The sequence below is a fragment of the Corvus kubaryi genome, unplaced genomic scaffold, assembly GCF_017639235.1.
Source record: "Corvus kubaryi isolate FWS band 111438036 unplaced genomic scaffold, C.kubaryi_AGA036_p1.0 136, whole genome shotgun sequence".
In the NCBI taxonomy this organism is placed as follows: Eukaryota; Metazoa; Chordata; class Aves; order Passeriformes; family Corvidae; genus Corvus; species Corvus kubaryi.
Genome location: NW_024580670.1, coordinates 10655382 through 10725538, shown reverse-complemented (window position 1 = coordinate 10725538; position 70157 = coordinate 10655382). Strand labels below are relative to the sequence as shown.

The window sequence follows — 70157 nt, the reverse complement described above, 5'->3', positions numbered from 1 at the left end:
GTCCCGCTAGTTACAGATAAGATAGCACGCCTTTCAAGCTGACGGTTTGTTTTTTCTCATCAGGCTGACGAGCCTGCAGTCCTCTGCCTGGCTTTCAGCTCCCTTTAAAGTACTGTTAATTTGATTTTTCTGAGGGTTTTCTACCCCCACCCCAACCCTCTTCCCTGGTGCATCTCCAGGACTCTTCTCCCATCAGCTTTTCCCTGTAGGTGCAATTAAAGGTTCAGGACCCCCCTGGATCACGTTCCCCCTGGAGTCACAGCTGCCTCTGCTGGGATCGGGAGGTTCCGGGGTGGGTGTGTTCAAGCTCTTCTCTCAAGTAGTATTTAGGTCAAAAAGAAATGAGGACAATCTTGTGATTTAGGCTAATGTTTTCCCCAAGAAGCTCTGTTTTTGTTCAAGCCTTTCTGTTCCCCCCTTCCCCCACCATCCCTGGGAGTCTGCAAGTGCTGGGCAGGGGGGGATTTGAGCCCCCTGGGACCTGGCAGTTCTGTTCCCAAATCTGCCACTTGATTTATTCTGGGAATGTCATCCCCACACTCTGCAGCTCAATTTCTCCATCTGTGAGATGGGGACAGCAATCACAGCCTGCCAGGAAGAGGAATGCTGAGAATATTCACACCTTGGGGGGGTCCACCCGTGGGGTGCTGGGGGTGTGGTGAGGGGCTGAGTGCCAATGCTGCGTGCTGAGACTCCAGGATGTGTTGTTTAATTCTGCTTTTCTCACCCCAGCCTTTGCTGAGCTGCAGACAGACATCAACGAGCTGACCAACGACCTGGATGGGGCTGGCATCCCCTTTCTGGATTACCGCACCTACGCCATGCGTGTTCTCTTCCCGGGGATAGAAGACCACCCCGTGCTGAAGGAGATGGAGGTGTGGGTCTGTCTGTCTGTCTCTGTAGTGTTTCACATTGGGGATGTGCCTCTGCACAGTCCCCTGCATGAGTCCCTGTGCCCCAGGGCTGGAGAGATGCTTTGGTTGGATGCTGGCCCGGTGCGGTGCGTCTTTCCGCGTGGCAGCCGGCACGGATGTGGACCGGCTGCCAAATGGTTACTGCGCTCTCTGACATTAATATCAATATTTATATTAATATCATTGCTGCTGTCATTTTCTACAGCACTTGCTTTATTCAATTGGGTTTGTTTGATGCCTGACCGGTCGCTCATTTTTAGCAGGGTTGTCTGACATCGCCTGCTTGCTTGGCTCCATTTCCTCGTGCAGAACCCATTCTTGGCATCCTTCCTCTGCTCCCCAAACCAGCTCCTTCTCCTCTCCTGGCCTCTGCACCTCTGTATAATTTAGTGCATGCAATTGCACAGCAATTGCTTCTCATGTGCTAGGCTGCTGAGGCCACTCTTGGTTAGAGGAAGGAGGGGGGTGACCTTCGCTTCCCCTCACTGCTGACCCAGCACAGTAATTAATGTCGACGTGGGCTTCACAATGTATTTAGGAGAAGTAATTGGCCCTGGTGCAAGATGCATGGTCACTAATTACAACACAACAAGCTCTTACCAACTGCAAGTGCACGTGCTGGTGTTGTACACCAGCATGGCTACGGCATGGGCCCTGGCCTTCGGCCTGCTCTGTTTCCCCAGTCCCTAATCCCAGCTCTGGAGGGTGGTGGGGACCCTGTTTCCATGGATTTCCCCTTGCAGCTCAGGTTTCCGGATACTCAGAACCAAAGCAGGCGTGTAGATCTCCCTGGGGCACAGTCCTTCCTGTCTGTGCAGATGCCTGGCTCTCCTCTCACCTCTGCTCTTGTTCTTAAAGATTTTCCCTAAAGAGGGAAAGTGGAAAGGGTATCAAGAAGGGTATCAGAGGAGGAATTTTGCATTTGCTGTGTCAGGCTGGGTGGACTTCGTCCACTTCCAGCTCCTAACTCAAAACATCCTGCTTGAGAACACACCAGCTCTGCCTGGCCTGGGAAGCAAGGGGTTAAATTTGCGAAGGGGGAAAAAAAATCCCCAAAAGAGATTAAATAAAGCAACTACAGTTGTGTAAGCTTCATCTAATTTAATCAGGTTTGCTTTTATTTGTCTCTTTACTCAGAGTGTAACATTAGCTGTTGCAAGTGACGGAAGGAAGCGGTGCTTGCTCACGCACACGCTAATCCACAGTGAGCACCGGTACCAGCTCCCTTCCTCTGCAGGGTTTAGGGGCAGGCTGGTTGCTTTGTGAGAATTTAAGCCTGATTAAATATTTAATTCAGTATTGTTCATTTATTTATTTCTGCTAATGATCAGCAAGTTGAACATGGGGGCTTAGAATTGACAAGGACTTGGTGGGAAACAGGGTTTTTGTCCAGCAGGAAAAAGTGTTTTAGAGAGGGAAGTTACAACTGCGAGGAATTTCACTGAACTGAAGAGCACCAATCCAAAGTTTTGATTGAAGTGAAATGATTTGATGTGTCAAAACTCTGTTCTTCATTTTGAGTTGGTGTTTTGAAATGAAAAGTGTTGTTTTATCTCCAAATACCGACAAGAAGCAAAATTTTATGCTCATTCCCCCAGTCAGGAAGACAAGGGGCGGAATTAAAGAAAAATGGATATTTTACCACAGGAAGGCTTTTATTCAGAGGAAACTATCTTGTCTAATGGGAAAACGGAGTATAGTAAAAATATTCATTTCTGGTAACGAATGTGGTCAGGGCTGGCCAGAGCTGGGCTGCTGATGGCAATGCAGGTGTGAAAGTATCCCAGCCCAATCCCTGCTGGGTCCTACGTGGCCAAGTATGGCCAGAAATACACCTTCAAATGTCTCATGAGTAAAGGAACTGTTTCAGGGTGTGTCTGCAGTGGGACAGAGCCAGATTTCTGCTATTATTTCCCTATCTGAAATCCATCCCCCCAAACCAGGTGGGTTTGCTGCTGGTGGAGCTCAGGGTTGTGGCTTTATTTGCTTTCTGTGTAATACCCAAAGCACATGTTGCAGTGACTTGGGCGGGAATTGAGCTGCTTGTTAGCTGAAATTGAAAATTATAATTTGTGTGTGTGCTTGGGAGAGAAGGAGTGTTTGTTTATGGGAGGGAAATGTGTTTATGTGTCTGCATACAAGTGGGAGAGAGTCTTTGTATGGAAGGGTGTGTCTATATAGACATATATATACATTGATGCCCTGAGAGTGTGTTAATCTGATGCTGGGATTTTACAAACTAGATAACACTTCTGGGGGAGCTGAGACTGATTACCAAAGGGGAAGCTTGGTAGCAGGGAGAGACCAAGTCCAGCTGCTTCTTGACCCTTTTTCATCATTTCTTCTTGTGGGATTGAGAGTGAATTCAGGATGGTTCAGTCCAGCCACCTTCTCGTCAGCCTCCCCATCATGCCTGTCTCTCAGCTTTGCTCTATCCTTGCAGGTCCAGGCCAATGTGGAGAAGTCCTTGACCCTCTTTGGTCAGCTCCTGAACAAGAAGCACTTCTTGCTGACCTTCATCCGCACTCTGGAGGCCCAGCGGAGCTTCTCCATGCGGGACCGTGGCAACGTGGCCTCGCTCATCATGACAGCGCTGCAGGGCGAGATGGAGTATGCCACAGGGGTGCTGAAACAGCTCCTCTCCGACCTGATTGAGAAGAACTTGGAGAGCAAGAACCACCCCAAGCTGCTCTTGCGGAGGTGAGTGCTCCCCTGAGGGGCTGGAGCTGGGGGACAGTGCCCAGGCACTTCTGAGTGCAGTGACATGAGCTGGTGTCCTTTGGGGATGCCGTCAGAGATGGCTTTGGTGTTGGCTGTGGCAGTGAGAGAACTGTCTTTGGTCAAGCATTTCCTTGCTTGTCTGTCTGCAAGCATGAGAGGGATGTAGGACCACCTGGCCCCAGCCAGCTCAGGAGGCACCTGTGGGATGTTTTCACTCCAGTTTGGCCTGTGTGGGCTCATGTTTCCTGGGAAGGAGAGAACAAGGTGCTCGCCAGCTGTGCAGGCTGTTGCAGGGAGGGTACATGCTGGTGTCAGGCACTCTGGCGTGTTGCTGTAGGTCACCTGGAGAAGGGAAGGTGAGCAGGTGGTCCCCCCCATCTCTTGGCATGTGGGGCAGCGCTTGCCTTGCCTGGTGACTGCATGGGTGCCTCTGTGGGCTGGCAGCAGACAGGAGTCCTCCTTTCCCCACTCCCTCCTTGGGGCTTACCTGCCTTGCCGGGCACATGAGGGTTTTCCTGGGAAAGTCACTCAGATCTCTGCAAGCCGGGAGTCTCGCCGGGGCTGGGAGAAGTGCAAGCAGGAGGCAGCCTGCCAAGCCCTGCTGTGAGTCTGCCTGCCCCATCAATATTTAACGATAGCTCTGAGCTCTCCTTCATCACGGGCTGATGAATATTGAAAGATACACCAAGTCCTGAACAAAAACTATTAATAAGCTCCACTGGTTCAGCTCGAGGCTGTCCGTGCCATCTTCTCCCTTTGCACACCATGCGGTGCCTCCCCATCTCCACCTCCAGCAGCCTGGAGCCACCAGCCTTTGGCAGAGATGCAGGGATGGCTGACAGGCACAGGGCTGGCATGTCAACAGAAAGGCTCAAGAAACCCAGAGCATCTTTCAAACATCAACTGATGTTCATGGCATGGCCAGACTGGACAACGCCTGCCAGGTTTTGTGTGGATGGCCCTGGGGAAGCACCTGGAGAAGACTCAGATGTGAGCTGGTCCCAGTTACATCTGTGTTGCCCATCTCGTTAGGCACATTGCTTTCTTACTCTCTCTGCTTCATTTATCGCGTTACAAGAGTGCCCTTAATGTCTCGAAGCATCTCATTAGCAGCGTGTCAGAGGGGATGTGTCGTGCAGACCTGTGGCTGTCCGGGAGTGGGATGGATCTTGGAGGTGCCAACTGCTGTTCCCCATCCCTCTCCCCTGACTGCATTCTTAGGCTCTTCCCTCCCGATCATCCCTCCATAACACCAGGTTTCACTGAAATATTTAGAATGCATTTCCAGCTCCTGAAGTAAATCAATAAAATATAAATAAAAGGCATCATGAGGAGGCCGGCAGCAGCAGTGGCTAAGCCATGGCAGCGGCACAGGGGCAGAGCCCAGCCTGTCCAAAGACTGTCAGTCCCCAGCCACAGTGCTTGAGAGCCATTGCAGTTAGGACAGGGATAAGACCCCCTGGCCAGCACCTTGCTTGTGCCTCCCTGAGTGATATTTAACAAAGAGAAACTGTTCTTGAAGCCACAAATGGTAAAGAGGGCTGTGCTTCTCTATCTGTTTGATTAGCCCTGCTGTTGGGTGTGAGAGTGTGCTTACTGCCCAGGACAACTGGATTAGCATTGATCTAACTGGGGAGAGCTGTTATTTATTTATTTGGTTGTTGGATAATCCCCCCATTGCTGTGGCATCTGGCTCTATCCTCTATGGATAAAGACAAACATCCGCCAGAGCCTGAGTGGTGGCACTTCAGATAAGCGTTACGGGCTTGTCAGGTCCTTTCTAGGGCCAGGGAGGATGTCTCCTGAATAGCTGCAGTCCACTCCTCCCTTGGCTTTCTCTCCACATCCCTTTCCTGGTGTTCCCCATGGTGGATTTTTCTTTCCTGGTGGGGGCATGAAGCCTTCCCTTCCCTGAAGGCTCAGGTAATGCCATCCTCAAATGCTTTAAGGAGGGCTGTGCTATTCCAGGGAGGGCAAAAAGGGCTAAGCCCCATTAGCACAAGAGAAAACCTTGGAAGGGGCCATATGACACTGAGTCATCTTGAATGAAGTCTGGGAAAGTAGATTTCCTGCCCCAGCCATCTGTTCTTTGGAAACTGCTCCTGGCCCATCTGCAGGGCATGGCATTGCCATTGGGCAGTGCATGGAATTGGGCAGTGGGACTCCTCCTGATGGCTCTAACATTTTGGTTCCTTCTGGATTTTGTTTCTTGAGTGAGCCATTTGTATTTGTTTCCCTGATGCAAGAGGAATGCAGCCACGTCCCTGAGGTTATTAGTATTGCATGTGCTTTCAGGACCGTCTGCATTTGCAAGTGGCTGATCTGATAATTAATGGGTGGATAAGCTGAAGAAGCCTAACTGGAGAGGGTCGAGGGACCGGCTGGCATTTTTACTTTAGAAGGAGTGAAGGCCATGTTAAAAATAATAGACATATTAAGAGGAGTTTTAATCTTAGGGCGGAGAGGTAAGGTGTGGTGCAGAGACAGGCATGTTAAGCTGCCCTTGTAGGGCTGTTCAGTTCACCAGGGTCTGATGGCACCCTCAGCTCCCTCCACGCCTCCATGTCCCTCTCTCTGCTGGTGTGACACATCCTGGCTGCAGTGCCAACACCCCGAGGTTCCCTCACTCTATTCAGACTCACCATGTTTCACACCCATCCTGAGGGATCCTGCTCTCCCTCTTGTGCATGGTCCCCAGCAGGCACAGGCAGCTCCCCTGGACCTTCCCTGCTATGCTGATTTGGAGCACAGTGGCATCTGGGCTTGAACTGTGCTTTAGGAAACTAGGGGCAATGTATAGGTTTTCTCAATGCAGCTTTGGCTGCTTCCTTCAACTGCATATCCAAAAGCTGAGAGGCACAGCTCCATTTTTAAATTCCTTTTGGTGCAAGTGAGTGCACCACTGTACACTTGCAAACTCCTACATCACCCCGCCACTCTGAGGAGACATACAGAAACCATAAACTTCCACCATTCAGACATGGAAGGGTTAAATTCCAAGCCTGGCACAGTGTCTGTGTTCCAAAAGTACGTGGAAAACAGGTTAAGCTTCCAACCACTGCTCTTACTCCCTCCTTCTTTAATCACCTTGTTTTCAGATGAATTAGTAATGGGGATAAGTTTGATCAAAAACATATTTGGGTCAAAGTTTCTGGACCTAAATCTGGTCGTGGCTTTAACCAAGGCCATGTACCAGTGGACTGGTGGTGGTCAATGTCCTCTTGCTCTACTATGAGCCCTGGTCTTTGAGACTTTAGAGATCAAGGGCTGCTTCAGGGGTTGCAGGGAAGTCCCATGTCACCAGTAGTGGTGGCCTGCATCAGGGCAAGGGCAGTACTGAGTGCTCTGCAGGACCAGAAGCTCCCAGGTGGGGAAAGGGGCTTCCAGCTAGATCTGTCTTTGCCTTGGAACCTCAGCTCTTCCTTTAGGTTATGCTTTAACTGCAGAGCGTCAGGTAGGTTTGGGGATGGTGTACCTGGCTTAGGTGCCTCATACAATCCTCCTGTGGAGGGGCCTGCCTGGTTCCAATGGGACATCATAGAAGAAACAAAGTTCATTGAAGTAGGAGGTACCAGGGAGAAGCAGAAAGCTGCTCATCCCCTGGGTGAGACTCCTGGTGGGACAAGGTTGAGCTTGACTTGTTGCAGTTCTCCAAATACACTGGAGACCAATTTGCTTTTCTCTCCTGGGGAGCTGCTGATGGGAAGGCTTTCCACTAGAGCTTGTGCTGTCTGCTTGTGCCCCTGGCTTTGAGCCTCCTGCCTTTCCAGATGAAGCCTTTTAAAGCCAAAAATAATTTAGCTGCAGTCTAAGGGTGGGGTGGCAACAGGTGAGATTAGAGACCCTTAATATTCTCTGCTGATGGCTTTGCTCTCTACCTTCCCTACAGAACGGAGTCAGTGGCAGAGAAGATGCTGACAAATTGGTTCACGTTTCTGCTGTACAAGTTTCTGAAGGTGAGTTGGGGAAGGGATAGCAACCCCGTGTGGACAGGGAGGTGGTTCCTGCCTTGCTGGGCCAGCCAGCTACCCAAAGCCCAGGCTGACATGCTCCTGAGCATTGCTGCTCCCTCCCAGAGCAGAGATTGCTTCCCAGACCTCCTTTCCCATCCTGGTTTTCTGAGATGCGATTCTGGTCTCCTTTTTGGGAAATAGCTGAGATTGGGAAATGAAATCCAGATCAGGATTGCTTAATGCATAGCGGGTTTGAGATTTTAACAATGGTGCCCTGAGGAAAGATAAATCTGAAGCAACTCAGCTGACTCTTGGAGTGGTCCCCATTCCTCTCTTCTTGCCTTTGCTTGTGTAACTCAGGAGGAAAAAGCCCTTAGAGCTGACCCTTCTATAGGCATGGCTGTGATGGGAGGCTGTTTCTGCCTCTCTGAGTCGTAGTTTAATGAGTTGCACTCTTCATGTAACGCCACTGCTTTTCCTTCATCTCTCCAGCACTGAGGTTCTGTGGCAGGGGAATGGTTTCCTGCAGGCATCTCCACTTCTGCTGCTGCTTCCCCTGCCAAAGGTGCCCTGGTGGGGATGGATGCCTTGAGGGGCTTGTTGACAGCCAGGGACAGAGCTCTCCACTGCACCTGCATGAGGCTGCAGAGCCTGTTAGCTTGAATTCACCTGTTTCCCAATTTCATTGGGGTAACAGAAGAGGATGCCCCAGTGTAAGCTCTGTTTTTACCACTGGTGCATCTACCCATATGGAGAATATTAATGCCATCAGCACCAGTGCTTCCACCTGCTAGAGCTGCACCAGTTTCCATGCAGATTACACAGCAGCAGCTCCAGTGCACGGACCCCTGGCTCAGTCCTGCTGCAACTTTGGGATGGCTCTGACGGATGAACGGTGCCCGCGATCCTGCCGCTGGTTTGTCAGGTAGCAGGGCTGTTTCTTGGGATCCTGCCTGGTGTCGGTGCAGTGAGACTGGGTGGCACACAGCCGTTTTTTGTGGGATTTCATCCCTCATTAAGATAAAGAGGATTTGAACCATTTCCAGCCAGGAGATGTGAGCGAGCAGGAGTCTGAGCAGAACTCAAGTGATCGTCAACGAGAGGTGATTTATAATATCACTTACATGCACTTGGCTTTTTGCCTCTGTCGAGGAATACCCTGTATCTATAAAAATCTATCTAGCTTGCCAGGGGTGGGAGAGGAGAAGAGCTGTGCTGGTCATGGGGAGATGTCAAACCTCCCACCACCGCTTTGTGCCAGGGCTTTGCCCAGCAGGGCCCTTGCATCAGCACCGCCCGGTGGGATTGGGTAGAACACTGGCAGAAGGCTCTTTGGGCTCTGTGAACTTGGTGGCACAGGCAGGAGTAGCTCCCCTCAAGGCTCCCTGAAGTGAACAGGGTTATGCTTTGGCTGAGCAAACTGCAGTGCACAGCCTACGAACACCTGCAGCAGTGTTTGGGGACATTGCATTTGTGTGTGTGACCTGACATCCTTTATCTGTCCCTGGCTGGACTGGGCCATGTTCAGAAGCTACTTTGAATCAGCTCGTGCATCACCATTGTCCTGCATCTGTCCTTGTCGCCCTTCAGACAGGCTTCTGGGCACATGACCAGGTGTGGGGCAGGTCTGAGGGTAAGGAGTAGCAAGTGAGAGATGTGGGGATGGTGGGACCAGGGCAATGCCTCTTTATAAAAAAGTCCTTGGCTACACCATGACTTAGGCATGGGAAAGCACCTCCAGTCTCTGGGTGGTAGCAGCAGGAGAAAGGTCTGATCTAGGTGCACCATTACAAGAGAAATATACACAGAGGGCCTGGATGAACTTGCTGGCTGTGAAATTTGTTACGCTGGGATTCATCTCCTTGGGAAGTGGTTGAAACTCCACTGCTTGAGTCACTTGAGTTAAACTGGAAGAGACTTGAGGATGTGCTCATGCCCTCTTCTGGGCTAGTCCCACCAGAGGAGACCCACGAGGCTGTTCTCACCTGTCTCTGGGCAGTGAGGATCACAGGTGGCAGCAAAAGCAGGAGAAGGCCATGGAGTAGATGGAGAGTATCACAGCAGACAGTTTGCCAGCAGGGAAAGTGCCCCAAAGTGCGGTAATTGTGCATGTAAATGAGGCAGACAGCCACGTGCCCAGCTGCCAGATTGGCTCTCAGCAAACCTACCCTGAGCAGGGCAAGATACACTGGGGTGAGGGATGGGCACAGGGACAGGACAGCCCCTCATGCCCTGGGCCAGCAGTGTGGGGAGCCAGCAAGGGCTGGCGCTTTCAGGAGGGCCCTGTAGTAGCATTTATCAGACTCTTAATGAGATACCTCAGGGAAAGGGAGATGGATAAACTGAGACAAGTGCTGAAAAATGCACAATATTAGGTTCCTGATGAGCTAGATCTAGTCAGTAAGACAGTTTGGGAATTACCTGCCTTGTCTCAGCCTGCTCCCAGCATATCAACACAGGCATGCACAGGGTGTCTGCAGCTGCCCTCCTCCAGCTCGGCTGCCATGGAGAGCTCCCAAAGCTCCCCTCAGCCAAGTTCCCAGCAGAGAGCAAACTGCATAAGGGCTGGCAGCATGGGCACAGTCACATTTGGGGGGCAGGCTGCCCTTCATCAACCTGAGGGGCCAGCTGGCCACATCTCAGTGGTCTCCTCCTGTATATCACCTGATGGAGCTCCTCTCAGGTCAACTGCCCAGCTCTGGTTTCTTTGGTCCCTGTTCATTTTGTTGGTCTCTGTCAAAGATGATCCCTAAATCATCCTCATCTGCAGTGTCTCAGTGAGCTGTGACCCACAGCCGCATCTTGGCCCTGGTCTTCAAGAGCCGGTGGGACAGTGAGGCTGGGAGTGAGGTGTTGCATTTTAAGGGTAGGATCCACATTAGGAACAGATGGAGAAGCCAGTGTGGGAAAGACTGAGCCCACCTCTCTTGGTGTGGATCCCCAGAGGTGGTGCAGAGCTGCAGATATGGGGCAGCAGCCATGCCTTACTGGAGAGGTGAAAGCTGTGGGCTGAGACTGCAGCAACCATGGCAGATGGAAGCAAGAGTCCCACTCCAAGCTATCCTTCATCCATACCACTTCCACAGACTTGGAAGTTTCACAAGGAGTTTTTGCAAGCAACCAAAAAAGGCAACTCGAGTCCTTCCACCAGAACCAGAGAGGTAGGCTTGGGGTGCCCTGGGACCCCTGGGCTGTCACCACTCTGCAGCCAGCCTCGCCTTGCTGGGCAGCCGGTGATGTGCAGCCTAGCACCCACTTGGGTCTCTCGCTTTTCCAAGCTGACTTAATGAAGCCAAGTTTGCAAATGATACATAATTTCAAAGACAGGCGTGTTGTCGGAAGGTCTGGGGATGATGTATGCCTGTTCCTGCTCGTTAGCAGCTGTCTCTTTAATTACCGCAGATGCTAACGAGATGCTAACAGCATATGGTGACAGGGAGAGCAGCCGCACTTTGCACCAAAGTACAATTTATTTGTGAGGCGGCCGGGAGGGAGGGATGAGGGCCAGTGGGGTAAAATCTGCTGGGACTTCTTCCTATCCTCTCTGTTCCCGTTGTACTCCTTTTTCTCCCTTAGGGCTAATGGCTGTATCTGGAAGGGCTCATTTGGATGCAGTTCAGGGGAGATGTTTGGGCCCTGGGTGATGAACGGGTGTCCACTCTGAGCCCTGCTATGCCAAATCCTGGCTCCAGGCTGGCTGGTGCTTCCAGCCTTGGCAGGTCCTTTACTGTTCCCGAATCCAGCATCCAGCATATTTTAGGGAGAAGTGTCTGGTCCAGTTTCCCTTTCCCTTCCTCACATGTATGAGATAGATGCTGATGTGGCTCTGTCTGGTGGCTAAAGCTGGCTCTCACTACCAGGCTTTGGCAGTGGAGATGCGTAGGTGGCAAATGATTTAGCTGCAGGAAACCTCATTGCCTGGTCCCCTCCATCACTTAGAGACTCAGGGCAGGGTTGTCTGTGGGTTGCTCCCTTGCTTTTCCTTTCCAGTGGATCTGTCTGGCTGTGCCCAGCTGTCATTTGGAGAAACCTCCTTTGACCTTCTCTCATGTGAGACTGGGCTCGTGGAAGACATCAGAACTGCAACGTGCTACCTGGGCAAGAACCCCCAGGCTGTCCTACTGCAGCATGCCCTTTCTAGTTCTCAGGTGCTTCTCTTGTCTGGAGCAGCTCAAAAGACAGGCTGTATCCCATACTCAAGGTCCCCAGACTCAATCTGCTCTTCAGTAGACTTGAATTTACCCTTTTTAGCTCATCTTTGGCTTGCAGAATGAGCAGAATTCACGCAGAAGTATCTGGAAGCTCTGAGAATCTGAGCCAACAGGTTGATAGACAATCAACTTCCAATGGGCTTGGAAGGAGAGAATAAGTTCCTTCACAGGATGAATTTTACCATGAGCCCCCTTCCTTGCAGTCTTGAGCAAGGGATGGAGACTCTTTATAATGCCATGTGTGGGGATTGATGCTGCAGGGCCACAGGAGACTTCTGACACAATGGTGGTTCTTGAAAGGCAAAGCTGGTGCCTGGCACCTTCTAACTCTTCTCTCTCCTCTCCTCTCCTCCATCCCCCTGTCCCACAGGAATGTGCCGGGGAACCACTCTTCATGCTCTACTGTGCCATCAAGCAGCAGATGGAGAAGGGACCCATTGATGCCATCACAGGAGAGGCTCGCTACTCCCTCAGTGAGGACAAGCTCATCCGGCAGCAGATTGACTACAAAATGCTGGTTAGTGCAAGCAGAAGGCTCAGTGGTGTTGGTGCTTGCCAGGACTGCCAGGTCCAGCTCTTTAACAAGATCTTGGAGGCACACAAAGTACTTTTAGAGAGAGTTTTGTCCGTTGTTCTCTCCAGCATTCCTGGGTGCCTCTTGGCCTGTCTGAGTGGGGCCCATCTCAGACAGGGTCAGAAACAGGGCCTTTCCTTGGCAAGGTTTGCTCTTGCCATGGGCCCAAGGAAGCCAAACATGAACTGAATCCTTCTCCATATCTCTCTAAGCAAACCCCCTGGCAATGGCAGGTTTAAGTGAGAGATGCTGTTGAGTTTGTGCTACATGGAGCAGCCCATAGCTCATGTTGGGTGTGGATCGAAGTTAGAGCTTTGAGGTTACTGCAGGAGATGGAGAGATACTTCTCTTCTTCCTTCTGAGCCCTCTCCTCTGTCCAGCTAAATGATAAGCCAGACTCTTCCCCTGGCTGAGCCTGCAGCTGGTTCTTCACCTGCAGCTCAGTCTCCACTGGGATGGTTGGGAGAGGAGTGGAGTGTGCCTGGGCATTGCTTGTTCTCAAGAGGCTTTGGTGCATTGGGCATGGTTTGCTGGCCCAGGATTCCTTCACTGACACTGTGCTCCCTTTCTGGGAATTGGAGATTTGAGAGTGGCAGGGAGAGGTGGGGAAAGGGGAAAGAGGAGCAGGAATGTGCCATGTGGCTACAACTCTACAGCAGTCCAGGAGGTGGGAAGACACGGCCTGTAGACAGCTGTAGCCTTGTGTCCTTGGACCTGCCTTTGCAGCCAGTGTGTCACAGCCTCTCACTCGAGCCTTTCTGACCCTGTGCAGACCCTGAACTGCGTGAACCCTGAGAATGAGAATGCCCCAGAGATCCCTGTCAAGGTGCTGAACTGCGACACCATCACGCAGGTGAAGGAGAAGCTGCTGGATGCTGTCTACAAGGGTGTGCCCTATTCCCAGCGACCCAAAGCTGGAGACATGGACCTGGGTAAGAGAGAGGCCAAGCACTTCCCTGTGGGGAACAGGGATGTGACTAAGAGCAGAAGTGCCAATAAATCTGGGCAGGGCAGGAAAATCAACATATCCTACAGGAGCACATTTGTGCTTGTTCAGTCCACTTTTGCTATGCTGACTGGCACTGACTGTGTGTGGGGAGCCCTGGCATGAGAATGGGGATCCTGCCAGTTGAGACAATGGGGAGAAGAGCCCCTTTGGCTCTGACTGGGGTCTGAATTGCAGGCTTGAGGTGTCTTGAGATCCAAGGAGGCCAGGATGAGAGCAGTGTTAATAGTCTGTTCTTAAAGGGGGGACAGGGGAATGGAGAGGAGCAAAGGTAACAATCACTGGGGTCAAACTGATGGTGGCTTTCCTTGAGTACTTGGATTTGCCCAACACACTGATAGTCATCAGCCTTGGGGCTCAGAGAGGGGTAGGAGGGCTCTTTAGTTGATGCCTGGGTACCATGCTCCTGCCCTTGCCTTAGCTTTGTGCTCCTATTATCCGCTAACCATGAGCCCTTCTCCCTCACGGGGACAGAGTGGCGGCAGGGCAGGATGGCCCGGATCATACTGCAGGATGAAGATGTCACCACAAAGATTGACAATGACTGGAAGAGGCTGAACACCCTGGCCCACTACCAGGTAAGGCTCTCCATGATGGAGAACACTGAGCAGTCACCAGCTGCTTTGAGCTTGAGCATCTTCTCTCCCTCCTCAGCTTGGTCAGGGCCTGGGCTCAGCTCTCCAGGGCCATGGCCAGGAGGTCTGCAGTCACTTTCCTTCCTGCACCTCATGTTTATGGTCCTTTTAAATGGGACATTTCCAGAGTTCATAGAGGCTGTTCTGCACTCTGACCTTACTCTGCCATTTTCATGCTGAGCTTTCTGGTGTGTTCCTGTTCTGCCCCTTCCCCCATCTGTCACAGAGCTATGTCAGGCTCCTTTGCTGGAGATGATGTCCCTGGGGTGGTGGCAGTGTAGCTGCATCCCTCTGGGGCTGGTTTCTGCCGTGGCTGTTCCCCCTGTGCCTCTCTGGTGTGGCAGCCTCTCAGTCCATCTCTGCCCACAGGTGACGGATGGCTCCTCAGTCGCCCTGGTGCCCAAGCAGAACTCAGCATACAACATCTCCAACTCCTCCACCTTCACCAAGTCCCTCAGCAGATACGGTGAGTGCACAGGGGCATCCTCCTCTGGGCTGGCAGGGGAGGTGACACTGGGCTGGGTATGTGGACCAAGGCACAGGGCAAGCGACTATAACTGTAACTCATGTGAACAAAGTCCTCCAAACTCCCAGCTCTCCTGCACGATGCAATTTATTCTGGTGTTGGAGAGGGAACAGGTGCCCTCAGAGCCGTCTTTCTTTGCAGTGTGTTGGACTCAGGGGAAAAAGGCAAATGTTAGATGGCTGCTGTTAAGGGATCTTTTCCCTTTTATTCCCCTGAAATCTAATTAAAAGAAGCACAGAGGCACTTAGCACTTAAAAGAGCAGAGTTGAAGACTCCCACGAATGTGCTGGCATGTATACTTCAGCCTTGGTTTGGGAGGGAATAGTGTGATCAGCTCAGACTGATGCACAGGAAGCATCTGTGATCCTGTCACTTGTGTGCTGGGAGCAGGACAGGCTCTGCAGAATTCTGTCCAGGGTGGTCCTGGCCCCTGTACCTCAGCCAGGCTTGCATGTGGCTCAGCGGGATATGAGGATGGTCACAGCAGAGCTCCCAATCCATGGTGGCTGCAGGGGCTGAATCCCAAAGCTCCTCTGGAGGGGAGGGCAGTGATGGGGCTGGTGGCGAGGCAGAGGTGGCAGGGTAGGAGCATCCCCCTGTGCTTGCAGAGAGCATGCTGAGGACAGCCAGCAGCCCCGACAGCCTGCGCTCACGGACCCCCATGATCACCCCCGACCTGGAGAGCGGCACCAAGCTCTGGCACCTGGTGAAAAACCACGACCACATGGACCAGAGGGAGGGCGACCGGGGCAGCAAGATGGTCTCCGAAATCTACCTGACCCGTCTGTTGGCCACCAAGGTATGGCCCAGAGACCCAAAGCTGATGCCTGGCTTTTGAAATCTGAGTGGGGAAGGGTTGTGATTTGGGTTGTCCAAAAGTGGTAAGCACTACTTTTTTGTTAGCCTCCTGCTCTAGCACAGGAAGAGGTCCTCATTTGATCTCTTTTCTGAGCTGGAGGTGAAGGGTTTGTGTGTTGAAACCCTCAGTGAACATCCCCTGAGTGGATTTTCCTATTTGCTTTATGCGCCTTTTGGTGTTTTTACTGTTGCCTGTATCCTTGAGCAGCTGCTGGTCTGCAAAGCAGAGATATCCTGGGATAGGTGCCTCTTTGGTGTTTGGGATAAAGCTGCAGAACTGGTGATGTGGGAGGGGTGATTACCCCTGGCATTTGGCATTGCAGCATGTTCCACTTCCCTCAGCACATACAACAATTTTTGTTTTGTATGGTGCTTTCCTTTGTATACTTTTAGCATGCCAGATCATACAGTGAAGGAGATACCTCATCACTGCACTGTCTGTTTCCCAGTATAAACCACTGAGAACCAGTAGGGTTACACAGACTGTACTGTGCTGCTCTTCCAGGTGTAGGAATAGAAGTGAAATTGATTTAGAGGCTGACCATTAGTTAAAGACTCACCTCTCTGCTGGCACAAGGTGTTGCTGAGCAGCCCTTTTCTCTTTCTCCTCCTCAGGGTACCCTGCAGAAATTTGTGGATGACCTGTTTGAGACCATCTTTAGCACAGCTCACCGTGGGAGTGCACTGCCCCTCGCCATCAAGTACATGTTTGATTTCCTGGATGAACAAGCTGATAAGCATCAGATCAATGATTATGATGTCAGGCACACCTGGAAGAGTAACTGGTAATGGAGAAGGACAGTGGGCAAGGGGGGTGGGCTAACAATATCACAGCTTCCAAGCCCTCCCACAGGGAGCAGAAATATGTACCTGGAAATGATCCAGGACAAGAGAGGCCCATATCTCTGTATTTGGGGTGTGGGTAAATCCCTTGCATGCCTTCCTTCGAAGAAAAAAATCCCAGGAATGCAATGTTCCCTCAGCCCTTCCCCAGATCCCAAGCAGCACGCTCCCCCGATGGCTGCAGTCGCTGAGGGCCACAGCAGCTCTGTTCCCATCTCACCTTGGCCTCTCCATCCTCTGGGCTCCTCCAGGGATGCCAGCCCCAATTCTCATCTCTGCTGTCCTGAAGGTGTTTCCACGCTCCTTGCTGTCACTCAGCCGTGCCCTACCAAAGCCAGCACAGATCTGTGTGCACACCCTCGCTGCCCTTGCCCGCAGAGCCAGCCCCTGCTCTGCTAATCTCTGGCTGAACGCTGGGGTGGGCGGCTCATGAGGCCTCCTGGGTGCTGTGCTGGGGCCGGGGCTGCAGCAGGTGTTGGCTCCTTAGCCCCCTTTGGCATTTCTCGTTTCTGCTGCCTCACTGGTTCCACCTCTCTGATCTTGCCGTGACTGGAGACGGGTACGTATGTTCCCCGTGTCTGGCATTTGTTAAATGGCAGCCAAATTGCTTTTGTGTAGTTCAGTAACTGTTTGCAATTAGCAGGGCAGGAAAAGAAACATTTTTAAATGGAGATGTGAGAGCGCGGAAGTGCTTGGAACTGATTTATAACTCAGCTTCCTATATTAAAAGAAGGAGTGAAAGGCAAGGGAGGAAAAAAGCCCCACTCTTCAGGGGCTGGGCACGAAGGCTCTTGCATACTAATGCCTGTGCTTATCTCTGGGTGCTAATTCGACGTGTGGAGCTAATTTCTCCAGGCCATTCCCTTCACAAGTGAAATATGTACACGCACCCAGTACCCTCATTAGGAAAGTCCTGGGGAATGAAGTGTGTTTTGTTTAAGATAAAAACATTCACTGAATGTAGGTGCTGGGGGATGACAGAGCAGGGAGGATTTCTGATGGAGGAGGCTCTGAAGCACTCCTGGGAGAGGAGGGGGGCAGCAGGATTGGGAAGTGGAGCCATGGAGGGTGGCATGTGTGTCAGTATGCAGCAAACAACCAGTCGATGGCTCGCCAGGAGACCTGCTGTCTCTACAGCTGAGAGCTTTATTTCCAGCACCTGAGGCCGCCTAAATTTTCCTCTGGTATTAAATGCGCTAATGAGTCCCTTGAGGAGTCCAGTTAACTCCCTCCTCTGGCATGGGAGATGTGTGAAATGCCACACAGCGCCTTCGAAGGGATTATTGATGTGAGAGAAAGGGACCGTGCCTGGTTTGACCCATGGGCTCAGCAAGGTCTCTTCAGTGTGAGTGGATCCTTGGAGAAACCACAGATCTGCACCGCCCTGGTTTGCCTTTGGAGATGTTGGCAGTGCTGAGGAATTTCTTCACAGAGAACTGTGTCTTTGTGGGGGTGGGCAGGGGGGAATGGACATTTACCCAGGATGTTTGCATCCCTGGAATGCTGGGGAAAGCAACCTACCCAATTCTGCATCATGGGGAGCTCCTTCTCCACAACTAGAGGTGCATGTATGTGCCAGCTGCCTTGCAGGGTGTGGTTCAGGTGCTGACTCCTATTTTCCTTCATCCCTCAGTCTACCTCTACGTTTTTGGGTGAATGTGATTAAGAACCCCCAGTTTGTGTTCGACATTCACAAGAACAGTATTACTGATGCCTGCCTATCCGTGGTGGCTCAGACATTCATGGACTCCTGCTCAACTTCTGAGCACAAGCTAGGAAAGGACTCTCCCTCCAACAAACTACTGTATGCCAAGGACATCCCCAACTACAAGAGCTGGGTAGAAAGGTGAGTAGACTTGGCCATAGCTCCTTGCTTCACCTGGGGGACTTGCAGTGGATGCTCATGGATGTGGGGACTTGGGTTGTTGGGAGGGCTCCTCTTGGCAGCTGACTGAAGCAGGACTGTACTAATGCTGGCAGAAGGTGATCCTCTTGTTTGGGGGATGATGCTTTCTCATTATTGTCTCCTGGAATGAGTTTGCAATGACTGTTCTGAAGAGCTGTTTATGACTTGCTTGAGGGGTGCTAAAAGCAACATCCACTATTAGGTTGTCTGATGTCTTCTGTTGTAAAAACTTGGTCTGTACTAGGGAATTACTAACACCTCCCTTGATTGCTTTTGAAGAGCAGTGAGAACTCAGCCTTGGACTAGAGAAGTGCCTCTTTTGTACCACAACAATTCACCCAGGTTTTGCTGAAATGCTTGAAAATTATAATTTCCCATCTCTCATCCTTCAGTACGTGTCGCCTGGAATCCTTGTGAGGGTACATGCTCTGAGGCAGTGCTCAGGCTGCTGTCTCTGTGCTGAGGAGCAGGGAGAGGAGCAGGTCCCCTGACACCTTCCAACACCCTCCACCTTCCCTGTTAGCTGATGAGAGATGTCCCTCTGTCCCGCTGAATTAATGTAGTGTTAAAGGTTCAGGGTTTGAATGAGACTGATTTTGATGCACTCAGGCATAATACTGTGTTTAGCTTTATCCTTTTGGGAGAGAAACCTAGGAGATGTCCTCCAAAGCCCTCCAAATAGAGCTACTGTTAAAATGTTACCGTCCTGTGAAGTGGAACTTCATAAAACTTAAAAAATGGCAGATTTCAGGTTGCTGATGCAACTTCTCCTTTGTGGTGATGTGCTGGGTTAAAGATGATGCTTGGTCTTAACTGAGGGCCCTTTTTCAGCATCTTGAGCAAATACAGAATGAACTAAATGAAGAATGCCCAGACAACAGTAAATGTAATATTCTCTAGTTTGTAAGGGTGGAACTTTGTAGCCTAAATCACCTTGGGTACTCGCTTGTGCACAGATATTTTTGTTGCACCATTGGCATGCCTGGTGTTTTGCAGGCAAGTACAAAGACAAGCTTCTTCCCTTGAGGAAGGTAGGGCTTGGATCAGAAGGAAAAATGCCCCTGAAATATGATGCCTGAGATGAGAGATGAGCTGCATTGTAATAGGAGGAAGTTCTTTGCGTGGGGCTGGATGGGGCTTTGGAGTGGGGTCCCATAGGAACATCACAAGCTTCATAAGGTGAATTTCTTTGACCTTGCCATCTCTATGACAAAAATATTCAGCTCTGTGTATGTGCCTGGAAGAAAAAAGGTATAAAACCATTTCAGAGTTAAACATTGGTCTAGACATTCTGCGTCCCTGGGGAGGAGGTGGGAGATCTCAGTGGTGACAGATGTTCCTGCCATCGCTTACCTCCAGAATGGTCCCAGAGGCAGATGAGCAGGGGGCAGAGATGTCCTGTGCAGGGGGTGACTATGTCTACCACTGTTCTTCTACTGCAGGGATTTATGGCATAGTCAGCATTTCTGGCTTTTGGCACAGTAACAGTCACAAAGCTTTGCAGAGGAGGGATGGGAGTGGTGTGGGGGTGGCTGAGTGGGACTGCCAGTCCCAACAGCAGGTCTGTCTGCTGCTGTGGCTCAGGCACCAGCTGAAAAAAGGGCATCCTGCCAATCTGAGGCAGGAATAGCACAGGGAAGGGCTTAGGAAGTGGGGAACCTGGGGAAACCCAAGGGGACTGCTGCTGGGGTCACATGTTATATGTCCTCTGGAAATGGTCGGTGTGACTGGAATCTTGGTCCACATGAGCCAGGCACACCTTGTATTGAAAAACGATGGTTTCTTCCCATCCTATGTGTCATGGTAACACCTGGAATGTGAAACTGCTGCTTTAGGACACGTCACTCCGAGGTGATCTTTCTAGGGGTGTAGGAGATGCCTGGTTTAGTCAGAGGTCCTCACCCCAGACCACTGCTCTCCCGGCACCATCCAGGAATTCTCTGGCATCATTTTCTGGGTGTGAATGAGCCTCTTTGTAAAAACTGCCCAAGTAGTTTATCACTAGCTGAGTTCAGTGCTGTGGGATGGAGTGGATCCTCATATTCATCTCCTCAAGTGGTCTTGCTGCCATCTGCTCCTATCCAAGTGCTTCAGCAGTGTTCCATCTCAGCGTTCAGCTGATGACACTAATGATGCTAATCACTGTACCAGAAACTTCACTGAGTGAGGAGTCATGAGGAGCAGAGCAAACCTGGGAGAGGCTGGCACTCTGTATTTCCAGGTGGTAATGCTGGTAATACTGGTCCCTGGGAGCAGCCAGAGCTCATTTGCTGTGGGCAGGGTTTCTTTTTAAAGAAAGGACACAACCCTGGTTTCCAAAAAGTCCTCAGCAGACAGCCCACTGGTGCATCTGCTTGGTGTAACTCTCCTGCTGTAATGGGATGCTGCAGCTTTGTCCTCTCAGGGTTTTGATGAACATCCTGTTGGATATTCTGTTTTTCCACTACCACAGCACGTGTATTGCTGCAGGGGCAGGATGTCACCTGGTCTCCTGTTCACACCCCAAGTATTCAATTGAATGCAAAGGGGCATTGTTGGCTTTAGGGACATGGTGACCTTAGGAGAGCAGTAGCAAAACCTTGTGTGTTGCTGCAGGTGTGGAGGGTCCTGGTGCATGTGGTTTGGTGGCAACACATGCCAATGGGATGGGAAGGATAAAAAATGTGTCGTTTAGGAGAGGGTGGAAAATCCCTCAGAGCAGCATCTCTTGGCTTCCCAGCACGGTGAGCAGAATTGCTGGGTGCTGTTCCATCAGGACCATGTTCCTAACGGTGCTGACTGCTCTGTGGAGTGCTCAGAGACCTCTTAATGAGCAGTGTTATAATGGGTGATCACATGTCACTGCTTGGAGGTAAGATGCTCTTCACTTGCCTTTCCAGTGGCTGTTCTCTGTGAACATCGTGGCAGGGACCCATCCCCTCCTGCCTGTCCCTGCTTCTGACCCACTCTTCTGTTCCTCCCTGGCAGATATTATGCAGATATAGCTAAAATGCCAGCAATCAGTGACCAGGACATGAGCGCGTACCTGGCAGAGCAGTCGCGGTTACACCTCAGCCAGTTCAACAGCATGAGCGCCCTGCACGAGATCTACTCCTACATCACCAAGTACAAGGATGAGGTAAGACGTGGTGAGGCAGAGTCAGGCCTGAGCTGCCACTTGATTCCTTTTGTCCTCGTTTCTGCAGTCCTCTGCTTTTTCCTATAAAAACACACCATGAAATGCAGAATAGTAACATATTCCATGTCTGTGCTTGGACCTGGTGGAGAAGGAAAGGTTTGGGAGGCATGAAGCCAGGAGCTGGAGTAGGCAGTGCTCATTCCTCGTATTTTCTGCAGTGAGTAATGTGGGAAACACCTATTTTTCTACACATTTGGCACATGAGCTCCATGAGGCTGCAGAGTTCCTGGCATTATCTCAGCGTGCCTCCCCTATCCACTGCCACCAATCCTGCACCATGGTGGTACCAATGCTGTGGAACTGTACAGGTGGTGTGTGGTTCCACTCCTCAGAGATGTTAGAGGATGTGGTGGCCTCTCCAGTGCTTGTTTTGTGAATGTCAGTAAGGATGGTTAAGAACTCCTCTGTTGTAATTTATACAAATTAATTTCTCAAAGCTCTGCTCAAATCCGCAGCCTACATCTTATTAAAGCAATAAAATATGTAACTACTGTAAAATATGGGTCTATACACAAAGCATGATAGTACAGGTTTTATTGTCCCAATAAAGGGGTTTGATGACTGTGTTTGAACGGTGGCTCATTTAGGTGACAGAGTGCCAGAATATCTTCTCACTCAGAGCCAGGAGAGGAAATGGGGTGCCTGTTATACCATGCAGCAATCCCGAGAGGCTTCTCCCAGTGCCTCTTTGAGGTGTGAATTTAAGGGGTCCATGAGCAGTTTGTAGCAGACCTGGCCCCTGGGTTTAAGGTCAGCATTGGGATCATGGTGGCCAATATCCTATGGAACTCGGTGCTTTACAGGAGGGAGGAGGAGGTCTTGGCTTCCCTGGTTCTTGGGAAGGTGCTGGTGGGACCTCTGTGCCACTCCTTAGATGACTTTGGATGGCACATCCCAGAGGCCCCTGTTGCTCTGGGTAATGGGTTGGCCATGAAGGGGTTCTGGGGTTTTACACTTCGTACACAGTTTTGTGGCTACCCTGAGAGTGCAAGTGGAGCAATCTGGAAGATCTAGATTTGCTGTGGTCCAGCTATCATCCCTCAGCCACCATCCAATGCTTGCTTCCTCCAGGCTAAAAGTCCTACAAGCCTTAAATAAATCCTCCAAGCCCTGGGTGAGAGCATGGAGGGGACCATGTGAGATGAACCCGTGGCATTAATGAGTTGCTCTTTAGGAGCACAGGTCCTCTTCTTTCCCAAGAGCAGCCTGACATCTGTTGAGTGTCTTGCTGTTGCCTGCTCTCTGAGCATCACAAGTGTGTTCACAGCTCTCAGGAACTTCTTTTATTATTTGTAATGGGATTAATAAATCGCAGCTGTTCCCTTTGTTTGTTTTCATTCATTAAGCACAATTATATGCAGCCCGATTGCACCCTCTTTGATGCAAAATGGGAGAGAATAATTTTTCCTGTTGTTCAGTGCAATAATATGCTGTCATTGGCTGTGAATGAAAATCATAATTAATTTTCATTTGGGTACTTGCATCTTGGTAATCAGTGGTCCTGGCTCCTTACAGCAGGTGACAAACCTGGGTCTCTCTATGCTCAGCACAGGTTTCCTTTGACTGCATTGTTTCCATAAGGCTGAGATAAGAGAGGGGTAAATAAATGTATGGGCAGTTTGGGAATCTTTTGACACCTCAGCATCCCAGGATATACAGCTGTCTGATTGGGAGGGGCAGAGGAGGCAGGTGGGTGGAAAAGGCTTCTCCTTCACTTCTCTGACCAATCTTGTTTGGTTCCAGCTGAGGCACCGTTCAGACATGTGGGGTTTTGATTTCTGTGTTAGTATCACTATAGGTGTTTTACTCTGTGTATAGCATGAGGGCTGAGAGCATCTGTGGAGACGGATGGGGGGGGAGTGTCCCCAGTAGCAGTTTTGTGGCAGAATCCATGAATTCTTGCCAGTCCAGCTGCCGCCCTGAGTTGTCGCTGCCAGGGGAGGTAAATCAGATGTGTCCAGCTCTTGCTGGTGATTTTTCCCCTCCTCAGGAGCTGGCACCAGTGCCCAGATGCAGCTTTCCCTTTTCTTTTGGGAAGAGACTTCCCATCAGGCATCTCTTACTGCCCCAGGAGACAGGGGCCAGGCTGGTCCTGCCCCAAAACAGCCTGAAGGAGACCCAATGTGTTGGTGGCCAGAGGCTGGTTGTGGCAGTGTGGTTGGATACTCCTCAGCACACCCTGCCTGCCTCTCCACAACTCGCCAGTGCTGCAGCAGCTCTTAATCAAAGGGAGCTGATTCCCCATTAAGAAGTTACCTGTAGGGCTCCTGATGGACTTTGCCTGCCTCCTAGTAAGTCTATTAATTATACAACAGTTTGTTTCCAATTATGCAGCCAATGAAATGGTTAATCAAGTCCTCTTTGATGGATGCCTTGATATATAATTACAAAAAATTTGCTCTCTCAACTAGCTCACCCGAGGAGATGAGATTTCTGTCAGGTTTGTTTTTTTAAATCGGCTTTTCTGCTCTGCTGGCATGATGTTGGTGAGACGAGACTCCTGGCTGCTGGGAGGGCAACTGCCCCTTTGTTTTACACTTTGTTACTCCCTTTTTCCCACTCTGAGCCTCGTCTTCTACCTTCCTGCTGCTGCCGGTCCTTCCCCCAGCCCTGGGGGCGTGGTCACATCCAGCCCAGGGCAGGGGACTGACCCTCCAGTCTGCAATCTGTCATCCTGATCAGCAGCTTGTTCAGGGGAAGGATTTTAAAGGAGGAAAGTCATTCTCAGGGGTCTGTGGGTGCACCCCTTTAACAGGACTGGGGGCTCCCAGGCTTTGCTGGCGCATCTATCTGATGTCCCCTTCCAGCACCCCACTGTCCTCATTGTCCACTGTGGGGAGAAATGTGACAGGTTTTAACTCTGGTGGCAGCTGAAGCCTTGTGGATTTGGTGTTTTTGTGCTTGTGGAACCAGTTCATGGTTTGATTGTGGTCTCTGAAACACAACCCCTGCTTCCCTAAGGTGTAACAGGATTGTTGGAGTCACAGACGTGGCGGGAGGGTGTTGTTGGCTTGGATTTGGGGTTCACTCTCTGTTTGACTGTGTTTCCTTCACTTCCCCATGTGCAAGTTGGCTTCTCGTTAGTGTCAGGCAGGTCCCTGGTGTTACTGCAGACCCTTTGGGGTTCCCAGTGGGCTCGGTTTGTGGAGGGCACCACTCAGAGTGGTGTCTTCCACCTTGCACTTCCTTTGGCCCCATTAGGGAACAAGAATACTTCCCATGGGACCACATCCCCATCTCCTGATGCCGTCAAAGAGCCAGCGGGCCACAGGGAGCCGCTTTAGGTAGGAAGACACCTCCTCACCCTCTCTCCTCGCCTCTCTCCCCAGATTTTAGCTGCGTTGGAGAAGGACGAGCAGGCCCGGAGGCAGCGGCTGCGGAGTAAGCTGGAGCAGGCGATCGACACAATGGCCTTAAGCAGCTGAGAAGGCGGCGGCGGCGGCAGCGTCCGGCAGCGGGGGCGGCAGGACGGAGGGAGGGAGGGAGGAAGGACGGGCCAGCGGCAGCCACGGGCACAAGACTTTGGGGCTGGCAGCGGCCGGGCCCGCGGGAGCCGCCGCGCCTCCGCACGCTTCCCACGGACAAACACGGAAACCTCGCGCTTTAGCGGAAAAAACCACAAACCCCGACGGCAGCAGCAGCGTCGATAGAACTCCCTGACCCACAGACAAACCCCCCAGTCCAGCCGGGATGCAGCGGGGACCTTGCAGAGAGGCGATGCCGGGAGGAGGAGAAGGGGGTCGCCTGCCCCGTGGAGCTGCTGGGCATCCCTTGCCTGGGCAGAGCCCCTGAGCCCACAGGGAAGGAGGGTCGGGACCGCGGGGCTTTCTAGGAAGGCGTTTGGATGTTGTTGTTACTTTGGTGAAGGGAGGGTGGGTGGGCTCCTATTTTTACTGTACTTGACTTGCTCTCCCTTCCTTCCCCCTAGCTGTCCACCTCCTCTCCTCCTCTCTCTTTTTCTCTCTCTCCCCCCTTCTCTCTCTCTCTCTCTCTGGCCTTCTGCCACTAGTGTTAACTGCTATATTTGCACAATTTACACGAGACAAACAAAATTTTTAATTTAAAGGAAAAAAAAAATTGTAACAAAAAATGGGAGGGGAAAAAATATTCTAAATTTTTTGCAATGAACTAACAAAAATGATTTTAAGAGATAAGCTAAAGGACTGATGCTGGGGAGATTTGGGGTGGGGGCTTTAGGGGTGGGCAGGAAAGGGAGAAATCCCTGAGCTTTGATATTTCTAAAATACGTCCTGTGCCATGTTTTATTTGAATGTCGTTTAGTGCGAAAAAAAAATTGAAGAAAAAAAAAAGTTGGGAGTTTTGTTAGCTGGATAGATGCTGTTATTTTAATGCTGCTGAGTGGTTCTGGAGGTCAAAATCAGAGAGGAAGGGAGATCCCAAGGCTGTTTTTTTCTTTTCCTGGGTGATTGCTGAAGGATGGTCGGTGTTTTGTTGAGCTTGTCCTTGTTTTCCCGGTTCGGTGGCCATGGGGTGGTCTGGGCAGCGCTGCCTGCTTCTGCCTGTCCTGGGATGATGCGGGGTGGAGGATGGTTGTGGGGCCTTGGGGACTGTCAGGAGGGTTGATGGAGAGCCAGCCTGGCTTTTTGTGGCAGATTCTCTGGCACTGGAGCTGCCTTAACAAAGGCCCTTAACGTTTATTTTTCCCCATCATCTTTTTGTGCCGATGCAGGGGAAGAGACCGGATCCCTGGCAAAAGGGAAGGCAGCTCCTCTGCATTCCTGACTGGGATCCCCCCTGGCAAACCCCACTGGGTTCCCAGCCCATGGAGGGACTGGGATTCTGGCTGCCATGGGGCTGTTGCCTGCTCTTCCACCTGGGGACCCCAAATGTGTGCAGGACCTTCCACCCAAGACTGACCTTTCTTTCTCTTGTCTTTTCCTTCTTTCTCCCCCTTTCTCTCCTTGCTGTCACCCTGTCTCCCCTCCGCTGCCTCCGCCCTGACAGGGCTTTGCTGGAGACCTGAGGTCTCTCCCTCAGTCGCCCCCTTGGAAATGCCAGTTCCTTGTGGGTTTGTGCTTTCCAGAGATGAAAAGGTGCTGAATGCTGCCCTGAATGGCAGCAGGTGACCAAAAACTACCAAAAGAAATGAGCAAAACCCTTTCCTTTTCTGTACTGAGAACTCCTGTCACTGCCCAGGCCACGGCACCCGGGGCCACACTCTGCCAGGAGCGGACGGCTGTCGAAATCCAAGTGGAGAGAAGCCCAGCTGATTTCTGTCCATTCCCTTAAATTGCAAGTTAAGGGGGGGAGAGGGAGAAATAATGAAGTTTTTAATTAAAAAAAAAAATAATAAAAGTGTGTATATATATATATGTGGTTACAATCTAATTCTCGTGCCCCAGTGGGGTGCTTGTATATTCAACTGAAGGAGAATCGAACCAATATAAATATGAGATGAATTTACACAGCCAGTTAAAACAAAACAAACAACAACCGAAAGAAAGAAAAATTAAAAAAGGATACCAAATGGTCTGGAAGGAACTTCCAAGCCTTTCTCACCATGCAGAACAATTGTTTGAAGCCTGCACATCTCTCATTATGTTGTAATTTTGTTTGGTTTTGTTTTGTTTTAATAAGGAGGGAAAGGAGAGAAGATGCTGATTAAAAAAGAAAAAAAAAAGGAAAAAAAAAGATGACAAAAGAATCCAACCACAACAGCAAAACTATGTTTGAAAAAGAATTTATAATTGTTTCCCAAACCTACGAACCCTGAGCTGTCGCTGGATTTCTGAGAGCTGTGGGCTGTTGCATGACTGTGCTAGATTTTAGTCTGAGTTGATCTTTTTAAGAAACAGAAGAAAAAAACCCATAAAACAAAGAAACTGCAAGTATTGAATTTTAGAGGTTCGTTTAGGCCTGTTACCTGTTTTTTTTTTAATTTGAAATTAATTTGCCACTTTCTCGTCCAGAAGAAAAAAAAAAAAAAGAAACAGCAAAATGAAAGACTTTAGAGGTTCACATCTCAAATGTGGTACTTGGAGAGCCTTAAAGGACAGCTGTGTGCCCTGTGCCGGGGCCACCGCTGGCTGCCAGCATCTCCCTGGGTGCTCTGGTGGGACAGAACCCTCCGGGGGTCCCTTTGTAGAATTCACTGCTGCTGTGATGGGGTGGACGGGTGCCTGCAGCTCCCTTTGGTGCAAAACTTCTTCCTTGTGGCATTGCTGGCTGCGTGGTACTGGTGGAGGTCCTGGAAATCGCCCGGAGGATGGCGGCAATGCATCGGTGGTCACTGCGGTGTGACGGAAGGGGAGCGATGGCTTTGAGGTCTCTGTCCAGGACCTGTGTGGGTCCTGCTGTTGCAGTGGTAAGAGTGTCTTGGGGAGCTTTGGTTGGTGTTGAGGGAGCCAAGCACATGGGTTTTGTGGTGGTTGAGAGGGGATGGAGATGTGTTTCTAAGAGCATCTCCCTGAAAATTTCCCTTTGGACAGAGAGGGCTGGAAGCACTGTTAATTGCTGAGGTCTATTAGCCTGTTGCTTTCCCAGCAGCAATGCTGTGGGTGCTCCCTCAGCCAGCCTGGAGGGACAAATTAGTTTTTTGGCCATAGTGGGTCTGAGGTGAATTTGGGCAGCAGAGAGGCTCCTGGGGAGGTCATGCTGGGTTGAATGGCAGTGCCATGGTGTGGCTCTGCTTTCTGGGCTCCCCTTGTGCTGTGACCTAGCTCTTCCAGCCCCCTGGTGATGCTGACTGCCTGTAGTGTGGTCCTAGGGATGAGTTCCCGTTGGCTTCCTCCTGGAGAGCTTTGGGGTGTCTGCAGTTTGCTCCAGCAAAGGATGCCCCAGCATCTCCCCACCACTCGGGGGTCCCCTTGCTGCCTCTAACGGGGAGGGTGGTGGTCAGTCAGGTGGGCACTGCAGTGCTGCCCGCAGCCTCTGGCGCTTCTTGGTGCTACCTTTGCCTTTCGCATGATGCCCAGCGTCCTTAATCGTGCCAGGCAGCTGCCTGCCCTCCCTTGACCAGCCTGGCGGGGTCAGAACCGGCCCTGTCAGACCCTGCCTCAGAACGGAGAAAGGTGTGGAGAAGCTGGGAAGCACCCACAGGACTCCTCTTACTGCTGGTGTAGCCCCTGCCCCAGAATGGGCTGAGATGGAGAAGTATCCCTTGCTGTGAGCCTGCCTTTCCGGGCACTCCTGCTCTGGACACCACCAGAGGCAGCTGGGCCGTGCAAGCTGATCCCCCACCGCTGCAAGCAAGGGGGGTCCCTGGCTGCTCTCATTGCCTTTCTCTTCAGTTTGGGGTTAAAAAATGTGCAGTCCAGCCTGGACGTGTCCCCTCAGCAGGAGCCCCGTGTCACCCCCAGAGCTGGCCCCAGCCTGGGGACAGGGAGCAGGGGGATGGGTGGGGGGACCCCCCCAGGCTCACCCGCTCCTGACCAAAGCGCACAACGAGCTGTCCTTTAAGAAAGCAGGGGAAAACCTAAGGCGGACCCGGCGAGAGGCAGAGAATTCTGATGGTTTTAGAAAATTAAATGGGGAAAAAAAAAAATCACACTCCGGAGTCCTGATTCCCTTTCTGTGATTGTTTCAGACTTGAAGCAACAGGCCAGCACGGCTGGCCGAGCGCCCTTTGATCGTGTAAATATCCTGCTATTTCCTATTTTAATGTTCTTCAGATTTAGTACTTGTAAATAAACACATGCATCAAGGAGAGATTAAACATTTTTGCTAAAGCTGGTGTTTTGCCTGTGTTTTTGGGGGTGATGTGGGTGCGTGGGGCAGGCAGCTTTGGGAGCAAATCCGTGGCTGTGCCTGGGGATGTGATGCAAAATGGCATGTGCTGTGATGGGCCAGCAACACGGTGCATATGTGGGTGTGGGGGTCCTGAACTCTGGTTGTTTACACCCCCCAAAGGAGCTCCAGGCTCTCACAGGGGAATATAGATGACTTCCCCATCAGCTCCTTTCCTGGGTGGCTCATGTTAAACTGCTTTAAACCATTTGATTTCACTCGTCACCTTTCTAAGTGTTCAAAGCTGCTGATCAGACGCAGAGGGGCTGAACCTGCAACGCTGCAGGCACAGAGAGGTAGATACCTGCCTGACTGTTCTGCCACTCACTGGGATCCACAGGAACCGACCAGGGCTCGGAGAGCTTCACTTCTGCCTCTCGGACATCCTGGCCCTTCCTCCCATAGGGATAGAGTGGGGTGACAGCACAAGTGCTTGGGAGGAAGTACACGGTGGTGAGGTGATGCTGCAGTCGTGTCTCTGCAGGCTCTGCACACTGCAGGGCATCTTCTTTTCCAGCTCCTGATCTTTTCCAGCTCCTGATCTTTTCTAGCTCCTGATCATTGTCTTTAAAACTGTGTCATCCCGTAGCTCTGGGTACCTCCAAACTCCATTGTAGTCTCTGCAGGGTCCCAAAGTGAAGCACCAGGAGAGCAAGCCTAGGGCAGCAGCTGGTTGCCTCAGCACCCTCCTCACAGGGGCACCTTCCTCAGCAGTGTCTGGTGGCCATGGCAGGCGGGGCAGGCATTCCTAGAGAGGAGGGGGTGAGTTTGGGGGTGAATCCCTGGGGTTTGGGGTCAAGGCCAGGACTCTGCCCAGCACACAGACTGAAATCAGACAAATTCAGCTGCTTTTTTGGTTTTTATTGTTTCCTTAGCCTGTTCCTGCCCTGGGACCAATCTTCTGAGGGATTGGGCTGGCAGGTTGATTGTACTGTGGATGCTGAATACATCTTTTCTCTGCATTTAGCATGTGTATAAACTGGATGTTTTTCATGTTCTCTCTTGCAGTTTTCCTACTATCCAGCAAGAATATCAGCAGCAGGTATTAAACACCCACTATTTTTGCCATAGTGTTATTAAAACAAAGATTGCTTTGATCTTGTTTTTCTATCTTAAAAAAATAAAGTTTTCTTTTACCAACCTTTTAAATGCTTAAGAAGATCACATTTGAACCGAGTTATGGTCAGGTTTCTGGGAGGATTTAATTGAGGGCAACGGGAAAAAGACCTTCACCTTCCCCAATTTCGTGCTGCAAACACCATCCTCATGGCCACGTGGGAGCAGGTGGCAGCTGAACATCAAACAGGTGAGCACTGTGGTGGGTAAAGAAACTGTCTTTAAGTAAGTTGTCAGTCCAACATACAGTGGGGCTTTCATTGCTTTTTTCAAGGCATAGAGATGAGGGTATCTCCCTGAAGAGACCTTGCTGGACCTTGCTGCTTTACGCTGAGCCCTTTGCAAGCAAGATTTTTATTTTAAAATTTTTTCTACTATTTTGCCAGGGAACAAAAACTTTAAAACCTCCTGGTTGACCAAACAAACAAATAAATAAATAAATATCTAGTATTTCACCATTGCCAGGATGTTTGTCAATACAAATTGCACTGGTTTTCCCAAGGAGTAAGAGCTTCTGGCAGGAAGCCAGGCCCTCCAATGACAGCTACAAATGTCTTTGTTTGCCTCCTCAGTCCTAGTGCAGAGCTAACCAGAAAAAGATTATCAAGGCCTGCAAATGATTGTGTAATCCACAAATGCACTTTATTTGATTAAATGATAAAATGTGAACCTTCCAGCAACAACATACACTGCTGCCGCCTGAGACGGCACTAATCCAGCACATCTGTACCAGCCCTTGGCTGTCTGGAGCTGCCTGGGGTTCAGATGTGGAGGCAGCCCTCCCTGTGGCCTCCCTGGCTGACATGGGGGTCTTGGAAACCCCCTTGCCATCATCAAACTCAGACTCTGGGTGAGTGGCACATCCCAGGGCACCTGTGTGGGGTCTGAAGGTCTCATCCTCTATCCCCTCACCATCGCTATGGTTTTGTACTTTCCCTGTGCATCTCCTCGTCCTCCTGCCCTGGGAGATGCTGCTGCTCTGCCTTTGGGTCTCTGTATAACCCTTTGCTTGTCTTACACATGCGGTGAGGGCCAGGATGTGCAGATGGTAGCTCTGCTCCCGCAGAACTGCGTGCTCAGTGCCACGTGTCACCTCGGGTTGTGCTGGGTGTGGGATGTGGGGACCCGTAGCCTGCAGCACAGGGACACACTCATCTCCCTAGGCACAGCTGTGGACAGCCACATGCTGGTGGTGTGAGTGTCAGTCACCAGAAAAGCTCCTCCTGCCTTTCATGAGCTTTGCTCCAGAAAGAAATGAGGGTTTGGCTTGGGGCTTTAACATCTCTTTGACCTGCCACTGATGTCTCCCAGTGTGTGTTTGCTTCTGGTGTCACCACAGGTGTGCTCAGAGACTCAGAGTCACTAAAAATGACTTTAGATTCATCCTCTTCTTCAGGTTTAGCCTAAAGGTCAGCAGGAACATCTCCCTTGCCCGCCAGCCCCAAATTCCAGCCATGGCCACCTGCACCTTCCCTTCCTCTTCTGCACCATCACTCTGAGCAGTCCTGGTCCTTAGGCTGCTGCCCCATGGCCTAGAGAGCACAAATGAAGAGAGCAGCTGGGCTAATTGGGCTGTCCCTCACTGCCCCCTGAGCTCCATAATCCTGCAGGAAAGGGATCTGCCACATCTCCAGGGGGATATGGGGCAGTCCTCAAGCAGCCACTTTCCATGGGAAAGAAGCTTTATTTCTCACATATGAGGTATATCTATATAATCCATAGTCTATAATCTAAATGTACATATAAAATTGATAACTATGTATATTAATAGAATAGAACACAAATTAAAACCCAGCTGGAACATTAACATGAGCTGCAAGTGCCAGGCCATGTGCTGTGTTCAGACTTTGCACAGGAAAGGCCAGAGCAGCATCACGTGACCCTGCAAGTTGAAGGATACGACGGGGGGTTTCTTCCCCCTCAGAGGTGATGATTAAGTTTCTTCTGAGCTGCTGGGAAGAGGAAAAAAAATAAAAAGAAAATCCATAAATTTTGAAGGTAGTAAGGGCTGAGCAGAGCAACAACCCCTTCGTCTCCCCGCCTGGACTAATGAAAATCGCAGCCACGCTGGGAGGCAACTGGTTTATGTTTGTTCTTTGGTTTAAATGTAGTGGTAAAAAGCCCACAGTTTTGGGCACGGATCAGAGGTGGGATCATTAGGAGGTGGCAGGTGATGGCTGATACACGTTAATGTGCCATGAGCAGAGCTCCACTGTGTGGGGTTTTTTTAAACTAAGGCAGATTACTGCTTTGGGAAAAAGACTGTCTCTCCTGGTGGAATTAGAGCAGGGGGAAGGGGGGAAATTGATTTGTCTCGAGTTTTATTGCACCAGATTGGCAGCTCAGGCTCAGCGAGCTGCCCCGCTGCAGAGCCGTGGGACAGAGGGCAGGTGACATGGCTCTGGGCATTGCCACATGCCCCTTTCCAGAGGGTCCTCCTTTGGAGGCAGTGGCAGTGGGGTGCAGTGACCAGTCTGGAGACCATGACCACTAGGAATCTTGGCCACGAGTGTCAGGACAATTTTTCCATACAGTGAAGTCAGCTGAGAAACACTGCTGCAGGCATCTTGCCTGTCCCTCTGCTCCCCAATGGTTTGGTGGTTCATCACCCTGTTTCTGGCACAGGTGTCCACCAAGGTCACCCTGGGCTGGCAAACCCTGGGGTGGTGCCGTCTATGTGTGGGGGAGTTGCACTTCTCTGGGTGCTTTTCAGGTGGTGACTGATGTGACACTGCATGTGCTGTTTCTGGGTGTTCTTCCCAGCAGTAACCCCGTTGCGATGGGCTTCAATGGGCCTTTCCCTCCCTCTGCTGGAAAAAAGCAGATATGTCCAGTGTCCATCCTGGGGACCTGGATGGCAGCCAGGGGCATCTCCTGTCCCCTTGCTGCAGGTGCTGTCCCTCGGCAGCTGTGGTGCCTCTAGCAAGGTGTCTGCTGCTGAGGGATGGGGACTGGGGGGGTTATTTCAATGGTCGCCTCTCTCACTTCACAGGGGATCACAAAGCACATTGTAAAATAAGACAATAGCTCACAGACCACTCAAATGAGTCCCAGTGGGGGAAACTGAGGCATGAGGGCAGAGCTGCTTGGCCCAAGGTCGCACAGAAGGTTGCAGTGGGGAAGGAGTCACAGTCAATACTGAAAACCCCAGGAAATGTGTTTTGATTATGGTCCCAGATGCCTGGGCCACTTTGGCTGTCACACTATCCTGAGCTGGAGTTTTATTTCTTCCTCAAACTGGTTTTTTTTTCCTTTTTTATGAACGAAGTTCTCCCTTTGCAGCTCCTATTCTCTTAGGGGCTCTTCCACTCAGCGGTAGCCCAATTTCCTTTTATAGCTCGTACAATGACTGTCCTAATTACAATTAAAACCGGGAACACTCTAATCAAATCTTTTACTATTCCAGACAAACTCAGAAAATGAGTAAAATTAGTGACACATGGTGCAAAAAAAAAAAGGAAGAAAAAAATGTCCGTGAGCCAGTGCTAACACAGAGGGAGTTAGAGAGGGCAGCGGGATTTCAGCTCTCATCTGCAGTAATTGGTGGTGGGAGGAGGCACGGGCACCACTGTGGAGCGGGACTTGAGCATCCCTGGGGGTTCCTCCATCCTGCTGACCCTGTGCTATCTGGACCCGTTGGTTTGAATAATCCCCCCCAGGAGTTACCATGGAAACAAAGCCTTTTGATGGTGAAAATCTTCAGCATCAAGAGTTAATCAGACCCTAAACCAAAATGGGGTTAAAGGCAGAGCAGGGATGTGCGAACAGTGGGGTCACTGGGGCAGAAGAAAAGCAGCGAGTGGAGAGTAAATAATAAGCAAGGAAGAGGGGTCTGATGTCTGCTTGAGCTCCAGACAATGGCCAGAGGGGTTTAACTGGGATGGGAAATCACAGGGGTAAATTAATAGGCTGGATAATTATTTTTAATTTTCTGAAGGGCTGGTTGTATGATTTTACCACCCTGCTCCATCACATTTCCCAGATCTGGGTGCTGATTTAGCGGGGGAACACCCCATGCTGCAAAGTTGAAGGTTGGGTACGTGTCCCACCTGGGTGGAAAGGTGCCCCTCATCTGGTGTCCTGTCAAGGGATGGGGCTTCAGGCCAAAATGGGGCTTGCTGGAGTGGAAGGACTGCACATGCCATGGGCTGACTCAGCGTGTTATCAGTTTGGGTATCCGAGCACGCTACTCCAGACTTACCAGCTAGAAATACATGATGCAGAGAGGTAGGCTCCCATGTGTTTGTGTTAGGGAGGAGACAAAGGGAAGGATTTATGGCTACATTTCTTGGATTAATGCTCCTGGATCATGTAAGTCTTGGTGAGATAGGATGGAGGCAGAGCCAAGGAGTTCAGCCATTTCTGTAGTTTGCTGCTCATTTGGGGTTACAGATCCTGTCTGGGCGATCACTGCAGGTGGTTTGTTTCCAGAGCTAGCATGGTTTGCAAGGGATTGATGGAGGGCAGGGACTGAACTGGGAAAGCAAAACTTGAAGCACTGCTCCTACCATTGTTCCTACCAAACAATGAAAATAGTACTGTCAGGGTAAGGGTGTGTTTTTCTGCTAGAGTGAGGAGATGTTTGCAACAAATCCCAGTACTATGTTGTTACAGCGGCCAAGATTTGTGAGGTCCCTTTGAATGAAGGGTCTCACTCATGTAGGGAGAAGGACAGGACACCATTATGGGGAGGAACCTGTGTTCATTTTTAATATCAGGCTGTATGGGAAGAGTCTGCCCTGGTTGAGGATTAGTGTTACAGTCAGGGATGGAGTTAAAAAGAAGGACTTTTGGTGTGACGAACTGGGTGGAGCAGAACTCCCAAAGAGCCAGGGCTGTTGCTGTGTTTCATGTTGCCTGGCGTCCCAATTTTCACATGATTTAGTATAGTGAAAGACCTCATGTTTGGACCCACCCAATGCATCAGTGTTCTCCCAGTCCCAAACTGTGGTGTGATATTCCCCTAACTCCTTTCTCAGGGGCAACTGTAGGTTTGCACTCTTCAACAGCATGCAACAGGGCTTCCTCCACTCAGGATGTTTTTCCTGCTGAGCAGCCTAAATATTCCTTGTTGCAATCCTCTTTCTACTGGTCCTGCTCAGCAGAGAGGTGAAGACCAGATTGCTCACAGATGCTGTTTTTGGAAGGACGTCTAACTCCAAGGTCTCGGTTATCTCAAACTTCCCCCTGCACTCTTCAGTTTTTGGAGATGTCTGAAGTTTCAGCAGTGAGGGAAAGGGTCTTGGACAAAATGGGTGGTCAAGCACCTTTATACCTTAGAGTTTATCAGCTTTCCATCCAGATCATGCAATCTCACAGCTGGATGTGCCCTGAAGGCTCCATGGTGGAGGGGTGCCTTGGAGCCAGAGGTTTGGTTACAACACATGAACAAAGAGCTGGTTGATCTCCTCACTCCTTTCCTTCACTCTCCATCTTTATTACTTTGTCAAACTACTTTCAAGTATAATACTTAAATTTTATAGGTCTGAAGCACAAGACTATTCAATTTGCTTTATAGACCCAGTTTGATAAATCCACTTGGAAGCCCGTGCTGTGGTAATTGAAATGCACTGCCTGGGGAGGAGGGAATTTCTGCACTGGCTTCAGCCTTCACTTCTGACCGCTGCTGGCTGGCTGCATGGGAAGGACTCAGCAAAACCTGATGGGATTCACAGGGCAGGAGCTGCCTGGGGGCCCAGGTGGGTCTGGATGAGATGGGAGCTGGGAAAGCTGCTGGGACAGAGCGCTCTGAAAATGTTAATTCCATGTTCCTCCCCTTGTTCTGATCTTTCTGACCCAACCAAGCCTTAAGGGCTGTTGAACTGTTGGGGCCCAAATTGAAATGACATATTACACAGAAAGCAAGAGGATGGCCAGGAGCTCAGCGTGGCTGCCACTAGGTCGTTTTACATGCCTTCAGGAGCAGCATTTGATAATTCATCCCTGTCTGCTCTGAGCCAGCAGCAGCTGAATTTCTCAGCTGCCTCCAAATGATCAGAGGCTGAAAGAAGGTTCTGAGGGCAGAAAAAGCCTCTTCGAAGGGGTTTGACACCTTTCTATTGGAAAGGATGCTTGTGGGAAACCCTCACCTTTGCCATGGTAGTAGGAGAAGACTGTGTTGAGGAAAGTTTTGGTGGGTCTGAGGCATGAGGAGGGTTTGGACATGAATCTCTGGTTCACAAGGTTTTTGGGAGCCATTCAGTTTCTCTCTCATGCCCCTTTCCACCTTCATTTTTGGGGGATTTGAACCAAAGCTTTGAGTTTTATGTTTATTAAGGGATAATATGTCATGGTGCCTGTGACAGCAGGAACTTGGTACAGTGAGCCAAGAAGCCGTTCCCAGCCTCATGTTACAGATGTCCTTGATGTCCAGATCTTCATCTGAAGTTTGTTAATTGATCTTGGTTCCTGGCTTTAGATGAACCCACCTGTGACAGACCAGGTTTCTTCCAGCATTAACTCTCAGAGGAGCAGCATTCCCCAAAAGCACAAGGTTTGAAATCTGATGTCAGTTTTCCCATTTAAAGAAAGGCTCTCTCCTCAGGGATCAGTTCTATGATGCAGCAGTGCTCAGGGCTCCAGGGAAAGCTGTGGAAACACCACAAGGGCAGGGACCCTGCAAACCTCTGGGTCATGTTCCTGAGGGTACTGTGGTGAGAGGTTGCTGTGCTGTGTGTTGGATTGAGGTCTTCCATCCAAATGTTGTTAGAAATTTCCTCTCACTGTTCAACAAAAAAATGTCAGTGTTATGCTGAAAGCAACATCGATCCTGTGTGACACCAAATATTTTGCAAAGCCTTGGAAAAAAATTGGGAAAGTTGGTTATTGTTTTATTGCTTGAAAGGTTTGGTTTGGGCTAAAATGATGCTATTTTTTCTCAACTGAAAAGTTTGAAAAATGCCACAGCTGGGTCTCGTGAAGGCCTCACTAGATGGAACTGATCAGGTGTGAAGAGGCACCAGTTTCTAGATTCCTGCCTGCCCTTAGGGCAAAAAGCTGAGTGTAGAGAGTATATTTTGAAGGCAGATTTAGGAGATGGTCCTGCCTGCTTGGTGCTTCCCACAGGCACAGGGGACAACCCTTTCTGCTTGTTCCCTGCTGGCTGTGATGAAGGGAGGCGGCATATATGTCACTGGGAGGTGCACCCCATAGTCTTGACTCCAAACTTTCTCACTTCAGCCAGGCTTTGCATGGCACTGGGAAGAGGGATGGGACTGACAGTTCATTCCTTCTGCTGGAGAAGTTGCCCTTCTTTTCCTGTTTTAGACTTCATCCCCAAGGGCTGTTAATGCAGCATTTCCCAGAAGGGCTAAATTTAAAACAAATTGAAGCATATTATATTTTTGGCTCCAGTAGGTAGAACTGTATAACACTCTGCCTTCATTTTTTCTTTCTGTCTCTCTGCACAGAGTGTGTATCATAGACTGTCATTGTATTTAAATAATAAAGCAGAACCAGGATTATTTTGTACACTTTTTTCCTCCTCTCTGATCTCCCCATTGAAAAATGCATGGAAAGCAACAGATGTTTCGACTTTGTAGCTTGAACCTTCTCAACTGTTTGAAGATTTGATATAAAGTTCTTTGAACATCAGTTTCAGAGGAGACTCTCTTAGTAACAGTTGCCATGCAAAATTCATAATTAATGAAGATTTCAGGGTTGTGGTGGGTTTTTAAAATGTTATTTCTTTATTTGTGTTATTATCTTGTACTCTTCTTAATCAGCTTGGAGGAGGGGCAGCAGCCAGCTGGAAGAAACAGAGTCTGAACTGCCCCCGAGCGTGTGGCATTGGCTCAGGGTGCCTTCTCCAGACTGTGTGGCTCAGGGGTAGCCAGAAGGTCTCTCTGACTGGCCATGGAGGCACGGGTGCTAACGGAGGCAGGAGCTGTTGAAAGGCACCTGGTAATTAGTTGCTGGGGTTCAGGTGCTTACCTCTGCCCAGTGTATCAAAGCAAGAGCTGATCTAACTTGGAGGACTGGATTACCCTCTAGTGGCTGCAGATTAAATAAAGGAGGGACGTGTGTTTCTTGCAGACATGGCTGTGATTTACTGAACGCCCCTGTCCAGGGGTGCAGTGTAGAGGGCAAGCAGAGGTTGCAGGGGAGCCAGCACCGGTGCCATGGGGGATACTGGGGCCCCAGGAAGAGCCCCTGCTGCAGAGTGATGCAGATGCCCACGGTAGCTGCAATACGATGCCCAACGCCTGATTGCCAGCACCAGGAGGGCTGGTTTTGGAAGTGCCTGCTGCTGGGAATGCTGTGGCCAGGCTGCCTGGCACAGCATCGTGCTGTTGTGGCTATCACACCAGAGTTGTCTTTGGGATGTCTAAAGCAGATGGCAGCATCAGTGTGGGTAGGCAGGGAAAAACTGTGACTCACGGATGGGCTGTGGGTTTTCTCTTGGCTGTCCCACATTGCCACCCAACAGCTGCTCTGGATATTTCTGTCATGGGGTGATCCCCTTCTCTGTCAAGAGGTGTGGCAGGACCTTTGCTGGGCTGGCCGTGGCTGTAGCATCCTTCTTAGCAACAGCAAACATATCCAGGTCTGTGCTACCCCAGATTTTGCACAATCTAAAAGAGATTATTTTTTCCATTGGGTTCATCCACTGTTAATACTCCAGGGAGGTTTGGGGTCATGGCAGAGTGAGAGTCCCCTGTTTTTAAGGCAGGACATGAGTGACTTTATGGTGCAGTTGGCAATAAACCAGCTGGTACACAGGGATGTGTCACACTGGTGAGACTGACCGTCCTTGGCATCCCTTGGGAGAGGCAGCAGCTCAGCAGTGTCAGCAGTGACCAGTGATACTTTGCTGCCACCAGCAAGCCACCACTGGCTGCCATGGCAGAGGCAGTCAAGTCATGCATTTAATTGGTGTCTATTGGATTTTTTTCCTGCAGCTACGGTTTGTGCTACTTATTGTGACATCCACGAGAAGCGGTGATTTGGGTTTGTTTGTGTGTCTGACTCGGAGGATTTCTCCACGCTGGCATCTGACTCCTTCCCCCCATCCTGACAGCTGTTTTTCTGTGTCACTGGGCTGAAGTAAGGGGAAGCATTTGGGTTGTGGGTTGTGGGCTAGGCAGGGTCAAGGGAGCAGAGGAAGGAAAGCACAGCCAGGCCAGCCACGGGGGCAGCTGGAGGGACGTGCCAGTCTCCTCGCTGCTGATGCCTCAGGACACGGCAGCCAGGCTGGCCTCCAGCACAAAGCTGCAGCCAGGCCTCTGTCATGTCACTGTCGTGTCACCACACACCCCAGCTGCTGGCTGAGCTTCAGTGGCTGTGGGGACAGAGCAGACAGGCCAGGCAGCAGCAGAGCTGTGCAGTCCCGGGGTGGCACACGCTGGGCTTTCTGCCTGCAGAGCTGTAACTCTAGAACATTTGGTGGCTTCTCCCCTTGGAGGTGAGCAGAGAATGGGTGGAGTGCAGGCTGTGCTAACCCTTTTGGACCCATTATGCCTCCAGCTGGGGTTTCCCTTGGATTTCCACCTAGGCACTATCAGCAATGTGTCTGATGGGCAGTGACTCCAAAGTGGGTGATGGACAGAGAGAGATAAAATGAAGGGGAAATGCTGAAAGGCGTCCTTTGCCAGAAATGTGCATCCTAGCCACAGCTAGGAGTTTGTGATATGTCCTCATCACTGGATGGGACAAAGTCTTGGAAGTTCTGGGTGTGGGCAAAACAACAGAGACTTAGCAGAACTTCTCCCCCAGCACTGATACCTCTCCTTCTCACTCGGGAGAACTGGGCTGGAAATGTCTGACTGACTGATGCACCTGAGGTTTGTGACATTTCACAAGCTATATCTACATTTCTCAGCTACCCCAGCTCTGCAGAGTAAGTGGAATGAACTCCACAGCCATTAGTTCTGGGCTTGGCCAGGGGTCCAAGGCTGCTGTTCAGTCCCAGCACTGTGTTAACCAGCTGCTCTGGTGCAGGACTCTGGTGCAGTACAATGGGCTGCAACCTTCACCCTGAGGTGAAACTTTGTGTCCCCAGGGCATTGACCACCCTGGTGCTGGACATGATGGTCCCTCCCGAAGGACTGGCTTTGATGCAGCCAGAAATGGCTGTGATGGGTTGGGTGCTGCCAGCAGACCTGTCCTCTGAACGGAGGGAAATACCTCTGGTGGTGTTTCTAAGAGAAAGAGAGGAGAGAGGCTTGACGTGGAGAGGTGTGTGCAGCTGGGGACAGCTCTTGGCTGTGCCAGGCTCTCTGGATGCCCACTCATCAGAGCTCTGGGCATTGTGCTGGCCCTGCTGTCTTTCAAGGAATGCAACACAATAGATGGTGGAAGCACTTAGAGCTGTCAGACTTGGCCTGTCATCCTCAACCAACACAGTGGAAGCCTCCAGTGCTTGCTGCTGTCCCCTCCTGACCAGTTTGCTGGGCTGCGTGCACGTGAGGACTGTCCCAGCAGCTGTCACCCTCCTGCTTCTTCCCAGACTGGCCGCTCAGCTTCTTGAGCAAATGTCTCTGTCCTTTTTGTCCACTTGGTGATGAAAGGCACCTTCCTTTCTCCCTCTGGTCCTTCCTTTGGATGCATCTTTGGTGTGGTGCTGGACTTCAGCCAGAGCAGAAGGTTCTTGTGGCATGGGACAGGATGCAGTGAAGTTAAAGGGGCTTCCTGTGGGAACTTGTCTCCTGACCAGGCACTTTTTTGGGATGTTGAGGGCAGCAATGCCTCCCAGAGAGCAGTCTGAGTGAGGTCACTCTGATTTTGGGAACAGGTTGTAGGGTGCAGCTGTTTTGAGCCATGCTGAGTCACTTGCCTTGGGCCGAAGACTGTGCCCTGCTGTATTTTCTATACTTACCTTTATTTACTTTTATTTGTGAGTGTCTCTGGAGTGGTCCAAAGAAATGCTGGTGCAAACCCAAAGGATCCATATCCCTGCAGCTGGAGCTCACCCTATGCAACTATCTCCACTCCTTTATAATAATAAGTCCCCACTTCTCCTTCACCACTTCACCCTTTCTGCTTGGCCCCCACCTCTCAGGGCGAGCTGAGCTCGGTGGGACCGTGCCTGTCCCCCACAGCAGCCGGGAGCGACGGCTGTGGCAGGGTGCAGCCAGCACTGCCCCTTGTCACCTCTGTGTCTCCATGCCCTGTGACAGTGGCAGCCCTCTGGAAGAACCCGCCGTGGCAGATGCGGCCTCGCAGCCCTGCTGGGGCTCTGTGCTCGGCAGAGGGGAACGGCTCCGGACTCTAATCTGAGCAGACAGATTGAGGTCAAACGCGCCCTTCGTGCAACAAGCAGGGAAGGGCAGGGGAGGGGGAGGAGAGGAGGGGGTGCCTGCGCTTGGGGCAGCAAGGAGGGTGAGAGAGGGACCACTGGGAACTGGGCAGCCTGGGCCCCTGCTGGCCCCTCTCCGAGGGGGCTGGGGTGGTGAGGGGTGCCAGGCCCCCCGGTTTCACCAGAGGGTGTGAAGTGCAAAGGCAGGGCTGGCTATGGGGTGGGACAGATCAGCACTGGGCACATCTCTCCCAGCACCCCATGCAGTTTGTTTGGCCCTTTTCTGTTGTGATTTCAGCTCCTGAGAGCCTCCCAAAGTTGAGGAAAGTGAAAGGTTCTTCCTTGGGACAAGGAGCAGGACGGGTAAGTGTCAGCTGCACCTCATCTTGTTGGCAACCTTTGAAGTTACCGTGCTGGGGACTGACCTGCTACTCTTGTGGCAAGTTATGGGCTCACAGGACTGGGAGGTTTCACTGCTAAACCTCTATGTGTCAACCACTCCATCTGCTTCCATCCACCTCTCTGCCCAGTGGCATGTAAACACCTGTGGGAAGAAGAGCCCACTGCAGAGCACCCTTCTGCCTGCTGCCCCATTCCCAGCATCTGGGCTTCCCTCTTGGTTCAGCCCTGCTGCCAAACTGAGCAGCAAGGGATGAACAACAAGCAGCTGGAGGAGGATTTATTCTGCTCAGGTTTGCTCTTTTGTGGTGCTTTGGCATTTGCACACTGTGCTGTGGATGCTGGTCACTGCTGGTAGGGCAGGATTTTAGTGCTCCCTGGTTTGTGTCCAGGCTTTGGTGTGGGGTCTTTCCCCTCTATCATTCAGCACAAACAATATGGAGTAAAAGAAGGGACAAGGCTTTAAAAACCCAAAATAATTCCCCCCCAAGAAATGGGGAGCCCTGGCTGAGCAGTCTCTTTTTTGCAGAGTCTGGTGGTTGTTGCAAGAAAACACATTGCATTGAGCATAAAAAAATATACCCAGGCATTGGGACAATGGGTGTCCTAAACAGTGTCTGTTCCCATGTACATGATGCCTGTTAAAATGAGCTCTTTGCTACCTGGGTACCATGGAGGCTGCTGGTACCTTCTCATTTGGCTTAGGATGGAGATGGCTCAGTTTTCTTTCAGTCCAGGTAAGCCTGTGTTATTAAGGAAGTCTTGAGTGGCTCTGAAAGCATCTGCTCCTAGCTGGAATTGCTTGGACATGTCTAAACTGTACAATAGCCTGCGATGCCTGAACTCATTCTCTGCTTGCCAGGAGGGGTACAGAGGTGTTTGTTGTGTGGCCAATGTCCCCCCTGGCTGCCCAGGACCCTGCTCCTTATGCTTAAATGTCCAAAGGCAATGTCTCCACGGTGTGACAGGCTCAGGGAGAGGGGCTAGGAGCTGCCTGGCTCTGAGAGCTGGCCTACTCTGATGCAAATCCTGTTAGTGGTGAGGCAGGACGAGAGGGACAGATGTGTGGAAAGAGAATCAGCTCCAGACAGAATATATGTATTTTTTTGCCTGCTCCCCGGGAGACTTTAGGGAGTCTCAGAGCAGCATTTCACATAGTTGCTCAAGTGGAACTGCGCTGAGTAAATAGTTGCATTTCAGCAGTGGAGATTTAAAACCAAGGTCTTGGTAATTTCTGGCTGCTGAAAATCCCTTGGTACTTTTCAGAGTAGTGAGTGTGTTAACCCCAGTACCTTGGCCAAATTCCCAGCTGGGAACCACCTCATAAAATCCCTTTCATACTCCTAGCAGGACCCATCTTAAAAAGACTTCCTTCTTTGTTTTTTCATTGTTTGCCCCAGCTGCCTCCCTACTCTGGTGAGGCATAATTTTGAGCTTAGACATGTTTCTAGCTTATATATTTTTTGTACTCATGTCATCCTTCTACCACCATTGCTTTTTCCCATGTTTACTGACTATAGTTGGAAAGGAGACAGAAATCACATCTCCTTCATCGTGATAATAAATAAAAAAATTCATGTACCTGCTCTGCTTGGGCCATTTCCCATCCACTGGTTATCCTGACAGCCTTTCTTTGCATCTATTGTTGCTCTTGAGAGTGGCTGACCAGTTTAATTTGTGAATTGGGAGATGCCCTCCTCTGCTGGAAATCCTCCCCTGCATACACCTTAGGATCAAATTTACCTGCTTTGTGCCTTTATCTCACTAATCAGCCTGTAATTGACTCCTACAATCAAAGTCCTTTCCTCTTCAATCATTTTCAACTTATGAATTCCCCATTTGCGGCAGAAATTCTTGAAAACTACATGGTTTCCTTCAGGGATTGAGCCGTGTTCAGGCTGTGCTTCCAGTTGTCTTCCCTGGTTTCTCCTGCTTCTCATAGGCTAGTTTAATTAAGAAAGACTCATTAGGGAAATTGTTGACCAGGACAAATCCTGAGACCACTCTGCAGGGAACTCCACTGCTAAACTCCCTGCAAGCTGTACCCTTCCCTCCTTGTCCACAGCTATCCCTCCATCAAATCCTACTCTGCCACTGTAGTGCCTGGGATAAGCTCTTCCTCTTTCTCACAGCAAATCATGGCCCTTCATTAATTGATTCACTAAAATGTGTATTTTCCTTTACCTAGAAGATCAGTTTGTAGCACAAAAAGGTGAGATAAAAATAAAAACAATCCCAAATGGGATAGTCCTGCATCCCCCACGTTTCACAGCCCTGCCCAGTCTTTGCTTCCTCCCTTGCAGAGGGCCGTGGGTGACAGCTGCTCAGATTGCTTTTTCATCCTTCTTACTTACAGGTGTTGCATTTTATGTTCCTCACCTCCTTACTGGTGGATTTATTGAAGCCCTTGCTCTCAATCTGTCTGTTTCATGGAATAGTTCCTCCAGGAATCTGGGTTGTGAGATACCTGGCCTAGTGATTTGATCACAGAAAGGTCTTGGATCTTCCCTTCTCTCTCAGCTGTGGTAAGTACATTTTCCATATCAGCCACCCAGCTAAGTTCATATGCTTGTAATTATTGTCACTGTCCAGAGCTGCTGAGAAGAATTTGTTTAGTCTTGGGACCTCACCTAGATTTCCTGTGAACTCTCTTCCCACAGACTGAATCACAGCACTGCTTCTTCTATCTTTATTACTTTTGTGTTTGTATGACCAGAGAACCTCTCACTATTTAATATCCTTCCTCAGGTCTAACTCATTTGACATTTGGCATTTCCCACTCCATCCCTTCTATTTTCAGCCCCTAAAATCTTTGCTCTTTGCTGGTTAATCATTTCCCTTTCTGTGCTCTCTTCTTATTCCTTTTGTCTGCATTGCTCTACTCATTCTAGCAAGTTAGGAGCCGCCCAGGACCTACTCCTTCACTATTTTTCTGTGTTTGGGGTGAAGTCCCCAGGGAGCTTTGCCTTTGGTTCAAAGACATTTGAACCTGCCTTTTATAGGCAAGGCTGGGTTTGCCCTTTTGAAACCAGGAACCTTTAGGCAGCACTCTGCTGTTGTTTATCTGTCTGTTCTGTTTAGAGTAAGTCAAAATGAGGCAAGAGTTTTAAATAAACCACTCTGTCCAAGGTTATTTTCCAGTTACATCTCTTCCACTGTGTTTTTATCATTCACCAATATCAAGTCTAAGTCACAGTCATGTCTTGATGATGCATCTACAGTTGATGTTCAAGTCTTTAACTGTTCCATCTAGGATGTGTGAGCTTTCACTGTTGCAGTTTCTAGGTTTTATTTTGGTAGTTAGCCTCCTAGAAGGGACACTTTTCATCTTTTCTCTCTTTTTATTATTAACATTAACAGAAATCTCAGTGTCCATCCAAACTTTCAGCACTCTCCTAACGGAGCTACTTCTATTTCTTTTGTCCAAGCGGTGGTGGCCCAAAATGATCTTCCATCCTGTCGTATGTCTTCATCCATCACATTCGTGAAGGCATTGCTGACTTTACAGCTCCTCTTTCCCACCTTTCCTGAGGGAAACAGTGACATTGGTACCTTTGCTCTGTCAGGTTTGTTGCTCCTCCTGGCTTTTGACACCTCTCCAGCACCTGGGGCCATGGCATGCAGAGCTGTTGTGTCCTACTGGGTGTGTTTGTTCCTCTGAGCCGCCTCCATCCTTTGCCTAAGGGGACCTGACAGAGCAAGGGATGAGAACGTAAGTGCAGAGTGAGTGCCTGCATCAAGGTCCCCCCTTCCCAGCTCTTTCCAGCTGTGTGACCTGGCCAGCCTAGAGCTCTTTGGCTGCACAGATGGAGAGACAGTGTCTTTTGTCTCCTTCAGCCTTTTTGTAGCTCAGGCTGTTGGTGCCCAAGCCCTGGAGTTGCCCATCCCTCTAACTCCTGTCCCAGCTCTGCCTCTCCAGTGTGATCCTCTGATGACCAGGAGTGGGGACCCAGCAGCTCCTGCTGCATGGACAGCTCCTGCTTGGCCTCAGCAGCACTGCAGAAATATGTTTTCCTCTGAACCTTTTCCATAATTACCTTCCTTTCTAAATTTTTTTTTTCTTTTCTGTAGCATATTGTCAGTGTCTTCTGGACTCGGGCCTCTTGGGATCCTCAGGAGAAAACACGAGCTGATTTCCTCTGGAGAGGGAATGAGCAGCCTCCAACTTGCCAGTCTGGGTGGATTATCTTGTCCTCTTGCTTTTAATAAGATGCACAGGATTAAAGAATGACTGTGGATTAGGTTGGTTGTTTTTGTTTTTCCCTGAGTTTTAACTTGGCATATAATTGGAGGCAAAACAGAGGGTTCAGGGTCCTCATGCACCCCTGCCTTCCACACTGGGACTGGCAGCAAACCTATTAGTGAATCCAGCCAGGGACAGGGACCAAGGGGTTTGTGGCTTTGAAGGACTTACATGTTGTTAAACATTTCACAGTGTTTGAATTTTTGTATGTGGTGGTTTTTGTTTTCTTCCCCCTTTTCCCCTCTACTTCATCTTCAACATCTGCTCGCCACAAACCTGATTTTGAAAAATGCATGCACTTATTAATTTATGAGCTGTGGTCAATGCTGTGGGAAGAGAGACCTGAAGGGAAAAGGGGTTTGTGGAAGCAGCAGGGCCTGTAATGAGATCAGGGATAGGGGAGGCTCCATGTTTGGACTCTGCTCCTGCTCTCACTGAGACACTTGATCCTCAAGGGAATGAACATAGCAAATGATATCGTCAGCTCTCCAGTAGTTTAATATTCCTCTAAATGATTGATAGCACAATGTACAGGACCTTCAGACATAAGGATTGAAAGGTTTAGACCACAAATATCCTGTGTTTATGGCTGATAGCAGTGTCTAGAGGAGAGCAAGTGCCCTGATGCTCTCCTCTGCTTGCTGGGGCAGCAGTGGCCATTGCCTGGGGAAGGCAGTCCAGCTGTTCACCTCTGTGGGGGGCAAGGAAGGTCTGTTTCTGTTACAGCAACATTTTCATAGATGCTCTTTCTTGGTGTGTCCAAAGCCTTGCCTTCCTCTGCTGATGTAGGGAAAAACAGAGTCAAAGGTGGGTGCCAGCTCCTTCTCATGGAAAAAGGACCAAGGCAAAGCTTTCCAGCATGGTGGGGTTTGCTGGCATCATCTCCTCCTGGTGCATGTGGCTGGCACCTGGGCTGAGGCAGGTCCCAGATGGCATCCTGTAGAGACCACAATGCTGGAAGGTACTGACTCCTGCACTCTTGAGTGCATTTACCTCAGTTAAAAAGAAAAAGATGTGAAAAATGGTGGATGGTGGAAGTGTTTTCCTGATTTCAAGCACTGTTTCAATTTGATGGCACTTCTACTGTAGTCCTACTGGAACCTTGCAAATGCGATTGATTTTCTCTCTTAACCCTTCTCCCCTACTCCCATCCTAGAAACAGATTTTGCTTCTCACAAGCCCGACAGTGCCCCAGTTTCTGGATCCCCTGAACATGCAGTTTGTGTTGAAGGAGGTGTTCGTGCTGGGCTGGTGGTGGTGGCTCCTCCAAGAGCTGTGCTCACCGGCCTGTTACTGCAAGCTGTTCAGGAACATGGCAGCGCTGGACAAAATGGGCTTGTGCTTGAATGGCTTCTCAGGGGACTTTGGTGGCTTCAAGCAGAAAAAGTGCAATTAGTACTGAGGCATCTGGGATGTGTTATGACTCTTTTGACACACAGAGAGTCATATGGATTTTTCCAAAGGGATGTAGAAAACATAAAGACAGGTCATCATTTGGTCCTTCTGATCTCAACATGCATCCCATTAGCAAAGGGAAAAAATGATGCAGGAAATTTGTGAGTTGGCTCAGTTGCCTGTGGGAAAAGATAGAAGTGAGGAGGGGAAAATACTACTTTAAATGTAACATCCATATGCCCATTTAGGATTTAATAAGAGACTTACCACATCTCTAGTAAGTGACAGCTGGTTATTAGAAGCATACGCTGAAGCTGTGGATCATCTAAAGTCAAAACTGATGCTTAGCTATTTGTACACCAGTACATCTGCCTTTAATAATGCTTTTAATTTTGTTAACATGCTTTAACTAGCTTATTAAATCAAAATAAAGTGGGAATCTTACTCTTAATGCAACCGCACAAAAAGGATCCAACCTCAAACCCTGCCTCCCTGGCTGTATCCCATGATGTCCCAGATAAAAATATGTCCAAGGATAGGTTTAAACCAGCATGTTATTCTGGCAGAGTTACAACAATGTTATATTTCCTCTCTCTATCCATTCCTCCTTTTTTGACTTCTGCGTTTCCATGCTTGGCACCCTCCACAGCTGCTGTGCGTGGCATGGGTGGGAAGCTCAGCCTGGTTTAAAGTTGTTCCATCTAAAAAATAGGCAGCAAGGGTAGTTTCTCCCGACTCTTTCAGAGGAGGCGGCAGTTCTGGCCTCTCTAGGTGAGTGAGTGATCAGAATCAGCTCTTCAGAGTGCAACATCCTGAGTTGCGAGGGAGCAAAAGTCTGGACTCGGTGGCACAGGCTGCATCTGTTGTGTTTTCTGCTTTAATAATGACAGACTGAGATGCTTTTAGTGTGGTGGGAGTGTCCCTCAGCCCATCGTGCTGGATGAGCACTGCCAGCACGCTGCTGCTGCGCTCTGCGTTTGCAAACAGATTTGCTTGGATTGGGCTCGCCCTCCACTTTTCCATGCCAGCCCTGCTGTTTGTGCCAATGTACTTTCACGGCGTGGAGGCAGCGCTCTGAGATGGCTGCTGGTGGCTACCATGTGGGCAAGAGGCAAATGAGGGCCCTCCCTGCAATCTGTGCTGTGACAGAGAGGGAAGGAGGGCAGCTCAGCCTTTAGTGATGCCAGTGCCTTCCAATTCCTGTCCCACAGCACTCTCTGCCCCTCCCTGCTAATTCCCATGGCCTCTCTTATCCCCTGCATGGAGAGATGCACCAGTGTGAAATGTGCTCCTTGAGTACACGGAAGAAGGGCAGCAGCATGGTGTTAGTGCTTCGGGTCCCACGCAGGCATGCTCTAAGTTTGGCTTAAAAGAAGAGATGACTTTTTGGAATCAGTTTTTTGGGTTGCCTGCACCACCTGCTTGCCCCTCTCCAGCTTGGCGAGGTTCAGCAGTGGTTCCCTGCCCACAGGGAACGTGGCATGAGCCCGAGGCTGAGGTGCTGCCTTATAATCATCTGTATGTTTAAGTCTATCTACTCTGTTTCAGCCAGTTTGTTACTTTACATATTCAAATACCTCCCAATTAACAAAACCTTTATGGAATGCCACCCTCAACTCTTCTTTGTCGCCATCCTGAGACTGTGTCTCACAGCAGGTGTCTTGCTCCTGCCTTGTTCCACCCTTCTCTCTGGTGAGTGCTGCTAAGATGCCAGCACGTGCCGGCAGAGCGGGCCCTGCCGAGCTCAGTGTGCTCCGAGACTGTGGCCTCATTGGTCCCCACTTCCGTCTAAGCAGCAGAGCAGAGAAATTGCCTGTTACCTCGGGTCGATTCTTCATGCACTCCTAAATTGCTTTGTATTGACACGCTGTCAGAAATGGATTGTCACATTAACCCAGCCGGAGCTGGGCCGGGGCTCGCGAGCACGTGCTGTTGGACTGATCTCCCTACAGGGTGAAGGGCAGGCTGGTTTCCTCTTGGGTTTGCAGAGATGTTTTGCAGCACTTTCTAATTATGATTCAGATGAGCCAGTGAAAGGCAAGGCTCTCTGTATCCTCCGTTCTACAGCCATTTCTTCTTCCCTTGTTGGATCAGAAAAGTGACTTGCAAGAGTGCTGGCCTACTGGTCAGACTCACAAGCTCTCTTCCAGGGTGAGAGTAAATGACTGAGCACAGACTCCCAAGGTTTAAAGGATTAAATTAAATTAATTTCCCCAAGATGAATCTGTTTTGCCCATGACGGTAGCTGTAAGTGATCTCTCCCTGTCCTTATCTTGACCCTTGAGTCTTCATTATATTTTCTCTCTCCTGTCCAGCTGAGAAAGGGAGTGGTAGAGCAGCTTTGGTGGGCACCTGACATCCAGCCAGAGTCAGTTCACCACATCAGTGACTTCGAATATGGGGAATATAAGGAAGCAAGAGTGATGGACTCACTTTTCCCCATGAGCCAGCTTGCACAGAGACTCCCATTTCTTCTGGTCATTTTTCTAGGTGATGTGTAATTTCTAGAGCTTCCCATCCCTACCCCTAATGACCTTTTCAATTTCTCTAATAAGGTTCCTCCTCAGAGATTAGCGAATGCCTCGTGAAGCCAGAGTGTACACCACCCACTTCATTCCCTTTGTCTCTCATGCAGCTGAAAGAAAAATCCAACGCAATGCTACGTGAGCTGGCTAAACTCAGCCCATGAAGCCAGAGGAGCAGACAGTCCTTATGCAAGAGGGAGTGAGGGCTTGTGCCCCTCACCCCCTTTATGAGCTAGAGAGGTAACCGTGCCTCCTTGTAGGCAAGAGAGTGATGAGATGCACTGGGGTTTGCATGGGAATGCTTTGCCTGAGCAGCCAGTTCCTCATGAGGTTCCTTCCTTTGTATTCGTGATGTAGGTGAGCACAAGTCTGTTGTCCTCTTTCATGGATTTGTGGAGAAATCCCAGACATAAAAACAGCTATAGAGGTGTAGTTTGGATCCTCAGAGCCCCTGCTCAGCTGCCTTGCAATATCATTGCCATATTTCTGTTTCCCATCCTCCTGAGGATCTGCTTCTTCTCTCTGCCAGACTCACCTCTGTTTTTGGTGTGCTGAACCAGTCAGTGCTGTTGGAACACCAGGTTACTCTGAGCACATCTGGCTTACTGGCAAAGCCCAGTCTATGAAGCATCTTCTGGGCATGGCTCAGAGATCAGGGTCTGCATGGAGTGAGAAACTTTGGCCACTCTCACAAAATAGTGTCATGGCTAGAGCACTCCCTGCTTCTATCTTTTCTCCCTTTGGAAGAGACTTGAACCCACCTGGAAAGACCCTCTTGATTGTCAGGTAATTCTGATTTTGAGCTGGCAGGAGAATCTGCTCAGTCCTCCTATTTGGACTTTTCAACATTAGAAGGAGTAATTAAATATTTTTTAAACCTTGGGTTGCAGTGAGCAAGTGAAAAGAAGCAGGACTTTCAGCCTAGAAGCTCAGGCACTCACCTGGGAGCAGGGGAGATGTGGGTTCCTGTTCAAGCTCCGGTGAATACTTATATAAATTATGCTATGGAGCCATCTCTCCTCATTGCTCTCCTCGCTTTCTCTTCAGCCCAATGAATATTTACTCATTTCATGCATGGTGGAAGATACTGAAATTCACAGAATGAGCATACTTGAGTAATCTCAAACTTTTATGCAATGTTCCAGGTCTCCTCTCCAAGTCCTTCCTCTCCCAGAAAGGGGAGGGACCTCCTCCCTCTCCACTGCAGTGCCCTCTCATAGGCATTCCTCTGAATCTCTGTTTAAACTTATTCACCTTTGCTTTCAAACGAGCACAGCTTTAGCTGATTCCTCAGTTGCTCCTATTTTGTCCAGCTTTGTCTTTCTTGACTGTTAGAATTGCAGGTACCTTCCTATGGAGGAAAACGTTGGGATGGCGGCATGAGAACTACCCCACGTCATTCCTGCAGTGAACGTTCCCTGCGCTCCGTGAACTCCTCCGTGGCACAGGAGAGGCAGCCACAGTGCCGTGACTGTTTGGTTGTTCTTGGCTGAGGGTGCTGCCATCGGAGCCAGCTCTGGAGTGGCATTTGGCCAGGCACACATTTTATCTGGTAGCTTTGTCGCCACAGCCCACTTTACATTAATTGCCATGCTGCTGATGTGGCAGCGCGTTTCAGCCCCTGCTGCCTGAAGCCACATGGATGAGAGACACCGGACTTCAGCCCAGGAGCCCTCCCAGGAGTTTCCTCCACCCTCCTCTCTGTGAACCTGTATCTGAGCATCTTTGTCCTGTTTGGTGCCTGACACTGCTGCTACATTGCAGATGAAAAACATCCTTTCCTGTATGGAATAGTTCCTGCCATTTTCCTGCTTGATTTGTCTTTCTCCTCTTTTTTTTTTTTTTGCTGTTCAGCCTTTTCTTCTCATTCCTGTGCTTCCTCCCCCCTCGCCCTGATCAGTCAGACTTCTCCTAAGCCCTGATGTGTTGTGACTGGGGCTGACTGACAGCACTTCGTGCCTGACACACATCTCTGGGATGCAGCCCAGGATGTGTATTTAAGAGCAAAGTTGGATTGTAAAGTGCCATGTGGGAGTCTCTGAGAAAGGAGTCAAAACACCGTCAAGCCTATTCTTCCTGAGAGGAATGGAGATGTTGTGTGGAGCCTGCTGATGCCAGGAGAGACTCTGAAGGCTGGGTAGGGGTCATCCTGTCCCATAAGCACTGAAAGCTGCACTCAGCCTCTTTGCAGAGCCGGGGCAAGGGTTGAGGGGAGCTATGGAGAACCAACCCCCCTTTTCTGCATTGGTGATGCTACTTTTAAATTCACATTGGGTCTATGTGGATGACATAGAGCAAGCAAGGGAGTCACTGTTTACTGCGCCTGTTCTGGGTACAGGACATGGTGCCCTGTGGTGGCTGTTTCCGGTATTTTGGCAGAGAAAGGTGAGAAAATTTGGGCTGCAACTGAAAAGAGGGAGTTGATCATGAGTCTTCTTTCCATCTCCTCTTCATCAGAGGACTTCAGAGGAGCTGTTTCCCACCTTCCCAAAATTTGTTTCTTTCCACCGCAAACATGGAATGGGTGGAGATTGTGGAAACATAGAATAGTTTGGGTTGGACAGGACCTTTAAAGGCCATCTAGTCCAACCCCCTGCAATGAGCAGGGACATCTTCAACTAGATCAGATTACTCAGAGCCCTGTCCAATATTACCTTGAATATTTCCAGGGATGGGGCATCTACAACGTCTCCAGGCAGCTTGTGCCAGTGTTTTACCACCCTTACTGTAAAAAACTTAATCTTTATATCAAATCTGAATGGACTGTCCTTCAGTTGAAAACTATTTCCTCTAGAGATGTGCTGGCAGAGCTCTGGCTGGACTCACAGCTCTGAGCCACTTTATTCAGCCACCACACTCGACTTGTTTCAGCCCTGCCTGGGGTCTTGGGCTATTTTTATTGTACATGAGAGCGTTTTACACAGAATGGGCCCTGATGAATTTGCAGAGAGCTGTGGCTCTGCTGGGAGTGAAGGAAGGTTGTCCTGGCATGGAGGACCTGGGTGAAGTAGAAACAGCTGTTGTCCTCCTCTCTCAACACACCTGCAGGCTCAGGGCCACTTGCCCAAGCTCAGCGATTATCTCCTGGGGCTTGGAGCCAGTCTGTTCTGCTTTCCTCCAGCCAGTTCAGGCTTTAGAGAAGCTGGCTGGGCTGGAAGGTCTAATTTGTACTTGGAAGAGGCCTGTGGTTTTGAGGGCCATACTGAGCACCATTGTGTCACCATCCCCTGCCTGCCACCTCCTGAGTTTTCTGAGTGTAGAGTCATCTCTGCTCACTGAGAACCTTCTGAGCTTATCTTCCTGTCTGATGCAAAGTCACCTAAAAATCCTTTTTGCTGGTGACCCTGGTGACCCCAGGTGTTCCTTGGAAATCTCTTGGAGAAGTAATCATCCCCTTTGGATTGCAGCATCAGTCACCTTCAGTCCCTCTGACAGTCCCAATTATCTTGTGTGTTTGGCTGTAGAGCACCAAAAGTAAAACACAGTTGTAGGCTTCTGGTTTGTAGAGTTTTCTTCACCTGGGAGAAAACCAGCAGGGTGACAATTTGTTCCTTGATCTCTTCACCTGCTGCCCTGTCCGTGCTCTTCTGGTGGCTCCTTCCTTTGGTGGAAGGGAGGGATAACACCTCAACATAACTGGTGCTGCTGGTGGGAGGTGTTCTCACTTCTGTAGGTGGGGAAGAAGTACATTATGATTACACTGAGAAATGGGGACTGATTTTGGGGTCTTTGCCTCCCCCCACATAGCAATAGTGTTCCTCTGTTCTGCCATGGGACCAAGAGGTGTGGGTTGAAAGAGACCTCAGGACCTGCTTGGAGCAGGTTTAGATCACTGAGGGCCTTCTTCACTTGATTTGACTTGTTGTAATTTGACTTGACTACCGTGCTAATTTTTCTGCTGTTTCTTAATGCTCCAGCTTCTTTCACCTGAATCCTGTTCATATCCATCCTTCCATTTTTTTTTTTCTGTTTTCCCTTTTTCCAGCTACAGCACCAGTCCATGGCAGAAGGGGAGTGTCGGAGCCAAACTTGCTTTACCCCTTACAGACACAACCCTCCACTCATATTGCAGAGATACCTCCTGAGCAGGTGGGCGTCAGAGGTGCACCAGCAAGGGTGAACTCTTCCAGGGGAGACCCAGATAGAGCTATGAAAATGTTGCCGACTGATGTAGTATCTTGGTTAAAATTCAGTTCAGGAGGTAGCCTGGAGCTATTGAGGGCCATCCCTTCAGATGGAGGGGGTAATTCCTGGGCAGGAATTAGCAGTCAGCACACCTGTTACTACAAGAGACTCCAGCTGAAAAGAGAAGAAGGATGGGAGGGGGTGAGGAAGAAAAAAAAAATAGAGGCTCTTCAATTTAGTGCAATTATCTCAATTTTCCCAGGATAAGGATCCTTGAGATATTTATCTGATTTATAAGGGTGCGCGGCAAGGCGGCAGACACGTCCTTAAAGAGACATTTATCAATTTCTTAAGCGTGCATGAGGGGAGAAGAAAGAAAAAACAAATGAGTGAGAAGGAGACACCGCACGGAGACTCTCCTGGAGTTGGGAAGGAAAAAGGAAGCCTGCTTGCTCTGTATGTTTTCACTTGTGATTTATAATCTGTGGAGAACCACAGAAGCAGGAGGAGGTTGGCTGGGCTGGGACAGCAGAAGAGATCCTGTTGTAGACCGGGTTGCCTTTATACTTTCAGCAATTTATATTCCAGGGACGTGTATTAAGTATTTCCTGAAGAATTTCTGCTTACACTTCTACTGGGGAAATGCTGAGGGTTGGATTTATGCCAGGCCTGGAGAACTTTTCCAGTTGCAGAAAAGTGCTCTGAACCTGCACCAGTTTGGTTAAGGTGGTACAAGGTTTCAGTAGGATTCATCTTGTCCAAGTGCAGATGTTCTGGGCTCAGGGAATGCATGATTGTTTGCACTCACATTTAGGAGAGGGGAGCAGAATTCACCTGACACTCTTGGCTGCCCACTATTGGAGGGAATGCACTCCTCTCCATTAAAACACAGCCCTCTTTTTTATCTCCTTCAATGCTATCAGACTTTTCCCCTCTTGCCCATAACCACTGCTCTGCCCTTTAGTCCTCCTCCTCTGTGCCGAATCTTAATGCCTCTTCCTCTCCTTATGCTCTGCAGCTGCCATTGTTCTCTCTGCACCTTAGTAGCTAAAATGGTTCTGGGGACCTTTTGCATCTTGGAGGCTGCATCTTTTCTTTCTTCCTCATCATTGTCTTCGTATTACCTGTACAGGGGAGCAGGTATGAAAATCCTCATCTTTCCCAAAAGTGCAGCTGCCTTGCTGCCGTTCCTGCAGCTCCTCACACCTCCCTTTCCCCTCCATCACATTCAGGCTTCTCGGCAAACATCCCCAGCCCTTTTGCCTCTCTGTTGCTCCTTCACATCTACATCCCTCATTGTTCTGCCACCACTGTCTTGTCACATTGTACTCTACTCCCTGGATTTGACAATAGAGAGAAAAAAAGAAGGGATTCAGTGGAGGCGAATGAAATGGGAAGCGGGAGAGGAGGAGCAGAGAAAGAGAATATCAGAGGGAATGAGAACAAATGCTCGTAGCTTAACATGGCTCAGGAAGTCACCTGGGGGAGTCACTGACTGAGGGGTCACTGACCCTTGTGAGTAAATTTCTGTAATAAACTGGTAAAAGTACTGGCAGGCCCAAGTGATTTAGTCTAGAAATTGCTATAGTTCAGCTTCCCTCAAATGCAATTCAGCAGGACTCTTAGCAAGCACAAAACCCTTGCCAGCCTAAATATGGATTACTTTCCTTTGTCCCTTAAGTTTGTCTCTTTACAGCGTGGTTATGTTCTCATAAATTTGCTGCAGCATGTTTGCCAGCAGCTGACCCGTTGGAAAGGATTTGGGTCCACCAGAAAAGCCTCTTGGATAAACCCCTCTTTGGCAATATGCCTTTTTAAGGCCCTCCTGCACACAGGTTGCTCTAGGAAATAACTGCTTTGTCAAGGACCAGCTAACTCCACTACCAAAGGTCTGACTGAGGCAGCAACCCTCAGCTCTCACACATGGGCACCTACTTGTCATCACTGGCTGTGGATCTCACACCTCCTGCCCTCCTCTGTAATAGCTGACTTTGATAAATGAGATGCAACCTTACTATGAGGGGAGAAATTTTCAGATCCCTGGTCTCAGTGAAGGTTCTCATGGCATTAGAAAGTCAGAGATGCTTATCTGCCTGTGGTACTTAAATTCTTCTCTGGTATCATCTTCACTTAGGCCTGTGGCTGGATCTTGCTGGCATGGGAAGGGAATCCATTAGCCTCCCCTGGGCTGCAGAGCTCCAGTTGTTCAGTTGCCTATAATGGCATTTGCATGGTACAGGCACTGTTTTCCTGTGTTGGTGTAACAAATGTGAGATGTTGCTTGCTAAAAGCTCTGTTGAGATGGACAATATATAATATGTATTTCTGCTCCACTGAGCAGAGTAGGTGGCAAATTATTTAGAGAATATATAGCTTGTTTTGTGCTGGTATTTGTGTTGTGGGATCCTGCTCCATGGGTAGGGGCCAGAATACTGCAAGTGGAAGTACAGTCAGGTGCAGGGAGTTTACATTTATCCTGTTTATTTTCACCTTGGCCCATCTGCCCACCATACCCCGCCGTACAGACTGGAGCATGCATATGGGCTCTCGTCTCACTCAGTACATCCTCACCTTCAGATCTCTACAGACCTGGCAGCCAGGGGCTTGTGCTGTCCTTCCCACCTGCACATCTGCCTCTCCAAGCAGGTCACCATCTGCATTGGTTCCCAGAGGCAGGTAAAACCTGTGCTGGAGGTATGACGCTCATTGCAGAAACAACAGCATCTGGGGTACCCTGGTGAGTTGTGCTGTGCATCAGCTGTGATTTCACATTACTCTGCTGGATCTGTAGGGGTGCAGTGGGTACCCTTAGTCCCTTTGGGTACCCTTAGTCTCTCTCCCAAAATGTGGGCAGTGACCCAGCAGATGTGGCAGTGGAGAAGTAGCCCCAGCAGATGTGAGTAAGCGTTGTTGGGCATCCCTTTGAAGCAGAAGCAGCCTTGCAGGACATCCCTGGTGTACTCTGGAAGAAGTGATCAGTGTGTGGAGCCCTGCTACCAGCAGCCCATTGCTACTCACCTGCCCTGTCCCCACTGAACTGCCTTTAGTCATGAGCTGTGCTGTGCATGTAGAGGGGAAAAAAAAAGAGAAAGAAAAAGAGAGGAGGGGGAAAAAAAAATCAAAGAACAGTGTGTTTCTTGTTGTTTGATCTTTGAGGAATGCTGAAGAAATCTCTTAGGCCGCTGTCTCCCCAGTTGTGCTCATAAGGAGATTATGGACCTCATGCTTTCACAGGAAAGCACCCGGCTGCTGGGCCTGGCACAGTAATCCAGACAAAGGATAACAGTGGTCTAATTAATTCTCATGTCTCTGAATCTGATAACAGCACAGTACACAGACGAGTCCGTAAGGACTTAATGAGTTTAATCGACTGCACTTGATGATTTTATTTGAAACCTTGTGCCACAAATTAAACTATTAAAAATGCACTTGAACTTGATTGGCAGCTGTAATCCAGGCAAAGTCTACTTAATCCGCAGGGGCAGGAAGCAGGGATGGATGCAAAAGGCTGGAGATGAGGAGAGGGGAGGGGAGGCTCTGGTAGGTAAGGGGATTTTGGGGTCAGTTTAAAGGAAAGCCAGAAAGAAGGGCAGAGCCTCATGGAAGCTGGGGGTGAGGGTGGGAGGGTAGGGGGTTTATCTGTGCTCACCCAACCCTGGCCTGAGCTGTGGGATGTGGAAAGGGTTCAATCTGTTCTTGTCCTGTGCTCTGCCCTGGAGGAGTCTCCAAGCAGCTGGAGGGGTTTTTAGTTGGTTGGAGTGAATCAGCTGCTGGCTCTGGAGTGAGGTGTAACACCAAGGTTTTGCACAACTGAGGTAAGGAGGGTGTGAACCTTGTGCCCAGCCTCCAAATCTCATGCACACCAGCTGGGTGAAAGGCCAAGGAAATGCACACAGGGATATTCACTGTGTCCCAGGCAGTGGTGTCACCAGTGTGCAGGCACACACACAAATACTCAGTTGCTCTTCATCTGTAAAAGCTGCCCCGGTGAGAAGCAGCCAGTAAAAAGGTATCTGTGCAGAGACAGATACACTGTCCTGTGTGTTCTCTGCTACCTGCTGTCACTCACATATCTGGTTGTGATCCAGACAATGTGTGGTTGTCACATATCCAGTTTGCTCCCATAAATAAATACCTATATATATATGTAGATGTGCACAAGCAGTGATTTGGCTCAAAATGGGTCATTAGCCAAGGAAGGCATCAGCATGGAAGTCTGCTTTGAAAGTCCCTTGCCCCCCACTCTGCTATTTAAAGTAATTTGCAAAAGATTTGCAAAATTATAAACCAATTTGCAAATAAATGATCATGATTAATGGCATATTCTTTAGGAGGTGACGGATCTGTAATAGATCTGTAATCCCCCTTATTATGCAGGAGCCATTAATAGCAGTAGGTGTTAAGAGACTACATTAAAGCTAGAATGGGCTTCAGCTGTATCTGTGGAGTGGAACAGGTCAAGTTTTTGTTGCTATGGCTTCTTTACCTATTATTGTGCTCATAATTGGTAGAAAGCAGTGTATGTCAGTGCCACTTGGGTTTCACAGCTTGCTCATGTCACTTATCCTACCCTAAAACTCCCGCTCTTTGGCAGCAGAGGGAAAGCCTTCCTCTGCTGATGAGTGAAGGCATCACACATCCCCATGGCAGTCGGGGAGGGTGGCTCGTCCCTTTGTGCATCTCATCTCCAGCTTTCCTCCTGCTGTCGCCTGGAAGTGATAGGACAAGGGGTGATGGCTTCAAACTGAAAGATGGTAGGCTTACATTAGATATTAGGGATAAATTCATGGCTTTGAGGGTTGCGAGGCCCTGGCACAAGTTGCCAGGCTGTGGATGTCCCATTCTTGAAAGTGTTCAAGGCCAGGTTGAACAGGGCTTTGAGCAATCTGGTCATGTAGGTGTCCCTGCCCATGGGAGGGGGTTGGAATTGGATGGTCTTTAAGGTTTCTTCCACCACAATCTAGTCTATGATTCTGTGATCCACACTGCTCCTGGATGTGTCTTGGGGTCTCATGGGAGTGCTGGGAGTGAAGGGGTTTTTTGACAAGCAGCTCTTGAGGCTGTGTTGGGTGGGTGAGGCTTCGGTGCAAGGGGGAGAGGAGCAGGAGGGAGAGCATGCAGCATTTTCTGCGGGGAGCCTGTGGCACACCCACACCCTGTGCTGGAGACTGAACCCACCACCTGAAGCACTCCTCAGAGACACTGAGGGATCAAGAGCAGTGCCAGTGCCTTTGATTTCTGAAACAGCAGGGCTCTGCTACATGGACATAAGCAGATGATCCAACAGTCCACAGCACACACCCTGCTGTGAAGGATGGTAAAAATCCTACTCCATTGATTCCCTTCACTCAGAGAAAATCCCTCCCTGACCTTACACCTTTCGAGGGGTTTAATGCATTGTACATGGATGGGACAGACTGAGAAACTGGCAGAAGAGTTCCATCCATCCTGCTGAGTACCAGCCTGGGGCAGAGGGCAGCCTGGTCTTGCTCTCTCCTGCATACGCTTTCACTACGATGCTGTGAATTTGCTGTATTGACAACTAGCTGAAATGTTTTTATCTGATAGGTTGCAGCTTTATCATTTTCCTCCCGCCCTCAAATTTTTTTGCATCTAGCACCAAACATGTGGCAGGTGCTGGGCAGTGCCACAGGGGGTTGTGATCTTGTGAGGTCTGTGGCACCTGCAGTGGTCTGCCTTTGTACCAGGTTGGGATGGGAGTGTGGGTGAGAAAATGGGCTCTGCAAGCAAAGTCATTGATTAGTGAGTTGGTGATGCTCTTTATAGGGAAAAGGTGTGTTAGGGGAGGTTTTTCCAGGTGAGTTAACACTGAGATCCTGGCTGCTTCTCTTTCTGAAGCCTGGCAGTTCTAGAAAGCACAGAGATGGTAATTTAAGGTGTTGTGCATCCTGACTAATTACATCGGTCCTGGCCATAGCTGTCTTTTGTGTTTCTCACCTTAAAATACACTGTAAAGTTGCAATTCACAGTTAAACAGATGCTGTATGCTTTCCCAGTAGTGGCTACTTTTTAAATTTTTTTTACTGAAAGGAAAATAATTGGCATATCTTAGACAGAATAATTCTTAAGGATCTTAACACGGGAGATCAGCTAGGGAATGGCAAAATATTTTCATCTATTTGGTGTTGTTAGTGCTTTGATTAAACAGACTGATATTTCTGAGTCTGTCACTTAGCATGAACAGCAGGATATTTTGTTATCAGGTAATTCCCTGCCTACAGTGGCTGCAGAAATGGTTGGATGTAAATCATGCAGTTAATACTCCAGTACAGAAGGCAGATGCAACTGCTAATTGCGGAGCCCGGGATGCTCGGTGAAATCACAGCAACTTATCAGCCCCTGTCAGGTCACTTGGGCTCTCCCCCAACCTCACAACTTCTGCCAGGCAGGATGCCATGGCTGGTGGCACAAGGGCTGTCCCCTCTGCTGCCCTCACAGCTGAATCGCAGGGTGATTACGGGCTGGGGACACAGCCAGCCCACGGCTGTCCCCCCGGCAGGGAAGTGCTGGCAGCACCGGCACTGTGGGCAAACAGCCACAGAGCCAGCGCACGCAGCGCGCTCCTCAAATATTTACCCTTTGTTTCAATCCCGACCTCTTTGCCTCTCAAGATAAATAATTTAGTGTAGAAGCCTTGAAGGTTAATCTTGCATTTATTTAATGTTACAGGACACTTGGCTCACTTACAGCTAAAAGCCCTGCGTGCTGGTTGTTAGTTTATTTAATCCAAGTGCAATTTTCTTCACCCTCTTCTCTCTGAATTGCTGAAAGGGACGAAGGAGAGGAAGCGAGGGGAAGGAAGAGTTATCTGTATGCGGCTTTTAGCTCCTGCTGCAAACTCCATCAGGAGCAGCACCCTGGGGAAACGTCGATATGAGTGCCTCAGCCCAGCCAGGCATGTCATTCGCCAGTCGATCCGAGAGGCTGGCTCTGAGCGCCGCTGAGAAAAAAGGGGAAAAGCAGAGGATCTGACACTGACATCCCTGCACACCGGCTGTATAGAGCTGCCTGCCTTTGCCCAAATCTGTCAGAAATTGCTGGTGTGACAAAAAAAGGAAAAAGAGACAGTATGGTGGGGGCAAGGAGGGGGCAGAGGTGAGGCAGTGGGGAGGAAGAGTATGTTTGCTTTCATTGATGAAATGCTGTTTCTTTTCTTTGTCCAAAAGCATCAGGTGGTCCTTTGCAGGAGACCTCTACAGCACTGGTAGAAAACTAATGCAGAAGGGAGGGGGTCTGAGGGAGGTGTGGGCTCTGATTTACCTTGCTTGAATGATGTTTGTAGTAATTTCTACCAGGTCAGGCCAAAACTTTTGGGAGGTTTGCAGTTGGCTCAGCACTGGGGGGCTCAGCACTGTGGGGGTCAGCACCTTTTCCTGCTGCCAGGGCCAGCAATGTGGAAATGGCCAGGAGCTTCCAGGTTTCAGCAGAGGTAGAAATCAGCTTGTTGCCCAAGAGTTTCACACCGATGGATGTGAAGAGAGTTGCAAACTTACTTGACAGTAACTTGCAATGGAGAAGACATTTCAGCAGCATCCTCTTTGTTCTCGTTTCCAGAGATGCACAAAAAGAAATGCAGGTCCTTCCTGAGAGTTTGTCAATATATCTACACTCCAGACAGATTGGACAAAGAAGCTGGAAAAAAAAAGCCAGACACATGGAGCAGACTGGCTGCTGAAGTTGGTTTGGCTTTTACAGCCCAGCCCACAATTCTGGATCAGAAATTTGGTGCTAGCTGCTCCCTCCCAACTGGGGCTTACAGCCAGGAACTCAGGAGGGGGGCAAATTCCAAGATTTCAGAGCAGCCTGTCTGTATTTGTTCAAGAGCAGACCCACGTGGACAGCAGGCAGTGAGGAATCCAGTTTTTCCTATCCTCGTGGCCAAGCCTAGCGGAAATGTCACTCCCACATTGCGGCCCCAGACTGCCCTCCCAAGCTCTGGCTGAAGAAATCTCCCTCCCAGCCTCAGCTTGTGCCTCACCAGGTCTCAAGAGCCACTTTGGCAAGCTCTGCATTCGTCTGGATGTGCTCCTCACCTCTTGCAGTGATAGCTACACTCATCCACCACTTCAGAGCATCTTGTCAACTTCCTTCCCACCCCTGTTTTTAGAGGCCTCCTATGGCGAAAAGTCTCTGATTTCTCTAAAGGAAATAATCCCTACATTTGGTAGCATTAGGACCAGCAAGGGGAGAGGAGAAGTGTCAGAGGATGCTGGCAGTGTGATCACACTAGCATGTCACCCTAGCATAGTCACATTTTCACCTGCTCGTGTTGTCCAGCCCAGCTGTGACTTGCTGGTAATTACTTGCTTGTAGCTGGTGTGAGACTCCCAGTTCTCAAAGCCATCTGCTTACCTCCAGGTCCCTGCTGTGTGATCTTTCATTTGGAGTTCACCTCTACAGTTTATGGCTGTTTCCAGGATAACGTTCCAGCTGGAGAGCCTCTCGACTCCATCCTGTGCTGGCTTTTCTCCTTTTAAAGGACACTTTGCATCTTTCAAAAAACACCAACAGGATGCTGAACGTAGTCTGGCAGGATTTGACCCAAAAAGGATAGCTATGTGTGATGGGTGGGAGACTTGAGCGTCTGGGTGTTCATTTGTGCAATCCAAATCTCCTCAGGTAGAGATGTGGACAGAATGACCTTTCCCATGAGCTTCAAGTGCCTCAGTATTAAATGGGAAATAGCACAAGATCAATGTGTCTCGTAGCTTTTCAATGCCTCAGTCTGAACCAGGAGAGACAGTAATAAGAAAAAGAATAATTTAATAAACCGTATGTGTTGGGGTTTTTTTTCCTTCTAGTGAGGATTCTCATATGTGTTTGGATTGGTGAATAGGCTTATTTTTGTTCAAGACAGTAATTCAGCTTCGTTTTAATTTCATTTTGGTTCTTGTTGGTATGTACTGGTAAGGATATGAGAGTGGGATCTCTGGGAAGAGGCTCCTAATTTTGACCCCTGCCTGAATTATCTTCTGCAGGAATCACTTTCCCCTTGTTGTGGAGGAATATCTCCCACCTGCTGCCTGGAGATGCCCTGCATGTGAGAACAGTGTCTGGAGGTGGGACTACCTGGGGAAGTGGTGAATTGCAATTGGCTACTGCTTCGTAAATCCCCCCACACTGGAAGAGGTTTGAGCTGAAGATTTCCTAAGGGCAGCTGGGAATTCACAACCCTGAGCTGTGTTTGGCTCCTGGGACCTTTGAGAAGAAGCCATGTGGACGTGTTTTTCAGACATTTTTGTGTCAGCCTTTATGTACCACTTCCACGGTTTAATGTTTTAAATCATGACAAACACCCTCCCAGTTGAAACAGCTCCTATCAAAGTGGCACTTGCTCTCATAACACCCTGCCACCCACAAGGATGTGCTGATTGCTGCCAACCTTTTGGCAAGCTCTTTGCTTTTGTATTAGGACAAGGTGATTGACAATGCTTTGTGTGTCTTGATAATGGAGAAATGTACTATTTAGAGAGAGAAAAATTCACATAAGTGTCTCCCCAACATGATCTGCTGACTGCCTTTTCCTTTTTTCTTCCCTCCATATTGAAAAAATGTATCAAGCCAGACAGCTGCAGTGGCTGAAGAAAGCAGCTAATTCCCCTAACAAGTCTCTTGCAGAGAGAAGTGCCAGCCAACCCAACTCTGAACATGGGACTGGAAGTGTGTATAGGATTAGGGGCATATCTGGTGGCCCAGATTCCCCAAAGCCAATTAATGACTGTTACAGAAGGAGGATTTTCTTTCTAAGGTTAGAAATGAATCCTTGAGTCTGGAGGGGGAAATAAAAAAAAAAGAAGAAGGAAAAAAGCTAGAAGAGCTCAGGACTCAAAGGGAAAGTTCAAAGGGTTGGTTTTTTTTGGAGCTGGAGTTCAGAAGAGAGGAGTTTGTGTGAGCGTGTGTGTTTCTGTACCGCTCTCTTCCTTCCTCCAGCTCTGTTTTCCTTATTGATCCCTCTCGTAACACGATTTCCCTCTGGTATAATTGAGCGAAAAATAACTGAGAGTAAAGTCTTGTAGATTTGCTCCTGACCGAGCGTTAGTCTTGTCCTAGATGGCCCTGGACCAGCACAGAGGCCAAGTGCTGTTCAGTGCTGTCCCACCAAGCCCAAGGGCAGCTTTGGAGCAACGTATGAACACAGATGTTGGGGGCTGGGGCTGCTCTGCAAAGCAGGGAAACATGCCCAGTTTTCCTCAGTCCCTTTTTTTCCCCCCTCAGCAATCTGAAAGTGGGGTTCCTGGAGAGCAGAAGGATTTGCTGGAGATGCTCTCTGTGGCCGTGCACCCACCTTGAGGTACCAGTGGGCAGTGACTGTGCTGGACCCAGAGGTGGCTTTTGGGAGCCCATGCAGTAGGTTTGCACCACTCCACTGCCTCTCCCAGCTTCCATTCCATACGCATCCCTGTCTCTGTTTACTAAGGGCTTTGGGATCCCCTGTGATGAAGGCGTGTGAGCAATTATCACTGGAGCTAGGACACAAAGCAGAAGGCTTGTTTGTTTTTTTGGATCCAGGGCTGTTTGCTCAGCTGCATCTGTATCACTGCTAATTATTAAGACATTTATTACCATGCTTTATTTATGTGTGTGGGTGCTTGTTTACCTTTCCCTGAAGCCTACAGATTTAGTTGTTCTTGAAAAAGGGTTTTTGGATCCTCAGTAGGATGGTTGGTGAGTCTCAATGCTCCCACTGAGGGGTAGGGAAGTGAGATATTTTTGGCAGTTCAGGACTTACACCTTTCATTTCTATTCCTTTATTCCCAAGAGCTGAAATTTTTAAAGTTCCCTCGAAGAATATGGGATGTCTGCTCTGCTCTTTGTTTTTTATGTGTCCCTCACCCTCTCTATTTTAATCAGGAAATCCTGTGCTCAAGAGGCTTCTCTTGTCTCAAAATCCAGCTTGAAGTGCTGGAACAGGAGAGATGACTGGTGCTGAGAAGCTCTCTGGGGGCCAGGGCAAGGTGGGGGATTAATGAAAGGGATCTGTTCACACAGACCATTATGAAAAGTGGAGTTGAGGCTTTGCAGGTGCGATGTGGGGATGGGGAGATTAACTTCTGCTGGGGCTTACGGTTGGGATCAGGGCAGGTGCAGCTGGCAGTAGGTAAACAGAAAATATGTGAGCTTGATATTAAAAAGGGGCTTTTATGCGGAGAAAGCCTTGGAAGCTCTTCACCTCTGCCCCAGCCCTGCTGCAGCTCACCATGGAAGCAGGAACACGGAAGGATGTGTTTTCCTGACGGCTTAGGTACTGTTTTTGCTGGACCATTTCAGTGACGTCCTGGCAAGGGATGGGTGGCATTGAAATAATCTCCATGGCAACAGCTATGGAGGGCACAGATGAAGTGGTTAGGACAAGGATGTGGGAGTCAGGATCCTAGTTTCTGTTTCCAGGATTCATGGTGTGATCTTGGGACAACTGGTGCAATATCTGTAACCTGGCACTTACCATCCCAGCCCCTGTAAAGTGGGTCAGAGACTGAGGGTTAAAGGTGTTTGCAGGCAGAGCAGGGAAGCAGCTCTTGAAACTCCTGCTGACTCCAATCCCAAAGCCAGGGTGTCCTCTGCCAAGCAGGACCATCTTTAACTTAATGACGAGGTGTCTTCTTCCCTCATTCTTTTCCCACTCTTGCCTGGTACCTGTACAGTGTCTTTTCCCTGATTTGCATGGATCCGAACCAGCTTGGCCTTGCAGAGTGCTCAGAGCCTCTGCGGCTGCGAGGCGACATTATGCAGGAGGGATTGGATAATTTCATGAGTGTTTACATACATCTGCATTCCATATCAGCTCCAATTTGCGCATTTGTCAAAACCAGCATGCTGCTATTTCTCAGAAATTTTGCTTTCCCTTAACCTTTTCTGTGCACAGCAGAGAAGAGCCTCTGTCCCCTGGGCAAAAGCGGAGCTCACATGCAGAAGCTGCCTGCCTGTCCCAGCAGCTGGGGGGATGCCCTCTGATAAACTCTCAGCTGGATGCAGAAGGATGGTCCCTGGGCTCCCCCACTGGGGTTTCTCAGCTCCAGAAGCAAGGGAAGGGCTGTGGCCATCCCTGCTTCATCGCTTACATGAACATATGGTGCACACTGCAGCTGCAGCAGAGCCAACTGCTCTGTGCAGTGAGGAAGGGGATGCTGGCTGGTCCCTCCTCCTCTGTACCTCCTCTCCATCCTGGGCATCTACAGTGCAGCAACCAGGGGACTGTGCAGGCAGAAATTTGTTGTGTAGCAGCAAATAATTCTAGCTGATCTTTTTTAAGGAGTTGGTGTTTAGTGGCAGCTTGCATTGCCTTTCTTTGTTTTATTGATTTGAGGTTGCTGCAGAGTTGTTCATGTTAAAAGAGAGGAGAAAAAGCAGGCAATGGGGACAGACCTGGGGGATCTTGGAGCTGGCACAAAAGTCTTGTCTGAGTTCTCCACTGAAAGACTTTGTGGGTCATGAAAGGAAACTTGATGTAGTGTTCTGGCTGTGACTCTTTTGGGAATGATCCTGCAGCTAGGAAAACTGCATGGGAAAGGTGTGATGCAAAAAGAGATGATGTTCAGCCACATCCTTCCAGTTTGAAGCCTGCTGTGATCACACACCCTCTTTGAGCCTAAAGGCAGAGCAGTGCCAGTCCAGGGCTGCTGAGCTGTGTGGTGTTTGCAAACAGAGAACTTGCACTTCCCAAGCCAGACCTAAATCACCCAACAGGTTGGCAATGCTCAGCTGGGTGAGGAAGCAAGACCAGGGTGCTGACAGACACTGATGGTGCAGCTGGGACTAAGGACTTGAAACAACCACTTCACTTACAGGGAATATCTGACTTGGGTTGGAACCCTGGGTGCTCCATCAGAGAGCTTCAGTTAGATTTAAGGTGTACTTGTGGGATGTCAGGACATGGAGGTTGTCTGAGAAAGGCTGGGCACCCCAAAATCATGGGCATCCTTATTCAAGGTGTGGAGTTCAGTAAGGAAACACCTGAGCCTAGTCAGGAATCATGAATCAGCTGGGGTTAACTATGCTCAGGTGGCACCATGACCCTGCCAAAGAGCTGGTCTCTCAGGGAAGGAGGTGGGAACAGGCCCAGCAAAGCAATAGGACTAGATGGAGCTCTGTTCTCAGGAAAAATGACTGTGACTGGTGAAACCAGTCTATTATTATAGGGTGTCTCTCTCTTGCTGCAGGGTCTGGATACTGGAAAGCATGCAAAGCACAGTATGCAGACACTAGCCATTAGTTTAGTTCCTATTTACTGGGGTGTAACTCTGAGAATTAAAAAATAACATAGAAGTTGGCCAGTTCCCAGCAAACAGTGGTTTGGGAGGGATGAGAACAGCCTTTCCTTTCAGACCAGGATACACAGAAAAATAGATCTTCTGTTATCTCTTCCTTTAGAGAGCAGAGCTGAAATGACATGCCTCCTCTTTCCCCTCGTTGCAGGATTGCTCTGATTGTTGTGATGATTGCCTCAATCCATAAGAATTTTAAGAAAAATACCTTTTGATTAGTCAGCCCAGCCTCACACAAGAAAACCAGGCATCCCCAGTCAGCCAGGTAAGCATCAGCTTTCCCAGCCTGCTGAGGGAGGAGGATGCCCTGTGGAGCCAGTCCCAGCATTTGGGGCAGAGCAGGCTGGGCTGCCAATCACCCAAGAGAGTGCAAGCACTAGAAAGAGGAAAAAGGTGAGTATGAAGAGGAACACAAACTGTACAGATGATAGCAGCAGCCATGTCCAGGTACTGCTCTCTAAATGAGCCTTTTCTGGGAAGAAAGTTGCATTAGCAAATAAGAGCTGGCATTTACCAAAGCCTTTCCAGTTGCACATGTCATTTCTTCTTCACTGTTGTGGCATGTGCTGCAGCCAGCCTTTCATATGTCTGACCAGTAATTAATTAAGAGAGCATCAAGGCTGATAATTCCCTGTAATCCCTTCTCTCTCATCTTTTTGTTCCGTAATCCTTTTAATGCTAGCAACTTGGGGGGTGGGGAGTGGCAGGGGCAGCAGGGGAAGCCTGAGCTGTGGTGCAGTGCTGGTGCTGGCAGAACCTGGCTTTGTGATGCCAGAGCATCCCTCTGCCTCCCTCCAATGGCATCCCCCAAGGGAAGCACCCCAAACTGCGGGCAGCTCACAGGGCAGCATAGGAGAATTTTCCTGTGGGGAGAACAGGGTTGGGGGGCAATGAAGCAGGGGTAGGGTGGAGAGCAGAATCCCTCATTCTCCAAATGCTGACAGATTACAGTTTAACCTCAGGATCTCTACTGAACACCATATTTCTTCTACCACAAGAGGCTTTTCATAGCCAGATCTCTGCAACGACCATTAGGAGATCCCTTATTTGCATCCAGCTCTGTGCTGTCCCTCTTGTCGTACCATGAGGACACTTAATCAGTGCTCTCCAGTGTCTTGTAATCTGGAGAGGGACACTGCCACCCGAGGAGGTCTGATGTCTGCAGTGGTCCAGATGTTGGCAGCACAGAGGAGATGGGGAAGGAAGTCCTGGATTGGGAGACAGGTGGGAGGACTTGGCTATGGGCAGAGTGCAGAGCTGCTGCTGAGTTCAGGTGTGTAGGGGAGGAGTGGTCAGAGACGGTGGGTTTTGAGCAGAAGAGGTTTAGGAAATGAGAAAGCTGACATCTGATGTGCCAGTGACAGCTGTAATAGCTCTACGCTTCCGTATGAATTAGCCAACATGAGTGCTGCTAACACTGGCCCTCCTCTCCTGCCAGGTCAGGAGGAAATTGAGAGTGTTGCCAGCCTGCATGATAAAGTGTTTGGGTGTTGAGAAAGGCCAGCATTAAATCAGCCTCCAATCTACAGGAAAGTTGCTCATGTCCCATAGCCCAACATCCTCATCTCCCTCTGACTCAACTTCTTTAAATGCTTTCTTCCCTGACAGCTGGAAGAGGAGATGTGAACCTGCCGATTCCAGGGACTAAGTGGGTCTGAAGGGCCTTTTGTTTGATCAGAGCTGTGGTTATTACCCCTGACAGTCACAGGCAAGGAAGTCTCCAATGTGTGTTTGACTGAGTTAAGGTGCCTTTGATTCAAACTTCTCTTTATTCCATTTAAACTGCAGATCATTTCCATTCACAGTGAGAGGAAACTAAATAATTCAGTGCCAGACAGCAGCATTGATGCAGCTGGAGGTATGGAATGCCTTTACCATGCAGAAGACATGGCCTAGCCTGCTTGAGAGGAGGAGGGAGTTTTGGGAGATGCAGGACCTCTCTGGGCTGCACGGAGCTTTGACCCACAGTAACAAATCGTGATGGAGCAGCTAGAAAAATGCACATGGTTCTTTATAGACTGAACAAGGGCCACTTGCTATCACAATCCCTAAATCCCCTCTCTCTGTGTGTTTAATAGCACAGATGTCTATAATGTAAATGCCAGCTGATTATCAGAAAACATATTTGCTGAGCAGAGACAACTTTGCAATAATCGAACACCAGAGATAAACACTGACTCTATGGTTTTGTAACCATAGGTTTATAATCTGCACTGTACCAAAATAATAAATGCCCCTCAAGAAAACTCTTTTGCCTCTGGATCATGGTGCAAATCCAAGCTGAGTCCCTGGAACTGTGGATATCTAGTGGCTTTTACCTTGCTTCTGTCGGGGATATAGATGGAAGTCTGGTTCCTGGATGACATGCATTGTGTCTTTCTAATTCTTCCCTCCTGTTGCTGTGGATGGTCTTTCACTCAACTTTCAGCATGACTTCTAGCACAAAGCATGGCCAGAAACATGTTGTCCACAGCACCCAGCAGCCCGGAGCCTGCCTTCATCCCTCTCCTCACCTTGCAGGGATGTAGTTCAGCGTTTGGAGGTGAGCATGGGTATTATTTACTGACATGCAAAAGAAAGCTGGGGAAGCCTCTAGCAGGTTTGCTATTGTTCCCAGCTAAATGACCATCACCTGGGCAATTTTCTTTGAGACAGTCATCTGTGTATTCCTTTCATAAAGATCCCTCTGTACACAGATAGGAGCACATGGGCTTCTGTTCGTCCAGCCTTTGTGCTGAACTGCAGCTCTGCTGTGGGCTTTTTT

General features: G+C 49.6%; 1 protein-coding gene and 1 long non-coding RNA gene across 2 annotated transcripts in view; both read left to right on the top strand.

The window, feature by feature from the left end:
* Window positions 1-29013, top strand: part of PLXNA1 (plexin A1) — a 116341-nt gene extending 87328 nt beyond the window's left edge. Inside the window, exons 21-32 of the mRNA XM_042016856.1 lie at window positions 733-875; window positions 3358-3614; window positions 7525-7591; window positions 12170-12316; window positions 13146-13305; window positions 13854-13957; window positions 14384-14480; window positions 15149-15339; window positions 16014-16183; window positions 17875-18087; window positions 21115-21265; window positions 24655-29013. Coding sequence (XP_041872790.1) covers window positions 733-875; window positions 3358-3614; window positions 7525-7591; window positions 12170-12316; window positions 13146-13305; window positions 13854-13957; window positions 14384-14480; window positions 15149-15339; window positions 16014-16183; window positions 17875-18087; window positions 21115-21265; window positions 24655-24750 — 1796 coding nt within the window. The 3' untranslated portion in view covers window positions 24751-29013. The remainder of the gene's footprint in view (window positions 1-732; window positions 876-3357; window positions 3615-7524; window positions 7592-12169; window positions 12317-13145; window positions 13306-13853; window positions 13958-14383; window positions 14481-15148; window positions 15340-16013; window positions 16184-17874; window positions 18088-21114; window positions 21266-24654) is intronic.
* A 12497-nt stretch (window positions 29014-41510) lies between these two features.
* LOC121676893 lies at window positions 41511-64584 on the top strand. The gene is made up of 4 exons (XR_006020649.1): window positions 41511-41786; window positions 44179-44347; window positions 53971-54074; window positions 63110-64584. It is a non-coding gene; the product is annotated as an uncharacterized LOC121676893 (long non-coding RNA).
* The last annotated feature ends 5573 nt before the right edge of the window (window positions 64585-70157 follow it).